Here is a 60,326-nt window from a genome sequence, read left to right as displayed (position 1 = left end):
TTCCCAAGTTTTGTCCTGTGTTCATGAATGAGTCTAATTCTTAATTATTCTTGATTAAATCAGATGTATTTATCCAAATTCTATTTTACAAAGTCACTCAAGTCACTAAGAATAATTATTATTATTATTATTTTCATCAAATATGTGCCGAGCGACATAGAAAACTTTATCTCATTCATGCAACCCAGACATCTAAGCACTTGTAAAATAATTGTCACTGTAAAGAGAGGGGGTCATAAACAAATACATGAAAGTAGCTTATGTCATTCAAACTGATTTATGTCAACAATATAGTGGTTATGAAAGACCCCGAACCAACAGATATAGAAAAGGAACTATACTTCCTCACAGAAAGAGCAAAAGATGCTGAATGTGTCATAAAACGGTCCAATTTCCCCAGATATATGTTTCTGATTCCTGCAGCCATAGATATTCGAAGGTTTTTTCCCCTAAACTGTGTATGATATAAATAAAAAACACTTACATCATATATCCCCACATGAAGCAAAATGTTTATGTTGCTTCTGGTAATTGGTGTTGTTTTATGCCTGCTGTATGTGGTCCAGGTCTCTCAAGCCCTCATTGATTTATGACTCAAAGGGAGGCTGCCTCGGCAAATGTAATCTACAGAGTGGCCCTGGGTCAGCCATTTACACTGGATAATAGTGTTTACTTAACAGTCATGACTGGCTGAGGAGCCTTTTTAGGAGGACAGTCATTTTTCAAAACACCATAATCACAAGAAGAATATTGCCTATATTTTCGGATACGAACACACTGCTCTGTAGGCTTTATTCTTCCCCTCTACCAATTTCAAAAGGGACATCCAGTGCATTTTTATTTTATTGAAATCTACTTGCAGTGGGTATAATTCGTATAATTCATCTGGCTCTTTTTTGAGGAGGCAGGCTTAGGGTGTCATTGAGATCGTTTCCATTCACTGAAGTGAATTATGAGGATATGGCATCAAATTCTCTTGTGTTTTTCCCAGACAAGATTAAAGTGAACCAATAAAACAAGTGTTTTAAGTTCCTGTCTAGCCATATTGGTCACAGCATTGCGTTTTAGAGATTATGCTAGACCCTGTAGATATTGCTGATGTAATATCTTCAATATGTTGTTCAAAAGAAAAAATGACGGTTACTTCAGAAAGCCCAAATGCACATATTGGATCTTCTTTTTGTGTGCTAGTTTCGATGAGAGCCCTTTTGTCACCTTGTCCATGGATCCAGATACTTGAGATGTAATTATGATACTCCCTGCAATTGCCTTCAAGGATCATGCCGGTGGGTAGGCTGAATTGAGATGGGCTGTATTTACTCTGACAATACACTTGTCTAGGAGTCTAGCCGTGAGCCTCCATCAGATGAGGCCAATTCTGCTGCTGAGTTCTCATGTAAAGAGCTGACATCCTCAGGCCTAGCTCGTCAATGTGCGATTGATAACTGCAAAATGCTGCCAAGACCACTCATGCTGCCAAGACCATATTTTGATTTTGATATGGTTTTAATCTCACAGTACATACAAGATATTTTATATAATTAGGGTGATCATGTGTCCTCTTTTTCCCCATGTCCTGGCTGATATTTCTTATTTGCCTAAAATCTCAAGGTTTTGGCTTTGTTTTCCTATTGACGTGCTCGCTACAGTCCTCATACATTATGTTTATGCATATTTGTATTGCTTTGAGCATTCTCTGTAAATCCAACCTTCTTGAATGCCACTATTTGTCGATCATGTACACTGTAAAGAATTGCCAGGAATTTACAGAATTAAAGAGTATTATTTTACGATATATTATGGTAGTCAGAAATTTGCTGTGAAATCAATGCATCCTGGATCATTTTCTTACAAATGACTGTGAATGAATAGCAGAATGATGCTAACATCACAGGAATGTGACCTAGAAGTTGGAATTTAGAAATCCCAGCCAGGACAAGTCCATGAATGAGAGGACATATTGTCACCCTAATTAATATAAATATGTCTCCATCCTTATATAGAAGGGAGTTTCATAAGCAATTTGCCTAAACTGATTTACTGTATTTTAAAGTCCATAAAATAAAAACATGTAGACTAAGTGTTATTTGTCATTATGTTCTTTTTTTTTTTAAGAATCAGAAAGAGCTTTATCAACAGGTATTTTTACACATACAAGGAATTTGTTTTTGGAGACAGAAACTTCTACAGCACAAAAAGATTAAAGTGGCAAGAAATAGATAACAAAATAGAATAAGCAAGGAAATAGAGGAATAGGAAATAATAATATACAACAACTATTTAAAAAAAAATACACAATATACAAATAGACAAACGGCATTTGTGTGTAGAGGTATAATATACAAATGAAGTATGGAGTTTTAAATAAATAAATGTATAAACTGTGTTGCACATTACATTTAATGCCAAGTTAACTGTTCATAAGGTGGACTGCCTGAGGTAAGAAACTGTTCTTGTGCCTGTCTGTTCTGGTGCTCAGTGCTCTGTAGTGCAGACCAGATGGCAATAGTTCAAAGAGGAAGTGGCCTGGGTGTGAAGGACCCAGAATGATTTTGCCAACCCTTTTACACACTCTCCAGGGTTTCCCACACATTGATTTATTTGTGGCGGGCCGCCACAATATCAAAACTGACTGCCACAAATAGATTTTCCAAAAGGCTTTGACTTCAATGAATAAACATAAGCACTGCACATTTCAAAATCAAAAACCAGTGTGGGTGTTTTGATAATACTTCAGAAGGAAACCGACTGTATTTAGAATTTTCAATTTATCTTGCATGAAATGCTTGATAAAGCAGCATTTGTGAACATGTTCAGCACCAGGTTGTTATAACTGCACCAGACAGTCAGCTCTTTAACCTCCTGTCTGTAAGCAGACTCGTCACCATCCTGGATGAGGCCAATAAATGTGTTGTTGTCTGCAAAGTTCAGGAGCTTGACAGAGGGATCCTTTGCTGTACAGTCGTCAGGAAGCTGGTAATCAGGTGGAGGTGGGCACAGAGAACTGGGTTAATTTGGATAGGAGGAGGTTTGGGATGATCGTGTTGAAGGCCAAGCTGAAGTCCACAAATAGTATCCTCACAAGAGTCCCTGGTCTGTCCAGATGTTGCAGGATGTAGTACAGTCCCATGTTGATCCACAGATCTGTTTACTCGGTATGCAAACTGCAAGGGGTCCAGCAAGGGTCCAGTGATGTTCCTCAGATGGTCCAGCACTATTCTTTCAAATGACTTCATGACCACAGATGTTAGGGTTTTTTATACCTGCAATAGAACTCATACAAACCGTCGGCCAGCTGTTGATTCAACACAGTGCTGGGGGATGGGGTCCTGTAAATGGTGATGTCTTTCAGTCCTTTCCACACTGAGGCAGAATCATTGGCTGAAAACTGATTTCTCAACTTTTCGGAGTAGTTTCTGTCTGATCTCCTTTGTCAATGTGACTTTGGCCTGTTTTTACAAGACTCTGTCCCTATTCCTGCAAGCATCTTCTTTAGTTCTTTTGGGTGTCTTGAGTTTTGCAGTGACCCATGGTTTGTCATTGTTATAAATTAAATGAGTTCTGGCAGGAATGCACAAATCCTCACAGAAACTAATGTCTGTTATTACAGTCTCTGTGAATTCATCCAGATCGGTGGCTACAACTTAAAAAAAAATCAAATTTGTGCAGTCGAACAAGCTTGTAAATTCTGCTATGCTTCACTGGTCCATCTTTTTACAGTCCTTGTTAAAGGTTTAGCTGACTTCAGTTTCTGTTTGCAGGTGCTATAACAGTGATCAGAGAGCCTCAAAGCTGCTTGTTGGACAAAGTGATTGTAACAATTCACATTTACGCCGGGGAGTACCCACGAGACTTCCGCTCTACTTCCCCTCCAGGGGATGCCTTCAAGGATGGCAGCAGGCTCCGGCTCCCTGGTTAACGGCCCGACTCCTCCGATTCCCTCATGGATGGCAGCTGCCCCTCCACACCACGGGCGGCCGGCAGCACGTTCATCTGTCCCCGGCAACTCACTCTAGCCCACCACCTCGAGTGTCCATGGCGGCACACTCCCTCGCCCTGCTCGATGGCACCGCGGGTTCAGCACAGTGGCGAGGGATCTTCGGCAGCGCGTCCCTCCTTATACAAATAAAAACACACCCAAAATAAACCCAGGGCAGGTCCTCTCTCGTCCTTCACTGTTGTCGCTCCTCTTTTGTATTCTTCCAATCTCCACCGTGGGACGCGAGACCGGCGAGTGGAGCAGGTGTCGCTCATTTCCCAATGAACTGATTTATAGTGTCTCATGGCCAAGAAAGTTGTCTCTGAATCCCTTGTCTGCCCTGTCATGGTCAAGAAGGCAGTATCTGAGCTCTTCACCTGCCATTTCATGGCCAAAGATACTGTTTCTGAACTGTCTGACTGTCCTATTATGGCCTCAGAAGCCATTGTTATGCCCTTTGTGCTCTCTTTTGCTTTCCTGCCTGATCCGCCTTGGTGGTCTCCTGCTTCAACTGTTCCACTTTGGTGGACATTTGCTGAGCCTGAGCAATTTTGGTAAACCATCAGCTCAGTTGAAATGGTCCTCAGCTCCATCAGCCCAACCCCAGTGGTCTTTTCCACCATTGTGGAGATCACTTTCATCCAGTCTGTTCCACCCTGGTGGTCTTCTGGTCTGGCTGCTCAATCCTGATAGTCTTTTGCTCTGCCTTTGTGGTGTTCCTGCTCCGCCGGCCCTGCCTTGGTCACCTGCTCCTTCAGCCCCACTCATGCTCCCTAATTCGCCTAATAGCTCTACTTCCTGTCCATGGGCCTGGCTCTCCATCCCTCCCCCTGTTCTGCTCACTCCACCCACTTTCTGGAAGCTGCTCCTTAAGGGGAGGCTTTGTCACAATCGCCATCTGGAGTGCCCTTGATAACCACCGGAGGGCACTCCATCCCATATCTCTGTCACGCTTAAAAAAAAAGAAAACTTGAAAATACTTACATTTTTTATTTAATAAATAAATTTACATTTACATCTTTGCTTGTGTGTAATGTTACATCAGAGTCCCTTTAAGAATATTCTAAAGTCTTTGGTTATATCTGCCTGCCAGCCATTTTTTTTTTAAATAATCGACCGTTGTTGTTACCGATGCAAAGAATTGTGGGTTATCTGTAGTAGCGAAGGATATGCCTCATGCATCCTCAGAATTTCTGTGAAAGAAGGTCAAATTTCAAGGTCGCATTCGGGGTGTACTACTTTGAGACAGCCTTGATGACATATGTGTCACGGAGTAGCCATTTAGCCTCCTTGCTAGTGCGTCCGCCTCCCATGCCGGAAGACCCGGGTTCGAGCCCCGCTCAGTGCGAGGAGCGTCAGAGAGGACCCGGGTGAGAGGGGTTACATTGGTGCTGTGACCCGGATGGGAGTGAGGTTTAGGGGGGTGAGTGTCACGGAGGCCAGCGAGTAGTGCTGTGCAGGTAAACCTCAAGAGACGCACTAGCGACAGACATTAGTGGCTGTAGCCATTTAGCCTCCTTGTTAGTGCGTCCGCCTCCCATGCCGAAAGACCCTGGTTCGAGCCCCGTTCGTTGCGAGTGAGAGGAGTGTCAGAGAGGACCCGGGTGAGAGGGGTTACATATGCAGCCTTCAAAATGAAACACAGCTAGTGATTGTGAAGTCCTGTATGTGTTTAGTACTGCAGTTCTGAGCTGTTATTTCCTGTTTTCCTCTGTCTTGGTTGTTTCTGCCCCTTGTTCTGGATTACTCTTCGTCTGTGTTTCTTGTTATTGTTTGGATCACGACTGTGGTTTATCCTCTGAATAATCACCGCATTTGGATCCTCAGCCTTCGTGTCTTAGAGCTATTTGTGACACTATGCAACTCTAATTTAATGAACCCTTGACTTCAATTTTGAGGTATTTAGTTTAACTGAATTTGAGAGACACTTACTGCTTCTTTAAAAGTGCTGCTTTGCCATGTAAATGGATGACAATCAGTTTACTTCCAAAGAACACTTTTGCTTGACATTTTTTATACATTAAACCATTGTGGAAAAGATCACAAGTATTATGTTAATTCCACATACCAGTAGTGGTGTAGCTCAAGCAGGAATCCAAGCTAGTGGTTTCTGGATTTGGAAAACACATTAAACAACTTTAAAATCCATCAAAACTTTTAATTAATGGCACTAAAACTGGCATATGGAGAAAAACACGCAGCCTTCTTGAATACATTTTATTTCCCTTTCAGTCACATGCAAGTGCTTAATCTTTAGCTTTGCTTTTGCCATGAAAGGTGATTAACTGAGTGAAAATGTGTTTAATGAAGATAGATATTTGTATATACTGAATATTGGTCAAGAAGAGATTTAAGAACCTTTTTAAATACCTAATATTTATTTTACAATTGGACAGATAAGATTGAAAGAGAAGGTTTTTTTTTTCTTCAAATAACTGTCATGTAAGAAATTTTTGCACACGATTTGCATACATGTGAGATGCATTAGGACATTTTCAAAAACATAAAAAAAACTTTCTAATGGTAGTGTACATGAAAGTTCATTTATAATTAATAATATTTTAATTTTGAGTGCAATACATTCTTTTTTTAACTAGCTGTTCAAGCTATGTGAGATAGATTATGGTAAATAAAAGTAAAGCAGGGCACATTAGTCAAATTCAACACAGCAAACGTATCTACAAAAAATTGATTGTGATTGTAATTTTATTGACCATTCCAACAAAACAAATGTCATACAGTTCATGCCTACCTTATGTTTTTTCTTGAATTTCCTCTGAAAGATCAATTTCCTGTTGTCAGTAGATGAAGGGATATCTATTATATTGTCCAAATAGACAGCATGAGAGCATGTAAACCCCTCCTACTTTCTACTGTAAACAAATACTCTCCATGTCCTTCATTGTTCTGCACTCACATAGAAGATCATGTCAAAATAACTTTAGATATAAAACACAACCAATCTTCATTTTTGGCTTTTTACGATTTGGTCTACTGCACTCTTTTTCATGGATCTACATTGGGGAAGGTACTAACTTTATTGTTTCTACTGATGCGTCTCTCGGGCCGAACTTTGGGCTGCTTGGTCTGGATCAGCTCCTCTGGTGTGTTACCCAGGGGAGGAAGGAGTCTTTTCTTACTGTTCCTGGTTTCAGGCAGCCACTGTGGAGGCAACTCAAATGGCCCAAAACCAAACTGTGTTGTATCCTCGGGGTCTGTGGGAGTCACCGGGGCGACCTGTGAAGAGGAATAGGCACATGACTGAATAGGAGAATGCTTTGGTAACTCTAAGCCCTCTTCTTTTTTCACGTCCCCTGACTGCGGCTGACGCAGCTCTCTTGCCACCCCTCCATTTCCACCCTGTCCTTCATCTTTGGGTTGAATGTTGGCAGAGGCCACAGAGGAAATGTCATTCTCATCTTCTTCGTCCTCGTTTGGTCTGAAGATCTGTTGTTGGCCGATATTGAACATCTCCAGGAGTTGACTACCAGAGCGAACCCCAGTATCGCCCTCTAGTGGCCCTCCTTCAGCCAGACCCCCAATGCTGACCATGTTTCTTCGGCTATAGCGTCGATGCAAGCGTACTAGCATATCAAGAAGGCAACGCCGCACAGATCCGTTTACTGTGAGAAGAAACAGTGGGTTGGTGAGAAGAGAGACCTTTGGCAGCCACACGGCGGTCAGTTGTAACCAAGACGAGGCTTTAGCAGCTCCAAGCACTGAACGGTATATGACCAGAGCAGCATAGGGAATGCTGCACAGTGCAAAGACTAGAACAATGGATAACAGAGTGGCATGAAGTTCAGCCTCGCGCTGAGACACATACGGGATGGAAATGCCGTTCTGTGGGGTGCGCAGTGCTGCAATGATCACTTTCTTCTTCTGGCTGGTGCTTAGTGCGCGGCGGATTAGTGCCATGGCTAGAAACACCACTGCTAGTGGCAAAATGAGTGTGGTGATACTGTATGTGATCATGTAAACCAGATGTCCAAGTGATTGGCCATCAGAACAGGAAGAGGTGGCGTAGACATCCGTCACATTGCTTATGGCAAAAACAGGGGCGCTGGCCACCACCGCATGTACCCAGATGTAGATAACCAGGTCTCTGGATTTGGCATCTGATATCTTTCTCTCCAGAGGATACAACACAGAGTAGTACCTGGAAGTGAAACAGGGAACGCACCACTGTTAAGGTGCAGTCACATAAGCAAAATTTTTATGAAATTTCAAAGGCAAAAAAGGTCCATTAACTATTGTTAAAATAGACAAACAACGCACAGCTCACACTGAAGTAATTTGCAAACCAAGCAGCTTTCTTTTAGCTGATGTTCAGGGACTGGACTGTACTAGTTGAGCTTAATGGCTTTGATTCACTAAAAAGAGTCATTTATTTGGGAATCAGCTGGAATACACTGGTCATGCTAATAAGTCTGATTCATTTAAAAGAACTAGTTCATAAGTCATTTATAGATCAGACTATACAAGTTGCACTGAATGATACTGACTAAAAGGAAGCGACTCATAAAAGTAATTTGTTTGTGAATCAGTTAGACTACACTGTTTTGCTTAGAGATCAGACTTATACTAGTTGAATGGTTTAGATTCACAAAAATCTATCTAAACAAATTGTGCTAAATGTTTTTTGTTTAAACATTTGCCAGCCCTATTTAAATCAGTTACATAACAATTACACTTTTTAGTGGACTAACTTGTTTATAGCACAATTAAACGCAAAAGAAATGTTGTCAAATAAGAAAATCAGTACGTTTTATTATGTGCTTTGTGCCTGAAAGGTGCATTTTTTTCTGAAGTGAAACAAACGTCTCAAGAAAGGCTTCTGTGTTAAGCAAAATAAATTATTCAATGAACTGATAAAGGTTCTGGCAGAGTAGGCTGCTATGGAAGCACTAGTCTGTGAAACAGCTGGTGCCCATGTGTTGACTACAACTGTAAGAGTTTTCAGATTTTCTAAAGAGATCATTCGCCATATTATTATCTTACCAATTGTTTTAATTAATGTTTGGCTGAGACCCTTAGTGACCTCAAATCTGAAACAATTACACTTTCATTGTTAGCAAAAGATGGGTGAATTAGCATGCATAGCCTCTCACCTATCCAGGGCGATGACAGCAAAGCTGAGCACAGTGGCAGAACAGAAAAGCCTGTGTAGGAACTTGATGGCTTTGCACAGCAGGAGTGTATGGACCCATAGGCAGCATAGGGGACTGGCGCTCAAGGCTATGTCAAAGGGCACACACACCAACCCAGCACAAATCCCAGAACATGCCAGGTTCTTGATGAAGAGATTTGTGACAGATTTGAAGACATTGGTGTAACAAGTACACCACAGCACTGCAGCATTGCCTGGGGACGAAGAGATGGAAAGGAGAAAAGGTTGAGGAGTGTTACAAGCCTATGTCAGTGTTTAAGGAGACAACTGAATGTGAGTGGGACATGAGCAGCCCTCATCTTATTGTCTACAGCAGTTCCCATGGCAATGAGGTACCTGAAGATTGCACACTAATTTGAAGGGGGAAACAAACATTTTTCCCTTTGTGGTTCCTGTAAGCAAGAGTATGGCATTCTTATGCTGCTGTTGAGGACAAATGAGGCTCACAGCACAGGGTATAAGATTTGAGAAGGAACCAAAGGCTTAGCATGCACAGACACATAGAAACCAAGCGCTTCTACTACTGAGATGTTCACATGAGGGGTAACACTTTTGGGGTAATTCTTTGTTTTTTTTTAAGGAATATTCTGGGTTCAGTACAAGCTCAATTGAGAACAACTGTAGCATAATGTTGATTACCACAAAATTCAGTTTCCTCTTTTCTAAAAAACAAAAACAAAAAAAAATCACAAAAAGAGGGTTATTGTAAAGCACTTACAATTAAAGTATCACTGTTTTTTATTTTTAACCAAATACAATTTATCATCTGAAACCCTAAAATTCCTATAAAAATTATGATTTACCTTTACAGGTCTAATAACTCTTAACAGGAAAGTGTTCTAATATAGTCATGAACATACATTTCTGCTTTTATATACTCCAAACCTGGTCCTATTTACTTCCACAGTCCATGAGGGACAATTTGAAAGTCAAAAGCTGTCCATTGACCTTAACTTATACCAGGGATCCTCAAATCTGGCCCACGAGATCCACTTTCCTACAGAGTTTAGCTCTAACCATAATCACAGCCCAATGTCTTAAGCATCATTAGAAAGTCACAAGTAGGTGAGTTTGATTAGGGTTGGACCTAAACTCTGCAACACATTGGCCCTCCAGGGCAAGATTTTAGGAACCCTGAATTATACTTAACCAAGAATATTCTTTAATATGACATGACAACACAGCTGTAACTGATAAGCATTTCCATAGTTTGCTTCATTTCTTCACACCATAGTTCATCGTTTAAATAAGAGAAAGCATGTAGAAAAGTATTAGTAAACGGAAATGCAGCATGTCACTTTAAGTGGAAATCTATGCCAGGTTCATTTACTTTGCAGAAATTATGCATGGGCATGATGGAATTCACATGGCTTGAATTGAAATGGAGCCTGAGGTGTATCTTTCCTTGGATGTTGATGTGAGCGGAGCACTTAGGTGACAGGTGCTCTCTACCCAGACCCATTATTACGCTTGACACACTTTTGGAAGGTGCATCTTTTCCACAATGACTGTGACTTTCATCTTTTCCCATTACCATGCAGGTGTAACGGGCAAAGCACAGTGGAATCTATCTGCAGCTGCCTCTGTGTTATTACTCTGGTGACATTTTGAGTGCACACTGACAGTGCTGGACAATTGTCAATTTGTTCCTAGAATTCTCCAGTATGCCCATGGCTAATAGTGTTATTTCACTCAGGCTGAAACCTGAGTGAAATAATGATTAACCCATTGCCACAATGACTTCCGTCACTAGTAATCACAATGAATGTCTGAAACACAAAATTCCCAACTTTTCTGAAATTTGAGCCCTAATCCAGTGCAGAAACAGATAATCAGATTACGGTCAAACTAAGCGTCTGTATGCTAATTAGTCATGTGATGGCTCGTTTGTTTGAGTCTTGACAAAACTGCCACCCTTTGACGTAGTTCAGAAAAAAAGAAAAAGAAAGAACAAAAGGACATTATACTATAAACAATGCTAAAATCTTATTTATTGTGAGGAGGCTCTGCATACCTCTCTTTCTCTAAATATTGTATAATTTCTATAAGATTATCAGTCATGTTCTACAGCATATATATGTAATCGGTGTAAACAAAATTCTGTCTTTTTTGTCGCAGGTATTATTGTCAGAGTAAGCAGTTGTCGTGAAAAAGCCTTCTTAGAAACATGGCATGTGACTGACTGGGGAAACATTTCATTTCTCTGTTTGTATCAGTTGAAGCATGAATGAACCAAGTTAAAACAACATCTCAACCCTTTTTTTTGTTTCTGATTTGTGGCATGATCACTGGCTTCTAGATGTGATAGTTATTTTGCTGCAATGTGTAAGAATTCACACAATCATCTTAACAAATTTTCTTGGAAATATCTCTGGCATGGCAAATAATTAAAATAGCACTGCTCTCTAATATAGTGTCTGTTTTGATTTTAGAAAAAAAAAACAAGCTGTTTGTACAAAGTGTCAACGACAAGTTGTGATGTACTGTAAAAATCTAAAGTATGGACAGGGGTCCGCTAACTCTAAACATATAGTTGCAAGCAACTTGTGATTAAAATGCTGTTTCTACTAATTTAGAAAGATATCATCATATAGAAAGGAAATGAACACTAAGTTAAGGTCAATACTTAAATAAACATTTACAAAAGAAGTGAACATAAAGCTGCACTTATGCTCCCTAGAGAAAACTAATAACACAAAACAGCTATTCAACATCACTTCCTCCCATAAGTTTCCATACTTTGACCAAGCGTACATTTTTTATACTAAGACCTACAGTATGTATACAAATCTTCTTTTTTGGATTTTAAGTAAAACAGATTTAAGTGTGAACTTGGCACATAATATTTAAATATAATAACTTTTTTGTTTGTTAATTGCTTGCATTGTACAGATTGGGAAACCAAAATATTTGCTGTAGAATGTCCAGTTACAACACCTTTGCGTCATTATTGTGTGAATGCTCAATAACTCTGTTTACAATTTCTCATCCCTCTATTGGTATGAACATACTACATTGTAACATCTGCTAAAAAATGTGATTCATAACGGAAAATATGTAGCTTGTGATCATGATTGTACAATTTTCACATTCCAAATAAAATTTGTGCCCCAACTATAACCTTTAGAGTGGTTATCCATTCACAAGCACATTGCGATTCTCCATTAATTCATAATAGGATCAAAATGTAAGCCGTTTATCGCATCAATTAACCAGTTATATGTGATTGATCGTTTAATTAAAATAGATTTAGAGATGAAGCCCGTACACATTTGATGGTGAATAGCCAAACATTTAGAATCCTCTTTTTTGTCTACTTACTCAAAAGGGAGCCGATGAGGATGAAAACTTGAATGGTGGTAGTGAAATCTTTGTAGGCTCTTTCCTGCGCGTGCAGGATCTCCTCCAGTTGTGTCACCTCTTTATCCTGAGCATCACCCCACAGACCCACCGGAGACGACGCGTTTAGGAACCCCAGGTTAGATGCGTTTAAACTTGTGCTTCCGTTTTCTGACAGAGGAAACCAGCTCTCCGCGTTATCCGCCTCCATCATCATTCATATCTGAGGCGCCACGCGAATCCTTCGGCTCTGGTCTCGCCGCGCGCACGTTATTGGTGAACAATGCTCGAGCGTTATGATGTTGTGTCCAACATGATTAACTCGCGAGTTTTCTCCAGTCCCTCAAAATGATCGAAAACGCAAAACATATTTTAAAAAACGCTGGACGGAGATCGTTCGCAATAATAAAATACCCCATGCAGGACTGCACATGGCAGATTTGGCATAATTTCGATTACACCGTACAGATCTCATATACGGTGTCATTGATGGAGCGATACGACAGTGACGGCGACGCATCTCGCGTCTCACAACTCAACTTCATTTCACTAGCCGTTGTGAACAGACGAACATAAAATAATACGGGTTTTATACAATATTTCGCGAGCGTTGGGTTATAAAATATGCAACTGAATTCTAATAATAATGTCTAAACAGTGTAGCTACGATAAGCCGTAGAGAGAGAAATTACCAACATACCCGTATGAGATCGTTATGAATGATCATAGCCATATGCAAGAGTCAAAAACGATTTTTGGTAAACGCAAATCACGCTAAATATCGAGTCAGTGTGCGATCTGACAACTGGGCTTCAGCACGAGTGACAATAGCGCTTTATTTCTTCAAATGAACAGTGGGCGCTTACAATAAAACGTCACCGTGTCCGTCCGTCACGGCGTCTTCGAGATGCGCGTGAGATTTTGAAGCAGAGGTTTGGATTGAGTGTATTCAGACACGCACTGCAACGAATCCACGGCAGGAAAAAAACGTTGTTTGAGCACTTTTCATTATTGTGAAGTAAACAATTCATCCAGTGAGCAAAACGCCAGCATGTAGGCCTATATCACGTTAAACTAGTTCCTTGCAGTACGCTATATCTACTGAATGTGCAAACATAGCACTGTATTTGTCTACGTGTTGCATTTGTTTTCTTGTTCTGTAATAGTAAAGCTAGTGGTCATTGGTCAGAGGAGATTTTAGACAACACATGAGGAATCTCTAATGCCTGCATGAAATGAGACTGGGGCAAGTTGTCACACAAGGACACAGTACCTAACTAGAAGGTATTGAGTCAAAAGTCCAGTTAAAAAAGTGTGTGTTGTTTTCTAGGGCCGTTTTGGTTTCACCTAATTCTAAACTATACCCGCCTAAATAATCACAGCACAGACCACAATTGAGATTTAAATTATTCTGTGATTCCCCACTCAAGAACACAATCATCAGTTCATGGAAATGTCATGCACTGCAGATTATAGTAACAGCTCTTCTGCAAATATAAAAATAATCTTTTCCACTGAATCCACATGCAAGAACTCTTAAGAGCTTCGTCTTAAGTAGTCCGGGTTAAACAGCACAGACCGCTGGAGGGTGTCCTTATCACAGTGCTCTCTAAAAGGTTAGCAATAAGTACCACTGGAGGTTTGCAAAGAGAAGATCTCAATGTTTAAACACACACACACACACACACACACACTGATGCATCAGAAAGAAAACAATCATCAGCACTCATCCAGTAAGATTCACTTTCATGTACTGGTTCATGTGAATTAATGGCAGCTATATACTGCAACGAACTTAAAGGGACAGTTCACTCAACAACAAAAAAATGTATTCTATGTATTCTGTCATACTCTCCTTCATGATATTCCAAACCCATTCAACTATTTAATTTTTGGAATACAAAAACAGATATTTTGTAAAACCTTTTGACTCTCATTGTATGGACAGTTGAAAAATGGTGAAACTTTTTTATTTATTTATTTATGGGTCAACTAAACCTTAAATCATATAATATTGTTAAACACAATGGTAATGTTTAGTGTTGTTGTGGCACAGAAAGATTTATTTGGATTACTGTCTTCCTAATGTCTGGTATTCCACTGACACATCTACTAACAATTAAACATACAATTAAACATACAAAACCATAATCTCAAGATATCAGTCATTGTATTGGAAGCTCCAGGTAATACATAAAAGTGTATGCTGCATACAGTATAACCAATCCCCATAGATGCATATCTCAATCACAAGTCTGTTTATCAAGTCAGTTTTTTATCTAGACATAAACATTCTTCAGGAAAGAAAAGATTGAGGAAAACAAACCGGTATTTGCCCACCTCTAAGGCTGAAGATGTCATCAAGGCTTCTTTAAAATAAAGGCACCTGGGGCTGTACAAAATAAATTAATAAAAACAAACCTAATGTAGAGATACAGACAGAGAGAATGCTACAGAAATCCAGATAAGTATTATCACCAATATAAGAATTTCAATCCACTTGATTTGATTTGACTTAAATTGAGTTTTAATGCAAAAATGCACGGCAATGTGTGATTAAGAAACACACAAATATGAGTTTGATTTTCAAACAATTATTTCACACTCTGCATGAATTCTATGATTTTTAAGCAAATAATACATGTGCTTCATTCAGTTTGATCTTTTTTTTTTACATTCTTGATTACTTAAAGGCACAATATTTAAGATTTTTTATTAAAATCACTAGAACAGTGTAATATACATAACATATTTTTCTGACTTGTGTACTTACATTACCCCAAATGTTTTGGATAATTTTTTTAATCCAGAGAAATAAGCAATTTGTTATGCATTTCATTAGACAGGTGACGAATGCAGAGAATAGCATTATAACAGAACTTTCAAATGTATCTAGTATAAAACAGTGCAGTTTACATGACCGGAAGAAGTGGAAGAGGTCGACAGTGCCATAATAAAAGCTCTTCTATCGAGCCGTGTATCGTGCTCGTCCTTCATTAGCAATCACTCCAGTGGCCTTGTTTCACTTCCACGGCTTTTAGCCCCACCTTGCTTCATACTACATTGACCTTAATAAGTCTTTAATACATTAGCTCATAAGTGTACATGATTTCTGCCCGAGTCCCATCAGACTGTGGGGATGAAGACGACAACTCCCATGATTCCACACACAATCAACGACATCATCAAACTATGCCTTTGTTTCTTGTTTGTTTTGAATATGCGCCCTCTAGCTGCGAAAACGTACATACTGTGCCTATAACTAAATTAGAAATTAAAGTAATTCAAGTCAACACTAGTTGGATATTATGACTATGATATTGACTTAATTTTTCCCTTTTTCCTTATAGTTTAGATATGCTGCTCTCATCATCAGAAGCTAAGTGTTTTTTGAAAAAATTCACGATCCTCTTCCATGCATCCAGCTGAGCCTCTGAATGGGCCTTAGGTTCGCCGCCAAAGTAAACCACTTGGTTAGCGGCAGCATGAAAATTGGCAAGACAAAACGGCATATAGGGCACCTCGATAAAGTGACCTGCTTTTTCATACCTCACCAGCTCGTAGTTATCCTTCCCATGTGCTTTAAGTCTTTCGCATGCAAGTTTTGCGTAATAGGCAGTTTGCCAATTCCTGTCAGCTTCTGACATTATAAACATGAAGTTACCTGAGGCACGTTCAATGGGAATGACGCTAGGGAGGCCTTCTTCTGACATTGGGTCATTCATAACATCCCCAATATCCAAAAAGCCTGATGGTGTCATTTTTCCTCTCTTAACATCAAACAAGAGGGGTGGAACACAAATGTCTTTGTAGTAGATGGGAACCAAAGTATTGGCATTGCATCCATTGATCCACACAGTAGCCGATATACCAGGAAGAAATGTTGCCATCGACAAAGCGAGATCTCCACTCTTTGATATGGACACTAGGCCAATTTTTTTATCTTTGACCTTTGAAAGAAAATAAATAATAATAATAATAATATAACTATATATATATTTATATGTGATGATTTTGGATCACAATTAACAAAAACCCACCAATTCACTATCTCAACAAATTAGAATACTTCATAAGACTAATTAAAAAAAAAAAACATTTTCAGTGAATAGTTGGCCTTCTGGAAAGTAATAAATATTCATTTATTGTACATGTACTCAATACTTGGCAGGAGCTCCTTTTGCTTTAATTACTGCCTCAATTCGGCGTGGCATGGAGGTGATCAGTTTTTAACACTGCTGAGGTGGTACTGTATAAAAGCCCAGGTTTCTTTGACAGTGGCCTTCAGCTCATCTGCATTTTCTGGTCTCTTGTTTCTGATTTTCCTCTTGACAATACCCCATAGATTCTCTAGTTCTTCTTCTCCTTAGCCCAAATAAGACGCATCTGATGTTGTCTGTGGTTCAGCAGATTCCTTGACACATCTGTGTGTGGTGGCTCTTGATGCCTTGACCCCAGCTTCAGTTCATTCCTTGTGAAGTTCACTCAAATTGTTGAATAGATTTTGCTTGACAATCCACATAAGGTGTTTTGAGTTGATTAGCTGATCGACATGTCACCATATTCTACTTTGTTGAGATAGTGAATTGGTGGGTTTTTTGTTAAATGTGAGCCAAAACTATCACAATTAAAAGAACCAAAGTCTTAAACTACTTAATTCTGTGTGCACTGAACTGATTTAATACACGAGTTTCACAATTTGAGTTGAATTACTTAAATTAACTTTTCCACAACATTATAATATATATATATATATATATATATATATATATATATATATATATATATATATATATATATATATATATATATATATACACATATGAATGGGTGTACATACTAACCTCTGGTTGTTGCCGTAGAAAATCTATACCTTCTTCAAAGTACTCAAGGTGAAATCTGTCAGCTTTTTTGGGTAAATCTTGGTAACCCTGGAAAGCCAAGGCAAAAACAGCAAATCCTCTCTTTGCCAACAGAGCTGCCCTCAACTCAAAAGGACCTCCTCTAAATACATATGTATCCAAAATCCCAGGAAATGGTCCTTTACCTGAAAAATCATAATAGTACATCATTAACTTAGTAGAAAAATAGTAGAAATACACATAAGTGTATAGAGTACCTGAAAACCACTAAAAGTAAAGATACCTTAGAGTGAAAATAACTCCATTACAAGTTACCCTAAACCCCCCCCCCCAAAAAAAAACAAACACCAAAAACACAAATAATCTATGAGGAATAAACCTTTAAAACACATTCTCAAGTATGTAAACTTGCAACAGATTAAAAAAAAAAAAAAAATATATATATATATATATATATATATATATATATATATATATATATATATTATATATAATTTTTTTTTTTAATTGGATTATAATTATTACCAGTATTTGTTTACAGTTCTGCAACTGTTACTTGGATGGGATGAGTTTTTTTTTATTTTTAATTTGCTTAAATTAGGATTACATTATTATGTAATTATTTTGCCGATTTTTTTTAACTCTAAATAGCTTACCATTTTTTTTAAACATTTTCATTTACTTTTTATTTCATTTAGATATTAAGCAGACATTTTCATCCAAAGCGACTTACAAATGAGGACAATGGAAGTGATCAAAAATCAACAAAAGAGCAATGATCTGCAAGTGCTATAACATGTCTCAGTTACCTTAACACAGTAAATGTAGCAAGGTTTTTTTTATTGTCTAATAAAAAAAAAGAAAATAGAATAGATAAAGAATAGAACAAGCTAGTGTTAGAGGCATGTTTTGCTTTTGTTAATTGCATAATAAATAAAAAGAAAACAAATAGACAGATACAAAAAGATTAGTATTCTGAAAGTTAGTGTTAGTTTTTTTTAAAGAAAACAAACAATATGTGAATATGCAAAATTAATAGAGTGCAAGTCTAAAAGTGACAAGTTTTTTTTTAAAGAATAGAATTAGAATAGAGAATGCTAGAGTTAGAAAGAGGTAGTTAAAGAGTAGAGATGTAGTTTTAGCCAATTTTTGAAGATGGCTAAGGACTTTGAGTTGGGCAGGTCATTCCACCAGGAGGGAACAGTTACCTTACAAGTCTGTGAAATTTTTAAAATGTTAAATTATATGTGACATATATGATTATTTATCATGAATATATTTATGATTAATTATTATATTATATTAACAAATAGGGTCTAACATTAATTATGATCTATTAATTCATCTAATAATGGAATGATTATATTAACAGACTATCCAAATTTTAATAACACAATAATAGTTCTTATGAGAACAGCATTGACAGCAGCAATGGTTGTCCCCTCCACCATGTTTAAAGTTTATGAGCCGCCCACCTCCGCAGCAATATGGCTGCTTACTGCTCCGGGTGTGTGTTCACGACTGTGTGTGTGTGCACTCGGATGGGTTATGCAGAGCACAAATTCTGAGTACGTGTCAGAATACTTAGATACACGTCACTTCACTTTTACTTTGAGAAATGTAAAAGGGCTCCCTATAGTTTAGAGCAGAATTTGAGACAGATTTTTATCCCTAAGAAAATTCATTATAATTGGATTTATTTCAAAGAGAAATTTGTTCAGTAAAACACTGTTAATTAATAATAATAAAAAGTTTATTTTATGTTTAAGTTATTTTTATGTTTGATTTTGAAATGTACAGAGCTCATGTTTATTCAACGAAGGCAAGATTTATTGCAAAATGTATTTTGTGGCGGTCAGTGTTGATATTGTGGCGGGCTGCCATAAATAAACCAATGTTAGGAAACAGCGCCAATATTACCTCCTAAGTGAGAAATGTCAGCCTTTAACGTGCTAAAATATTTGAATGGAGACATGTTTCTGTGTGCATGAATGTTTACGTGGGAAGAGAATGTGTGGATTCCCTTCATAATAAAACACAGTTTTGACATTTTAATCTTATCGTTTAATATATTTATTTGCTTGGTCATTGTGGGTTTTGGTTATTTTCCATTTGGACAGGGAACTTTTGAAATATTGTTATACTTGACTTAAATATGTGACCTTGAAAGAATCCAAAAGTATTCAGATTACATTCCTGTAATATTGTTGTGGTGCTTGAATTTCGTTACTGAATTATTTTTTCGTTAAATAATTTGTAACTGTAGCGGAATACATTTTTAAAGTAGCCCTCCAAGCCTGTTTACACAATGGAGCATGAATTTATAGTTGACAACAGAAGACCTTTTCAGTTGTGTCAAGCAGTAGCGTTAGACTATTTTCTACCACGAGGAGGCGCTACTACTACAGAATATTGATAACACATTTGGTATCTATTATCGAAGTTCATTTAATAGGTTTTATTAAAAAGCGACCCTGTAAATTGTCATTTTACATTTCAGACTTTATAAGAGTAGCATAACCTGCTGAATTGTAAAGACGGATTTAATTGCCTGTATTTACTGCTAATACATGGAAGGCTTCAATATAGCTTCATAACTGACCAGGTGGCATGAAAAGAGTTCCTCTGATCCGGCCCTCGGTTACAGGAATCCTCCGGACACCATCGGTCAAGCAATGTCTTTCGTTTGTCACTTTGGCGATGACTCTATTGTCACTGACAACCTCAATGTCGACGAGAGCAGGGCGAGTCACGTCTGTTAGAGCAAACTTGCAACTTACGACCTCTGCTTTCAGAGCCCAGAATAAGCCCATTGGTTCAACTCCCGTAAAGGTGCCACCAAGAGAAGGGTCGCGGTTGAGGTCGATCTGACCGTTATTGTCTGCTTGGTAAGTGGCCCGAGCCTGGAAAACACGTCCGTTATCATCGGTGATTTTAGAGCGCAGATCCACGCGTTGTTGATGATTTAAGCCACTCACGGTCACGTGTACTGGGTCTTCAAAAGAGCACTTATAACTGGGCAAAAGCCTGATACTGACTCCTGAAGAGTAGTGCATTTTGGCAAGAGTGTTTCTTGCTAAAGGGGTAAACACGCATTTCAGTAATGAAGACATGTCGTCTGTGTGACTTCTGCTGCAAAGTACATTGGTACTGCCTTCTAGTGTTCGGAGTACTACAGTCTAAAATCCGGAGGAGATTTTCATAAAAATAAATGTCATGAATGTGCCTTTTTGTTGTTGTTTATATCGCGTTTAATCCTCCTTTCCCTCTTATGTTTTTAGTTTAATTTGTTTCGTTGTTCTTTGTTACAATCTGTATATAGTCTTAAGCATAAATAATAATTTCCCAATGTAGATTTTTTTTTTTTTTTTCCAGGGACGATTTTATTTTTTTTTGTCATGAAGACTGGAAGACTCTATATAATTATTCTTATTACATTTTCTTATTATATTTATTAAATGTATGTCTCTGTATATTTATTTATTTATTTATTTATAAACAAAATTGCTATATAATTTTTTTGAAATGAATGTTTTGAAACGAATGAATTGTGAAATGTTTCCTCTTATAATGAATATAGCCACTGCTGCTGACATGGCGTTAAATCATAAATAAATCCCACTGCGAAAACAACTAGAAATGATAATAGAAAAGACCATCCAGGGTAGTTAAAGACACAAAAAGGCAAATAAGGTACTTAAATTCAAAATAATATTTTGCAACCTTCACAAAAAAGACTTATTTAACGTCTAATGGTCTCCAAAACTATCTGTACTTTTTTTATACTTTTTTTTAATAAAAAGTAAATATTTTATAAAGCAGAATTTATAATTCAGAAGAGATCAGATGTATCCGTGTAAATGACACAATTATTAAGTAACAACAAAATATTTTATATTGCAGTATGCTGTTATAAACAAGAATCTGTGTTGGCTCGCGTGATCCTCTCCCAAGTAACAGCTGATTTCTCACGAACCAGCAGACCTCGGAAGCCCCGCCCCTCTCGCGTACAGTTCTCCGTGGTCATGGAGACGGTATGAGAGCGAGGCCACTGGTGGAGCTCGAAGCTCTTTCCTACAGTAGGGAGGTACTCCGATCTGTTCTCAACCTTCGCCGTAGACGGATGAGCAGATCGAAAAGGGCCGTCAGAATCTCCGAATACACTCGATAACAACATAAACCGCGTATACAGTAACCCTAGGATTTCCATCCATTCGACACAGCTCCATGGTGACCCGATACTGATTTTTAAAGAGGAGGGCATTCACTGGTAAGATCTCTATTCTTGCGCTGTGAAGGTTAGCTGAGCTAACACTGTTAGCCGAGCGCAGTCTTCAGGATCTGAATCACCGGTTAGCGCAAAAGCTAACAAATATTGATTGCCAAATGATTCAAATGAGTACTTAAAAACATAATTAGTAGATCGGTGAGTTACTGATTGTTAAAGGACTTTCATATTCACAGTATTCCAGCTATAAAGCTCGCTAGCTAATCCAATCAAAACAACTATTAATTCCACTCATAGCGAAAGGTCTTTTAATCAGTGACGATGGCGGTTATTTGTTGTACATGTTGATCAAATCATCCTTACATTATTACCCATAGAGTTTCTTGTGGAAATGTGATTGTTTATTAGCATGTCATAACGCGATTACAAAAGTCCGGCGATGCGGAATTAACTACTCCACTGGTAAATATACATTGTATGTGTATTATTTAACGAATGCTTTTGTTGTAGATGTACTGATGGGTATAAATGTTGTCAGAGTGTTACAGTATTATTTCAGTCAGCAGCGGACCTCAAATATCGTTGTAATTAGTATTTTGTACTTGCCTCAACCGGTTTCTTAAAAGAGTACATTCCCAGGGAGTTTAAGTCAATGCATACGTCTAATATACATCCAGTTTTATTTATACCCGTTGCAAAACGACATGTTGAAACATTGGACTTCTGCAAGCAGCACAAAACGCTGTGCTGTAAACGCTTTTACGTAGCAAGGGGACTTTAAAATACTTGTGACCAGAAAGTTAGAAACAGCCTCAAAGTTGATCATTTTAGGAAACTTAACCGCTATAATTACTGATGCATCTTTCTTTTTGATTGTTTTCATAGGTTAATATTGTTCCGTTCGCAGTAGTTTGAGAGCAGGACACACTCTGTTCTCTTGTTGTACTCTCGTAACAGTTGCACGTGTCAGCGCGTGTGACTTTAAATCCAGACATACTTGGGTTTATTTCTGATTAACGAAGAATAACTATATTATCATGTCCCTCAGCTCACCCCACTTCCAAATACCTAGCCTCTCCTCTCTGTCTCTCTGTCTCTCTGTCTGTCTCTCTCTCTCTCTCTCTCTCTCTCTCTCTCTCTCTCTCTCTCTCTTTTAATAAATAAAAATGTGCTGCTCGTTTTTGCAGTGAGGCGATATAATTTCTTGTCTGAAAACAAGATTAGTGTCAACTGTCACCAGTGTCTCCAGTAATTGCTTATATCTCTAAATTGGAACCAGCATTCACTGCTTGTTGCCTTGTTTTTGTACTACTTGTAACCCAACACCCCATATTCACTATTTTTTCCCAATAGCATATCTTTACAGGAGTTTGCTTGACTTAAATGCGAAGCTTCATGTTGAAACTTGATCAGGAAATTGTTTCAACATAATATCAGCTTCCCTTCACAAACATTTGTTGGTTCCTTATAGACGGCCACTTCTTTCTCATTACCTTCTGTGTTCAAAGGTGCATAAAGGAGCTGTGTGAGCCACAATATGCTTAACACAAGGCTCTTTCTTTACTGTCATGCAAAGACATGTATTTCTGTCTATTTAGTTTTTTTCTCTTTCATCTCTTACTAAACTCCCAACAGCTGAAAGGGCTTTGGATTTGCATATTTCTCACTCAACCTCTTTTACATTTGAACCTGAAGGCAGATCTGGTATGAAAAGTGGAGGAACCACAATGCTACGTCTCTTTTGGCATCTGGCCTGTTTTGTCATTTTACGTCAAAGTAATGTGACTAGTGTGATAAGATTATGGTTTTCTAATATTTGGGGTGCCGGTGCTGTCACTCCACTGAAAGTCCATTCCACCGAAACTTTGATGTTTCAGAAAGTTCAGAAATAGATTGTAAAACAAATTCAAATGAATCAAGATGTTTAATCCAAGTTTAATCCAAATCCAACGTAAAATATAAATTTGGATTAAACTGCTTGATTCATAGGGATTTATTTATAATCTCTTTTTGAAGTGGCATAGTTGTGTATAATGGACTTTCAGAAATCCTGTAGCTTTTATTAAAATATCAAAAGTGTTTTGAATATTAACTAAAGTCTTATTGTTTTTGGAACAACTTAAGGGTGAGTAAATGGTGTCAAATTAAATTTTTGGATAAACTAGATCTTTACATTCACATTGGAGTTGTTTAGTGCACTTTATAAAGGCTATTTTCTAGCAAGTGTTGTTGAATATTTGTGCGAGGTGTCAGTCAGATGCGTTTACTCGGGACGCCATCTTTACAACACCTTAGTCACTTACAACGAATCCAGGCTGAATTGCAGTTTTCCCTTTCTGGGATCATATTGGCACTGAGCAGTTTATTGCAGAATGTTCTTCTGTGCCAGTCTGTTTGGTACATGAGGCAGCAAGCGATCTCTTCTCTGCCAGTGGGATGTGCGTCACACTTCTTGTGCTCCTTGGTCACCCCAGTGCTGGTCCCGTGTGAGGAGGGGAAAGGTGTGGCGGCAGTAGCAGATTGGCCTCATGTGGGAGCGGTAGTCGCACCCTCAGCATCCTGTTTGTTTCTGAGACTCGTGCACCCCGTGTTCTTTAGTTTAATCTTCCTTCAGCACACACATACCTATCTTGTTTTGGAGGAATCTTGACAAATGGACTTGTGCTTACTTAGCAGCACCATTGCACCTGCTCTCATTTGTGTAATGGTAACTAATAACTTGTTTTTTCCCTGAGTACAAAGTAATGTGATTCTAACTCATTCTCCATCGTCCTATTGCTAATAGACTTTGTATGTAATGTAAACACCACCATACGGCACATGGATACCCTGCAGCAGCTGTTCTGTGTTTTGGTGATCATCATTATAAAGATAGGATGTATTGTGATATGAGCAATTTAGTTCCTCAAGGTTTCTCAGTTCTCTCGTCATTCATGAGTTCGTTTCGAGAAGAATGATGTTTTGAAACTTACTATTTGTTCCATTTGTCTTGAATTGAAAACACTGCTTATTAATCTGCTATATTCTCTGTTTTTTCACACATTGAAAACTATTGACTGGATAAAATCGTGGAACATTGTGAAATTCGTTTAAATATTAAAAAAATGTAAAAGGAACTGAGACTCAAGACTCTCATAGAAATTCCCAGAAGTGCTCATCTTGTCAGAATCCTCTGTGCGTTAAAAATATTTTGCTGGATTATAATCCTTCTACTGTTTTTGAGAAATGGTCTTTTTTTTTACCAAGTAAATCCATATTTAGTCTTAGGGTTTTTAGAAAAAAATTATTTATTTTTATTTTTGAATAACTAAACCTGGCTCTCGCCTTGAACATAGCCACAGAAACTGGCATGACTTTAACAGGGAACTGAGAGTCCTACACTTTAAGAAGCTAAAAACATTACAAAATTAGCCAAATGTGAGTTAAACTGCCTTTAGCCATAATGACTGGTAACTGGAAACTCATCATTACCTGGACTAAATCATGTTTTAAGAATGATGATCTGATATTTGATAATGTGAGCTATGTGAAAGTCACTTTTGTAGAGTGGCTTGGAAAAAATGCAAGGAATAAATAAATAAAGGCTAAAGGACTGAATCTCATTTTAATTGGGTTTTAAAGTGTATATACTGTGGTGTATATACATTAAATATTCAACCATGTATTTTATTAAAATATGCTAAATGCTTTTTTTTATTTTTTTAGGGTAAAGAATATTTATGGTCATAATATAGCCTGCTTTTGCCGTGTGAGACTATTGATTATTAGAAATCAGAGATTGTGTTATAAGAAATCTGTTTGATTTTCAGTTCAATTCTATGAGCACAAATTCCATGTGAGTAAAACACTCATAAACAATGTTGTAGCTACCACTTAAGTTTTGTTTTAATATACTAGCTACTGAGCTGCTTGTAATTATAAGCGTGCATTTCTGTCGCTAGGTTCAGCCGGAGAGGACTCTTGCTGCAAAAGCAGGGCTGAAAGATGTGCAATGGAATGGTAGCGTGTGAGACAAGAGCCTCGCTCGCTCACAGTGTGGCCACCACATCCCTGCTGCTCCTCCTCCTCGGCATACTCCCCACAGGCCAAGCTTCAGGTGAGATTATTCACAAAAACCATCTTCATATTCCTCCTACACCTAAATCTTCCAATGCCATCCACTCTGACACTCTTCGAGCATTGATATTTAAGATGCAGACAACTGCCTTGTTGATTTAGCAGGAAGTAAAATCTCCTTAGATTAGGAAATATGTAAAGTAAGTTGCAGGAATGGAGGTGTCAGGCATTATTATTTAATTTATCGTTCATTGTATTGAAATGAAATCGGTTTCTGCATAATTCTGAGTCACAGATGGTTTATATTGGGATGGTTTTTTGTCTGTTGGCATGTATGGTTCTTGACGTCGAAGACAATGGTGTTTGTTCTTTTGTTTGTGTCGCTCTCAGTGCTGTGATGACAGACATAACCGCTGGACTTAAGATACTGGATGGAATGAAATGAGCATCATTTCTTTGTTTTCAGTCGAGCATCTGGGAGGTGTTGATGGGGGATGGGCTTTCTCTTGTACGCCTGTTGCCCCTTTCTGTACGAGTCTCATCCAGTGTCTCCATCGCTAACATAGCTCCATTTCTTGCTCTACATGACAAACTTAGCCTGAAAACAAAGACAGATGTCCATATTGACAGGCAGTTGAAGTGTTGTTTCAAATACCGAGGAGTGTGTATGTGTGACCTCAGTCACTTGGGTGTTGTGTGTTTGTTTTTATAATGCTCAAGTAATTCTTTATCCCTATTCAGATGGGGCTAGTTGTTTATATATATATCTGAGGGAGGTCAGGTGAATGTGTGGGTCAGCATTTTGTGTTTGTAGGTTTTGTCTCTTTGTCATATTTCTGGGTAAAATAACAGTTGGTGCTTGAAGTACGTTTGCTACATAAATAACAAATGAAGTCAAATAGGAGAGTCAGATCACAGATGGTTCCGAATGGCCACTGCTGACTTATTTATATACATAATGTTATACATATAACACATATGTAAGTAGTGTTCTCACAATACTGGAATTTCTAACTTTGATAAAATGTCTTCAAAGATACAGATTTTCCACGTGGAAAAGTTGTGCATAAAACACAGTATCCAAATAAAGAAAATCCTTTGACTATGGTCAGATAGCCAAAAATAAATTATGAAATGAAATTGAAAAGATGCAATGTACAAATCCACTGTAAGAAAAAAAACCTTCACTTGCAAGCATTTGGCACTATTTCCCCGTAACAACACATGAACAGGCAAATGAGTGCTTCTAGCCTTATGTAATAAGTGAGTCATTGAGAACATTGCGCTTGGAAAATAAATGATAAAGATTGAGGGATGGTGGGATTGGGCTGGACCACTGGTTCCAAGCAGCCACATTCTCATTGATTCAGCACCACAAAGTCAAGCCAGGGACATAAGTGTCCCAAGTGATCCCAAGTAATGTGTGTGTGTGTGTGCGTGGATGTAAAGCTGCTCACATGTGTTTGGCATGGATCTAGTACATCGGCTGAATGCTACATATTCAGTCCTCCCACAGACTGAGCAGTGGACAGAAGGGATGATTTTTCAAGGTCATCTGATGAAAGTCTGTCAGTGATATTGCGCCTTATTTTGGCATTTTTGTCCTGTGCATCCACCCAAGCATAATTTTTTTTTCTTTCTGTCCATCCCCTCAGCATGCCTAAATGTAAAGTTTGCAATTTTTGTGCCACTAACAGCTTCAAAAATAATCAAAATGAACAGGATTAAAAAGAAACAGTCCCTTTTTTTGGACAAACTAGAGGTTTGCCACAATTTTATACCATACGTTGGAACAGGTGTTGCTTTAACATATTTAAAATTGAATGCAGTTTGCATTTTATGCCAGCCGTAAAGCATAGACTGCGCATTCAATACTTAATTTAAGTTTATGCATTATCCAGGGTATATTTTGATGAATAGTTTGCTTTATTTGAGAGTTTTAAGATGTAAAAATTACATTAGCTGGCCTCGAGACTTAAGGCCAAAGTATTCTTTGATTTTTGCACATACAAAAGTTCTGATATAATAATAACCTAATCTGAAGCAAAAACAGAATGTTCTGACTAGCTTTGTGAAATTATACTACATGCCTGAATGAAACAAGCAACATAGATTGACAGAATGATACACAGATTAGCTCTCTGACAGAAGGAGGCGCTCATGGAACAGCAGAACAGCACTTAAATTAAAATTAAATTTAATTACATTTAAATGTATGCATTTAGCAGACGCTTTTATCCAAAGCGACTTACAGTGCATTCAGGCTATACATTTTTACCTATCATGTGTTCCCGGGTAATCGAACCCCAAATAATGCTCTACCAATTTGAGCTACAGGAACACATTTCCTTGGTTACCTCTGTAAACAAATCAGTGCTTTGCTGAAACATTGCTTTAATGTTAATTATACAGAGACGAGATTAAAATAAAATACCATCAAAACTCTTTTGATGGCGGTCAGTTCCCCTCAAAAACACGTTCATAAAACCACCAAATCAATATTTATGCTTTTCTTCCAATAGCTTGTGCATCATGAATAGTGAGTGAACTGCCTGCTACAGTATTTTTCTCTGTGCATACATCTTCAGCGTCTCTGGCCTCTGTTAATGGGCGTTTACAGACTTCATATTTTCACATAAATTACATTTTGGATAATAATTGCGTTTCAACGCAGTTTGTGCAAGTCCAGAACAGAGACATGCTGCAATAAAACAATAAACGGAGAACATGTTATTAAATTAGGATTTTTTAAACACAATGATAAAAGTACTGGTATCTTTAATATTAAAAGTTAAGTATTTTAATATATTGCAAACTCACAAAAAAAATCTTGTTGTTTTGGATAAGTACAAAACTTTAGGTCATATTTAAATCTAGATTTATTTGCATTGGCCCATGGAAACCTGTGAACACACTTAACTTAAAAGGCTACATGTTCGAGCGTACGCATACAAAAACAAACTATACTTTGAGCTTTGAGCTTTTTTTTTTTTTTTTTTTTTTTTTTTTTTTTTTTGGTTGGGAAGTCGTGGCCTAATGGTTAGAGGGTTGGACTCCCAATCGAAGGGTTGTGGGTTCTAGTCTCGGGCCGGACGGAATTGTGGGTGGGGGTAGTGCATGTACAGTTCTCTCTCCACCTTCAATACCACGACTTAGGTGCCCTTGAGCAAGGCATCGAACCCCCAACTGCTCCCCGGGCGCCGCAGCATAAATGGCTGCCCACTGCTCCGGGTGTGTGCTCACAGTGTGTGTGTGTGTTCACTGCTCTGTGTGTGTGCATTTCGGATGGGTTAAATGCAGAGCACAAATTCTGAGTATGGGTCACCATACTTGGCTGAATGTCACTTCACTCACTTTAGTGGGCATAAATGCATGAAATCGACACCTCAGTGGAAATCTAAGACCTGTGATCTGTATTGGTCTGGACTGTTGTAGAACTTATTGAAGGAATCATATGAGGCTTCTGAATGTTGAACTTGAATCAGATGCATGGACAGTGACAATGATAACATGGATCTATTGATAAATTTGTTGGCGCTTTACATAAGCTAATGACACAAAACAAAGAATCATGACAATGTATTCACCCATCTTCAATACTGGGTTTTGCTATTCCAGTGAAGATCATTGCCAAACATCAATGCATCTGAACAGGAGCGCATCCCTACAGAAATGTTCCATCAACAAGCAGAAGCTGTTATTAGTGGACTGCTGCATATAATTTGTGGTGTTTGGGTCTTTACATGCTACAGGACCTGCAATTTGTGGCTTGCAACTTTATCAAGAACAGCATGAAACATTCACTGTTCTCAACAATGTCATTACAAGGCACCTAGATTGTGTCACATTAAATAATCCACAAAGCTTGGAGGTACAAGGAGGGACCAGATCTTATCTTTATGAAATTATGTTATTTGGAACAATTCTTTTTATCAAGCTTCGCTATTGCATTGCTTCACATGTGTAGTTCGTAAAAACAAATAAGAGGAAGTAGCACAGGAAGGCAACACAAAAAAAAAAAGAAAAAAAAAAAAAGAAAGAAAGCCTTGCTGTGCTCAGAGGCTGATCTTAGGGTTTCTGGAGCTTGTGAGAATGAAAAGCAGCTCCTTGAAGGCACACAGCTGAAGTCGCTATGTTTTTTTTAGCACTATAGAGGAGTTTCCTATGTTACTCACTTCTTACTCTGATTTATCACTATACCACTTCTATATGTTATCTAGTGTTAATTCTTACCTCAGCAAAGAGTGGTTTCAGACCATTATGACATTGGATGAGGTGCTTGCATAGTGAGCTAATGACAAATAGGCATTGTGAATAACCAAAAAGGAGAAATACATGGAATTTTCCAACACAAATTGTTTAATGGTGATTCTTTTCAGGTACTTTCATGTGCATGCTAAAACCATTAAAAGTATCACCTGACATAATGTTCATAGGTTTGGGGTCAGTAAGATGTAACCAAGGTCACCAAGGCTGCATTTATTTCATCCAAAATAAAGTAAAAACAGTAATATTGTGCAATTTAAAATAGCTGTTTTCTATTTTGATGTATATTAAAATTTAATGTATTCCTGGGATTACAAAGCTGAATTTTGAGCCTCTGACATTCCAGTCCTTCAATAATCTAACAAGCTGATTTGTTGCTCGTGACACATTTCTTATTTTCATCAATGCTGAAAACAGTTGTGTTACTTAATATTTTGGTGGAAATGATTTTTTCAAGGATTTGTTGATGAATAGAATCGAACTTTCAAAAGAACAGTATTTATTTCAAATATAAATCCTTTGTAACAAATGCCTTGATGTGTCTTTTGATCTACTTAATGCATCCTTGTTGTATAAAAATATTAATTCCCTTCAAAAGAAGAAAAATAAATCTTGCTGACCTCAAACGTTTTGAACTGTAGTGACGACAGAAGAATGTCGAATGCTTCAGGAAGTGGTTTGTGTGGGTTTGAGAGATGTTTGCAAATCAGCCCTTGAAATCATTATTACCTTATGGTAAATTTCCCAGTAAAAGCAATGTTTGTTTGAGGCGCATAATATGACTAAAATGAGAACTGTGATTATAAACTTTACATTCCCCAAGTTTTGGTTCAGTTATGTTGTAATGCAGCTTTAAAGTTAATTTGCTGACCTGATTCTACTTCTTTGGAAAATCCATGTGAAACAGATGTGTAAATGTCTGCTCCCCTTCTTCAGCTAAGACTGAGTGTTTTGTTTTTCCCCTCAGGGTTTCATATGGTAGTCCTTCAGGCTCTCCTCAGTTTTCTCTCTTGTCGTATGTCCTATGCCGCGTTTCCACCGAAATTACCCGGAACATTTTTACCAGGAACTTTTTTCCCCCCAGACCTGTTGCTTTCTGCGTTTCCACCGCGGTGTAAAGTACAGGGAAGATTAGGCAAATGACTGGTGACGTAGGTCCGAGCGCGTTTCTCAATACAAAGTACCGCTGATTAAAAAAAAAAAAAAAAAAAAAGTACGCTGATTTTGGACGTGCATCATCGGTAGTTAGTTCAGACTTTGTGCATTCGACTGGTGAGTGTGATGTCTGCGACGACACAAGTCCGGTAAATCTATAAACAGCAGTGTACTTGATAACTTCAGTCAGCTCGTCTTGTCTACTGCAATTTTCCTTACTGTATATTTACAATAAAACGAAATAGGATATCAAATACCACTGCCTCCTTTGGTATTCATTTAAGCATGATAACAGCTGCAGAAATGTACTTAGTTCAGGGATATGTGTATATGCAGCCATTACAATGAAAAGAAATATTATATAAATTTGCCTTTTTTATTTTCATTTTAACTTATAGATACATTGAATACAGACCAAAGAAAACCTGTTAGATTTACCCCGCAGCTGAATTATACTTTATGTTTAACCACTAAAGAGACATCAGAGCCAGCGGCACATATCAGAAGGTCTATCCGAGATGAGGCTGCTTCTCGGCGGATAGATGATCACTGAGCTCCCGCTGATTGCGTGGAGCTCACCGTCTCAGAGATCGGCGAAACACATTTTTAAATAGGCACTGTCTTTATAAATAAACAACAGATTTGAGTTTTAAACAACTACATTCTCGCCTGAAATAGTTTTAAAATTACATTTCATGACACAATAACAGTAATATTTTGAAAATGTTGATCCGAATAAATGGTGGTTGAACTCAACCAATGCTGCGTGGACTCAACCAATCAGAATGTTTAGCGCCAAAGTCCCGGCCCCGAAAGTTCCGGAACTTTGAAAAAGTACCACCTCGCCAGCAGAGACGTTCTGAGGGGCATTTTTTTACCCGGAACTTTATTTAGTTCCTGGTTCCTGCGGTGGAAACACACCAAGTACCAGGCCAAAGTCCCTAGTTCCTGGGTAAAGTTCCTGCGGTGGAAACGCGGCTTAAGTGGTTAAACCCAAAGTTTGAAATGGCTTCTTGAGACATCTATACATTCTATCAAACGGCTGCAACCACTTTTGATAAACTTTGCCATTTCTAATCTTGTAACAAAATAGCATAATTGCTAATATGCCTTCTAGCCGGACTTGCTAATGCTAAAAGCGCTAGTATAGCAGATGTTGTGCTGTCTCCAAATTTTATATCACATGTTTAAGAGTAGCGAATGTTGGTGTGGGTGTCAAATCATTTGGGTTGCTAAGTGTTTGTGAAAACAGCTAGGAATTATATGAATCTCAGGGCTTATGTTATTTGTTTTCTCTGTGGAAAATTACATGGGACAGTAGGGTGTTCCAAAAGCGGTTTGTAAATGCCATTCTTCTGTCCGAAATGTAGTCTGACTGTACAGTAGTGTGGGCTAGTTAAGTCTATTTGCGTCACTCTGAAAACTGCTAAGAGCTGATGGTGCCATTTGTGACATGTTCGAACACAACTAACTTAGCTGGAAGTTTAAGCTATGCATGTTTTCAAAATGGAAAGATTCTATTCCACTTCATGAAAGGAGTGATTTGTTTCGTATTTACCCTACGCGTCCATCCACGCCCTTGTCAAACATGATGGCACGAATAAGTTTAAAGATTAATGTCTGGTTTATCACGAGTAGAAAGGGACTACATTATGAAACTGTGAATCTAAAAATAACCTTTTCTCCCTGTTTTTTTTTTTATTTGATCTATACTTACGTTCACTTGTTTATAGCTCAGTAACTACCAGTCAATATTTTAGATTTCCATTACACATTAGGGAAATCACGGCTTTTAAATATACATTTTCAACTTGTCGTCTTTAATGAGAAAACTCTTGCGTCCCAGGCACTAATGGTGATTCAGTTGTTAGAGAACCCACATCTTGCTTTTTATATAACTAGTTACTGATTTACATCAAATCATTATGAGGAAGTATGAAGAAACAGACAGACTGTTCCTCAAATGCGGAGTAGCCTAGATTCTTTCTCAGTACACATTTAAATCAAGTTGCATAAATGCGGAGAATACACTTTGTTGCTTAATTTGCTTCATTTCAAACCTGTATGTCTATTACTGTGGGAAAAAGTTCTGAAGATTTTACTAGGGCTTTTTCCCATGTAATTGCAATGAACAAAAGCTTCAAAAAGGTTACAAAAGCAGCATAGAAATGTTATATCATCCACCTTATCATCAGTGCTGCAAGCTGTTTTCTGTGAATGTGTGAAACTTTCAATTCTTTAACCGCTATAGTTACATAACTAGAAAAATAACAAAGTGTTAGTACACAGTAAAGCCATTTTAGCCACAAACCCTTGTTTATAATTACAAAAATTTATATACGATAACAAATACCATTTTGCAATATCAAGCAGACGCCTATAGAGTTCTGTTTTTATACATTAATACTAATATAACTGGAAGCAACTGATGCTGGAAACTGATGACCACACCTGTTCTTACGTTAAAAATAAGGTGAATATCTGCTAAAAGTCTGGTAACTGGTAGAAATAGACCCAAATGAAGTTGTTTTTCACTGAAAATCTGGTCATCTGGTGTCTGAATGAGCAAATCATTCTCTTTAGTAAATTGTGTTGATCTGGTTCAAAGGACTAGTCTGCATGATTCGTTTGTGAATCAGACATTGCAACATCAACTGAATTTTTTGAGAGAATGTTTGATTTCATTTGGCCCAGTGTAAATCGTTTTAAGGAAGTTTATGCGAGATTGCAGTGACTAGTATTTTGCATGTTGAAGAACCGATCCCTTTGTGGTTTGGCTCGTGATGTGACTGTATTCCGCCACTGGCGTGAGATGTAAAAATGAAACTATTTACATAGATCCATCTGAGAAAACAATACACCACCCTCATTACCCCCCTTTTGTCTTGCTTCAAAACTACAACTCACTGGACCATCTGTCTGTGTGGACCCTGTGACCCTGATGACCCGAAGCCGTCTAGTCACGTTTAAACAGATGCTTTTTCGCACTCGTGTTCCTAGAAGCCATTACCCAGCACAATGGACGTCAGCACCTCTGAGTACAGCTGCTGGCCAAGGATCCAAGCGGCTGACTGGCAGCAGCTTTTGCTCCGACTGCTTGTGTGCTCCACAGAGGCTCCAGTCTGTCATTAGCTGTGGGCCGAGTGCATTCCTGGAGTGGGAGAGCCAAGACACAGCAGATCCCCAACACAAGAGCACTGTGTCTAGAGCCATCCGCTGATAGCAGACACAGTTGCTCTCTATCGCTTCCTTGTTTCCCTCTTAGTACACAGAAGAGGAGTTACTTGTGCCTCACAACTGTCCGAAAAGAATGAGAAGGGTGCAAAACACCCATCTGCCACTTTTCACTGTGAGAAAGGCGAGAGGAACAATAGAGTCTTCCTCTGTGTCTTCTGTCAGATTGTGTCTCTCGGTTTTCCCTCCCAGTCGATTTGGTTCAGGACGACAGGCTGCTTAAATTAGTCATCTGCCGATCTCGGGCTGTAAAAGGGCGTAATAAAGAACATGTGGAGCTTCGGTTAATGGTTTAGTTTTGTCTTGCAGAAGACAGGCCTCATTTAAAGCCCCACTGCTGTCCATTTGTGACGGCTCTCAGGGTATGATAGGTATACATGTATATATTTGGGATGAATTGATTTAGACGTTATGGCTGATATTGACGGCTGCTGTTTAATTACTTCATTATAACAATAATTTATTTACTTATGGCCAGTGATCAATATTATCGATTATTTTAGCTAGATATATCAGTACTGTATTGGTTATGGGTTGATGTTAGACATTTTAAATGTATTTGTAATTTTTTTTTTTTTTTTTTTTTTTGTGGATATTGAATTGTTCATGTTAATTTCCTTTTTTTTACATTTAGATTTATTTTGCTGTTTTTTAATGCTTTCTGAAGTTAATCTTTAAAAATATTAGTTTAATAACACCGTTTCAATGTTATCTTTAGTACACTGTGATGCCTAAATTCACTTTGTATGGTTGTTTGTTGAATTTATTTAGAAACAACAATACCACATATTAATATCAGCCATTTATTGCGTCACATTAAAATGATAGACTTTTAAAAAATATTTACTATAATTCACTGGATCTCTAATTATAAATTGTCATTATTGTTATAAATTTGTACTGATTTGCTGGCTGCTTTCTTCTCATGATTTCCAGTCTATGCTACTGTGTCTCTGTGATTTAAAAAAAATGCAAAAAGGAAGTGTTTAACAGTTTTGAAAGGGTGGTCCTGAGAAATGATGTTTGTGTATTAAATCAATCAACGAGTCCGTAATGGTTTCGTTTCTGATGGATCAGTCTTTTATCCAGGGAGAGTCTCCTGGGTGTCTTGTCAGGGCTCGTTTTGCTCTAGCAGCCAAGTCTGTCTGCTTCTGCTGTGTTTTTTGGATTTTGTGTTATGAGCCATATGCATGTGAAAACTCATTCCTCTCCTCCATCCCTGAAGGAATGACACCCCTTTCGCTGGAACTCACTTTCCTAACACCTCTTCCCGCTCGGCCGTGAGAGGCTGTGGGTGTGCTTTATCTCTAGCAGTCAGCTTTTCCCATCGCAGATATGCGACACCCCTGCTGTGTTTCCCTTTAACCCATTGAGTCCACTTCAGAATATATGCGGACCCAGTAAATGCTCATTCATACACTCATACTCACATTTCGACTCAACCCTTCCTCCCGCCAGAAGCAGGACTTATGTTATCCAAATCATGTTTTGTACACAGAAACATGAGACACTGGTATCTCACGGTCTTCTGTCTCTCGTGTAGGGTTTTTTTACAAGAAGGAAACCATATATTGTTATTAGCCCTTTGAGAGCCATTCAAGATATGTTATGTCACGAGTGGGTCTGATATCTCAGCAGCTGTGGTGTGCTTGTTTCGTCAACAACATCAATTAAAAAAATTAACATTTCTGAACTAAATGTAGGCAAGGTTGTAAATTTTAGTTTTAGTTTGGTATCAAGGAATTGTTTTTTAGCTTCGTTTAAGTTTTTCACGGTGATGGTTTTTGTTCTTATTTCACGTAACGTAAGAACTGAAAAAGCATTTCATGAATTGAAATGATGTACTGACGCCAGACTTATTTTAAGTCACTTGAGGATCAGAAATAGGCATTTCCACATGGTTATGTAATCGTGAAATATTTTGGTGTTTCCAGTAAAAAGAAGTCATGATATACGGTTATTGTTATTTATAAAATTCATCATCTTGTAAGGTTTTGGTCATTCTGCCCGTTCCTAATTTAGATTCACATCCACGAGAGATGTGCTTACATGTACCCTCCTCCATTTCTACAAATTCCATAAATGGGAGAGAGGAACAAATCCACCCTCCTGCCGTTTTCTGACAGCTTGCTTACGATCTCAGGGATTTGAATTAGGAGAGATAAGGAAAAGACAATAGAGATGGAAAAAAGCTTCACCCCATGTATTAAGGAGACCTCAAACAAAAACATATTTACAAAGAATGATTTTTTGAGACAGCAATGTCCAATCCACGGCTGGGCCGCTGGCATTTTGTCTCACTGAGCTGCTGCACACTTCAGTGGTCAGTAATGTGATCCGCTTTAGACCACAGCCATTTATAATGAAGGATAATTAGAACTTCATTCTGCTGAAAATCCCCTTTTTTGGGGTGCTGCATTGTGGATAATTGGAGGGCAAAGGCTGTTCAGGACCATGTGTTTGACATTGTTTCATTGTTGCGATCTCTTTCCAAATGTTGGTCAAGGTCAAGGAACCAGTTTAGGGCGCATTAGGTAATTGTTTGTGGTAAATTTAATCTGCTGTTTGAGGTTGACAAAATTAACCTAGTTTCTAATGAAACCTCTGCCAGCCTAACAGGTTAATTGGAATTTCAGTCTAAACATATTCTTGGACGTTATGTTTTCTGACACATAACCCATCCCATGTGGTACTCCTAATATAGGTATCTATTGTCAAGTGTGCAATCAGTTTTAGATTATGTGAAAGCCCAGTCTAACTTGTCATAGCAGGTCTAGGCAGCTGTTATTCCCAAATGTTCTTCCGCAAGTCTGCGATTCTTTCATTTTTCTAATGGATCCTACCTTTTAGTGACGCACGAGCTAACCTTAAAATGACAAGGAAGAAAAACATGCTCCAGTTTCATTTAGACCTAAGGCAAAACAATGTCAATGAGTCATCTTTATTGTTGTCACCTCATGACTTCATGAGAATCAGAACATTCCATTTTAAAAAGTGCATTGAAATACCAATCATAGACTCCAACCAAATATATCAGCTGCTCAGATGTTGCACGTTTGATATAATGGATTGTGAAGCTCTGCATCTGTGGTTCATATCCTGACTGTTTGTCTGGTGTCAAAACAGAAGTCCATAATCTGCTGATGGCAGTTTAAGAGCATATTAGAAACTCAGATTAGAGAACCCAGTGATCGAGGGGGTCGTTTTTCTTTCTGCTGGATAATTGTAATGAGGTGATAGACATGTTTATGTGTTTCAAGTGACGTGTTGTGTGAATGAAACTCAGGAAAGGGTTTTCTTTTGCTCCCCCACATGAGAAAAAAGAAGAATCTGAGAGGGGAAAGAGACACCACTGGCTTTATGCCATAAAACCCCAGGGACAGAAATGTAGTATTCTGTTATCCATCTCAAGGCTGGACATTATGTGTGTGATCCGCGTGACGTTTTTGTTAAATTGAGGAGGAATTTAATACCAGACAGCAATATGAGAATAAGATCTGCTTGTGTCCCCTTTTTCTCTTTGACACACAATGAATTTTAGAGTTAGGGCACTTTCACACTGAAACTATTGTTTGAGTTTATCTAATGGTAGTTCCCAAGTAATCAAAGGTGAGAGATATGATCAACCAGGAAAGTACAGGGTAGTTTTTATTTTTTACTTCCAAACATTTTGAACCAGCCTCAATGTGCGATGTCACAATTACTGTTGCTCGTTGAAAGTTCAAAGGGCATGTGATCAGGAGTTTTGTGTGAGGGCGAAAAAGTTCCCCATGCTGATTTCGCTCATGTTCAGTACGCCCACGTCCAGAACTCTCTTTGTTTGTACGTGTCAGTGTTTATGAATATGTTAAATGAAATGGGACAAAATTAATCTTGAAAAACTATATATCATTATAAAGATCTAAGCTTCGAGCATCGACAACGGATCGCTGTTTTTCAATGGAAAGCTTATAAAGACTGTATTTGCTAAATTTGTGTAAGCAGTACACATCAAAACATCAAGAATCAAAACGCAGTACATACCAGATTCGTCGTAATAGCGAGTCATAAACACATTTTTCATGATACCTTCTTTAGATTTGAAATAGAAACTCGTGAGACATGTCACTTTCAAACCATTACTTTTCTAGATTGCTCCAGGACTGGTTTCATGTATTTTTATATCAAATGAAAAAAAATCAGTGTGGTACAATTTTTTTCAAGGCACTTCAATGCCTTTAGCTTTTAATATTTTTGAGCATTATCAACTCTGGTTGATAAAAAGTAAAGCCCAAAGGGTCTTCTTTCCAAAGACACCAAAATTATGTGACTAAAACACTGAAGTAATGTTGCAACTGTTGCAATTTTATGTTGGGTAGGGCACTTTCAGCTGTGAGTCCCATAATGGGGGGTCTGGTTAACAGGTTAAATTGGACGCACAAATTTGCTGTGATGACTAACAGAGAGCTGATTGGTTTAAAAATGACTTCTGTATGAAGTGCTTTATACATTTCTATGTCAGTTATTATTAACGATAGGCAATTCACTTTTTTTCCTGACATTTAGCTAATCTGACCACACTTGTCATCCATGTACATTTCGATTGAAATCCAAGATTTACATTAAATAACTTTGATTATGTTTCAGTACGCTGCTTTCATCATCATTAAATAACTAGTTTTCAGAGTTGTTTTTAAGGACACTATAACAGTAACAGGAAATTTAAACTAATTAACTTGTTTTTATGCTAACATCTACTCTTTCTGCACCTGTAGGTTGTCCCAGACCCTCAGTTGTGCCTCATGGCCGTGGGAACCTGACGGAAACAAACCGCGGCTCCTTCCCCGTCAGCACGCAGCTACAGTACAGCTGTGATCCAGGATACATGCTGGATGGCGACAACATCATAACATGTACCGTCTCAGGACACTGGTCCTCTGACCCACCTCGCTGCATCAAAAATGATGGTACGCTCAAATTAACCCTCTCATCGTCCACACTTCCTGTTTTCTCATGAGTTGTATTTGGTTCTAAGAAGGTTGGATGTCATGCTACATCATGAGACTGACTTTTAACTTTTTCCCCAACAGTTTGTCAACCACCGAGTGAGCCCGAGAACGGAGGATATAACTGCCACCCCCCACCGTGCCACAGACTGACCCAGGGTACTGTGATTGAGTACTTCTGTGATGAGGGTTACATTCTGAAAGGAGGGTACCAGTTCCGAACCTGTGACAACGGAGAGTGGAAGTCGCCCATGCAGATCAGTTGTCACCCTGTGCAAGGTACTTCTTGATCCACAAGCTCGGGTCATTTGGATATTCTGCCGTCTTGTCACATATGGACAGTTTTCCTTCTTCTTGACAAACATCAGAAGTTTCCCAGAAAGCAGCTGTTAGACAATCATATTTCAGTGTTTTGGATACCCAGTGGATGCGAGTTAAAAGTTTAGGGAGATTTGAAAATTGATGGTGATTTGTGTAGCTTTTCTTCACAAAACATGAGTACTCTTTATCATTTAAATCTGATTGTTGGGTTTCATCTGAAGTTATTTCTCTTCCAGGGGAGGAGCAGCAATCCCAGCTGCCCATGCCAGCTCTGCCTATCGTGGCCTCCACTGCCAGCTCTGTGGCCTTCATCCTGCTGTTGGTGGTGCTGTTTGTTTTGCTTCAGCCCAAACTCAAGTCCTTCCACCACAGCCGGTGAGGCTCTGTCTCATTCTCACTAAGCATAGCTTCTTCACAGACGCTTGTTTTATTCTCATAAAGTGGGAGTTTACATAGCTCTTAAAGGAACAGCAGCAATTTATTTGTTTTTGAAAGTAATTCTTTAGTCTATGTAAAGTTTTGTGATTTGCTGCTCACGAAACATTTCTTGTTGGTTGAGGTAGTTAATATTTTTTTTGGGAAACCATGAAACCTTTTTCCAATAATTTGCTGTTGCATAATCAGCTCACTGTGATGTAAGCCGCAGATCAGGCCGGTCAGGATTTGATACCGTTTAAGCCTTATTTTTGATTTCCATATCTCTCCTTCTCTCTTTCAAAGCAGCCGGGAGCAGGTTGTGTCAGAACAGCCTACCTTCATTATTGATGGCGTTCAGGTGTCACTGCCCTCCTACGAAGAGGCAGTGTATGGCGCAGGCGGCAGTTCTGTGCCCCCTCCTGAGTCCCGGGTTCAGATCGTGCTGTCGGAGGGCCCTCAGGCTGAACCTCTGGAACAGGCTCATGCGAGTTACAGTTTTCCCTCCACCTCGACTGCTGTGTCTTCGTGTCACGCAGAGACTGTATTGGTCCACCAGGTGCCCTCTGCCTCCTCTCCGTCCTCCTCATCCTCTCCCTCCTGGGCTGCTGAGCAGCCTGGTGCCGCTGCACCTCTCCACCACAGGCAGAGCAGCGAGAGCAGCGATCAGCACAGCTTGCTTTCAGTCACCTCTGCCGAAGATTATGGTGATGGTGAGTCACTTGCAAATCTGGAAGTGATGTGTGGTTTAATGACATGTAACATTAAGTGTCTATGATAAATAAAGTCATTTTCAAACTTGTGGCAAATGCATATTATAATTTATTAAAATATATATATATTCATAGCATAATACTTTCTTCATCTCTTTTGTCCAGATATTCCATTGCTAAAGGAGGCCTGAGTTTGTCTGCATTCACCCCTCTCTCTGTCATCGCTGGCCAAGACTGTAACCCCTAAAGATTCTCCCCGAACGCTTACCCAAGCCACCCGACAGAACGCAGCAGTAAAAAAGTCTTTCAGCTGTCCCTCTGCCAACAAATCACCCACTCCTGGGGTCTACAAGCTGCAAGGCCCCCTAGGAGTCCAGCAGCTCACATCACAGGAAGAACCTTTGACTGAATGTCCCCTTAAAGGGATGTGCAAATGATCGAGTTTAACACGTCGCACCTTTTGTTGCAGGTGCGTTAATAATCAGATGCATTAACTGGCTTACCTCGACAGGGCAAGGATTCACTATTTACAAAGGAATACATTCAGATCACGTTGTGGACCTCTGCTCCGTCTATGACTGTGACCTCTTGTGAAGGGGAGAGTTCAGCAAGGATTTGCTAAGCCAGGCCCTTTTCCCTTTGATGCTGCATGTTCTGTGTAATTTCTTTTTTCGGTTTCGTTCTATGCGCATACACACAGGAGCGCGGCACAGTCAAAGCATGACGCATAACACCATCTCCACACTCGTCAGGGTTGAACCAATTTACATTGTACTGAATTCAAATACATGCTTGCCTTTTTATTTTTCAAGAAGTACCTGTGCTGTGCAGTGCTCTGCGTGTGTGTGTGTGTGTGGGTGTGTGATGCCTGTGTGACATGTGGCTGATTCAAAGAGGGCTGAGGTATCATCTAGGCTTCTTTTCCCCAAAATAGAGAACATTTTCAATACCTCCATTTTCTAACTGAGATGTTATTTAAGTAGAATGGATGTTCCTTGTCTACATGTCTGTTTGTCCAAAGTGAGGGAGATATACTTTGTGTTAGCATCTGTGAGATTACTGTTCTCATTCAGAGAAATGATTCCACTTTATTTCTTCCTTTAAATGCGAGTGTATCTCTCTCATGTTTGTGTTACACGCACAAGTAAACAAGTTTTCTCACCTGTATGTACTTTTTCCAAAAGGACTTTTTTTTTTGAGTGTGGACTAATTTCATTACTGGGCTATCTATACCTTATCAACTTTGACTCTGACTACCGGTAATAATATTTGGAGTTGAGCAAGTTTAATTCACTTTTAGTTAATGAAACTCAACAGCATAAATTGCATTTGAATGTTTTGCAAAGGCATGGCTAACATTTTGAAGATGACTATCGATGATAGGAGATCCTTTTATTTTGTTTTTCTTAATAAATCATTTCAGCCATGTGCCATTAAAATGGTATTTGTAAGGAGAATGAATCAAATAACCTGTAAGATCTCAACTAGGTTGTGCGTTGTATTAATGCACTGTATAATAGCTCTAGAAAATGGCCTTGCTCTACACTCATCATGTTCTTTTGGCAAATGGGCATTTAAGAAACCAATGAATCTTTTGTTTGAGTTTGCATTTCACATCCTTGCCCATTGCCACCTTGTGTATATCCAACGTGGTTGACTCTTAATTCTGTTAGTCAACATGCATCAAATAGGCCTATGTATATTTTTGCGTCTGATTTTGGAAAGAGAGGTCAGCACATCCTCAGTTTTGTGTTCCTGACTTTTTTATTTCTTCATGCAAACTGAAGGCGAAATATTACTGCTGCCTTAATTTGTACATTTCATACATTTCTCACTTTGTAATCATGTGTTTCTTCCATCTCACTGGCTTTGTCTTCAGTTTCCTTATGGCCTTACTTTTTCTTTTCAATGCATTGTCTTGTAGATTTTCAGACATTGGGTTTTACTCTGGAGGATGTGACATAAGATTATACATCCGTACGTCCTCAGAAGTGTTTTTTTTTCTTTCAGTGAACATGAAACATGAACTTTTGAGAATGTTTTTGTTTGTTTAATTCAAAAGATGTTTTAAAGTTTAAAAAAGAAAGGACGCAAATACAAAAAGGATATCTAGGATGTGTGTGAAACACTGTTGTACGGTGTTTTTCTGCAAGTGTAATTTAAGTTGATTCATCCATCCAGCTCCCATTACACTTCTTTTGGTTTTCCTCTGTACATTGATGTGGGTATGAAGATAGTATTTTAATATTTGTATAAAGTTTAATTTAATTCTACAGTGTGTATATAACTATTTCTAATTAAAGCTTTCATTTGAAGTGCTCAAGTGGTGTGTTTACTTTAATGTGTTTGATGCTTGTCATGTTGTGGTTCACTGTAATTTATTTTATAGTTATATAATAGCCATAATGTCATATGATATGATGGATTCCATTGTAATAAGGGTAAAGTGCAGATAACATTAGTTAGTAATTAATGTTGTGCGTTAACGCCATCTAGTGTTCGAGCCCTGTACTTCTAGGGGACAGTAGTAAAGGAAGTCCGGCTCATTTCCGCGTTTCGGTTCTTTTGAACAGTTCTTTCAAAGAACCGATTTTAAAGAACGATGCAGCTATTTACCTCATTACATGATTACTGTATATTGCAGCCGTAATGCATCTTATTTAAAAGATAAATAGCAGTAAACTATCATGAACAGTCCAGTACTGTTTTTCGGTGAGTCGGACCAAAAAAGACGGTCTCTGAGAGATTCTAGTTCAGACTCAATTTGTGAACCGGTTCAATTGATTCAGGACAATTCGGTGCAGAAACATTACATACGCGCCGTTTTATCCAAACAAAGTATTTTATGGTCGGAATAAATGTGGAAAATCTGATTTAAGTTACCACATACACTACAAATTGTGTCTTTTCCACCATTTTCTTAATATGTAGATAGCTAAAATGGTTCAAATTATTGAGTAATCGATGTAGCATTCATATCTTATCTGCGAGTAGCGCAGCGATTGTGGTGTCCTGAACTGATCTCAGATCAGCGCTGACGTCGAGCCTCGCTGCTCTGACTCCATTTTGTGTGAGGGGACTGTTTCAACGGGCACGACACATCCAAAGGAAAAACACCAGGTTGAGGTTCGTACATAAGACAGTATGTACTTAAGACATCTTCATAACTGCCTGACTTCATCTTATAATGGATGTGTCGTTTAAACGATTGTATTTTGTGGAGCGATGCAGCACTTAATGATTTCACTCTGGATGTGGGTCGTGGCCTCGAGCCATTGTTGCAGAGATTTGTATGTGTTTGACAATTGCAGAAAGACAGTATAATCATATGATGGTTGTTTTAACATGTTTGCTCATGTTTTGAAGAGAATGAGCGGTTGTCGTATTTTCATCGGTCGATTAAACCCCTCTGCTCGGGAGAAGGACGTCGAGCGGTTCTTCAAGGGTTACGGAAGAATCAGGGACATCGACCTGAAAAGAGGCTTCGGATTTGTAGTACGTTTTGCCTTTTTACAGTTGAACAGTATTGTAAAAACATGTTATATGCATGTTCAATTGACTATTAATAAAACAAGGGCTGCGTTTCAAAGCCCAGTGAGCTAACGTTACCAAATTAGTGTTATTTGACAGTATTCACCTATGGTGATAGACGGCTCTCATTTATATATTTCTATAAAGTGTGTTGTGTACACACACACACACACACAATTCAATTATATATTATTACTATATATTTTTTAATAAACCACCGTTTGGAGGAAGTCTCTTAGAATAACTAGAAGGTTGCCTTTTTTGCACACAGTTAAAAAACGTAATATGATATTTTTACTATTTTAACTTTCTGTTTTCATATGCTTCAAACTAATTTCAGCAGCCATCATTACCCCAGTGTTCAGTGTCACGTGATTCTTCAGAATTCATTATAATGTAAAGATTTGGGGCTTAAAGGGATATTTCACCCCCCAAAAAATGTCATTAATTACTCACCCTCATGTCGTCCAAATGCCTTCGCTTAAAGACTTTCGTTAATCTTCGGGACACCAATTAAGATATTTTGGATGAAATCCGAGAGCTTTCTGACCCTGCATAGGCAGCAGTGCAACTGAAACGCTCCCAGGCCCAGAAAGGTAATAAGGACATTGTTAAAATATTTTGTGACATCAGTGGTTCAACTGTAACATTGAGAAGCTACCATTTTTTTTGTGCACAAAACTACTTTATTCAAAAAATTCTCTTCCAGATGAGTCTCCGCCGCCATTCACAAGGGCGTTTTTCTTTACGCTCAAAAACTATTCTCGTAGCTTCTCAATGTTATGGTTGAACCTGTGATGTCACAGAATATTTTAACTATGTCCTTATTACCTTTCTGGGCCTGGGAGCGTTTCAGTTGCATTGCTGTCTATGCAGGGTCAGAAAGCTCTCCATTTTAATCAAAAATATCTTAATTAGTGTTCCGAAGATGAACGACGGTCTTAAGGAGTTGGAACGACATGAGAATGAGTAATAAATGACAGTATTTTCACTTTTGGGCGAACAATCGCTTTAAGAAACATTTCTGACTTATCCATTTTTGTAGAAACCGTGATTCTTTTGTTGTTGTTTTTTTCAGGATTTATTGATGAATAGAAAGTTTAAAAGTTAAAAAGAACCATTTTACTGACCCCAAACTTTGGAACCGTAGTGTATATAATAATATTATAAAATTGCAAACTTGTAAATATATATATTAAATAAGTAATATTAATTGAAAAATAAATTAGGGATTACCTCTGCAGTATATAATATTCAGATGTAAATCTCGAGGTTCTTTCTTTACAGGAATTTGATGATCCGAGAGATGCAGAAGATGCTGTTTATGAGCTTGATGGTAAAGAGCTCTGCAATGAGAGGTATGAATAGTGATTTTTTTTCTATCTTACTTTCCTCAGTATATATTGTTTCAAAACAGCCTTCATTTCCTCAGTGAGCAGGCTAAAAGCAACAGGGATAAGGAAAGTCTGTCTAAGAATGATTAGAGAGAGGAAAAGGAAGATTGAGACTTGTGTCTAAGGGATGTTTTGATTTTAGGGTGACCATTGAACATGCCCGTGTCCGTCTGCGTGGAGGCCGAGGCCGTGGTGGTGCTGGTGGTGGAGGTGGAGGTGGAGGTCGTTTTCCTGGTCGGTATAGTCGTGGCTCCCAGGATAGCCGGAGGTAGGGGTCAATTCTGGTTGAATTTTCAAGTTGTGGTTCAGAAATATTTTTTATTTTTGTGAGAAATTACGTTTTGTTCAGCAAGAATGCATTCAATTGATCAAAATTGCCAGTAAGGACTTTTACATTCTTACCAAAGAAATCGTAAAATTTCAAATAAATGCTGTTGTTTTGAAGTGTCTTTTCCTCACTGAAGTAATGGCTGAAAATTTTGCTTTGCCATAACAGGAATAAATTGTTTAAAAATATATTCAAATTGAATTTAATAATATTACACAATATTACTGGTTTTACTGTATTTTTAATAATATAAATCCAGTCTTAGTAAGAAACTTTTTAAAATCTTTAAAAAAAAAATCTCGTTGACCCCAAAACTATTAAACAACAGTGTATATAAATCCAAAAGGTGTGGCATGTTTACCCAGATAGGGTTGTTCAGTTTAGTCTTATTTCTACATTAGAAATCAAGCCAATAACTTGTGTTTCATCTGTCAGGAATCCTCCACCAATGCGCACAGAGAATCGCCTCATTGTGGAGAATCTGTCATCGAGAGTCAGCTGGCAGGTGAGTCTTCAACAATTTCTTCAACTTTCTCAAGTTTTGGTGAGGCAGTTATATTCCCAGTCATTGCAACTGACAAAAAAATAAGGGTTTCCTTCATAAATGAATAGAATATGAGAGTTATGATGAGTTATGTAGATAGTTATGTTGATTTAGTAGTTTTTAATTACCCAATTAAATGTAAATCAGTGACAAAAAGTGTCATTCTGAGATTAATTTCAAATTGAAGGTCATATGATAAATACTTCTTTAGTGCTAGAGAAGAGGAAATGGTAAGGTTAAGTCACTTTGCCTCTGTTTTAACCAATTGTTCACCCCTCTATTTGCCAGCCTGACTGTTGTGTCGTATGGAAGAGCTCGCTAATGGTGGAGTTAACCCCTACAGGGCCCCTCTCTCTGCTTAAGCCACTCCCATTGTGTCCCACGCCTAGTTGACCTCCGTCGATCGCATGAGAGCTGTCTGTGAGTGATGCCTTCTCGCTCTAGACGCAGCGGCCGCCGCTACAAAGCACAGTTTGTGACGGTGCCGAGCTGAAAGAGAGAGACAGAGAGTGAGAGAGAGGGGCAGAAAGAGAGCGAGAGAAACAGAGAAACAGAGCCAATCTCTGGTATACACAGTCAATCGAGGGGTTCGGTAATTTGAGAGGCTTCGATCGGTATACTCACCCACCCTGGTCCCAGGTATTAGTCTATAATCTCTTCCTCGCTGTTTACGCTCAAGGGGATGGCACAAGTAGGGTACGATCGATGGAGTAAAGCCATGTGCTCTACCACACTCTATACACTTTTGTTTTGGTAAGAATGCATCTGCAATGTAAATGTTTTTGACATTTTATCAAATGTGGGGCCCTTTTTTAACGAGCTGCTCCAGATATTTCCTCTGCTAGTCTTGTATTTCGGGGGTCTGGGAATGTTACAGCATTGCAAGCCAAAATACCCTTGATTATACGCCACTCTTCTTTTGTTTCAGTGCTTGTTAATTTGGTCTGACAAGACAGAAGTCTTTGTGTTTAGACCGTGTTTAGAAGCCAGGGATGGCCTCACAAAGCTTTGAATAGAGATTTCTAAGACCATGAAATGGGGCTGATTCACTCCTCCACAACACACGTTGTGATTTCAAAGGTGTCAGGTGCTTTTTGCAGTTCTTTTCTGTCTGATTACTAATTCAAAATGTTACCCTACACAGACCCTGTACCTTTTGTTGGTATCCGTGCGCTGAAATGTTCTTCAGCCTAATTTGATCGTTTGTATTGAAGCATATTGAACATGGTCCAGGCTTGAGCATGAGCTGAGAGATTCTCGGACCCCAACTGTGATAGTTCAGTTACTGTGATACTGCATGAAACGTATACTTAGCTAACTCTAAATGCTGGTGTACTGTGTGTAGGATTTGAAGGATTTCATGAGACAGGCTGGAGAGGTTACTTTTGCAGATGCCCATCGGCCAAAGCTTAATGAGGGGTGAGCTGGCTCTTTTCTTTCCCGTCACTCTCCCTGCAGAATTATTTTAGCTTGAATCTCAGTTGATACTGTACTGCTGTTTTGTGTAATGCTTTTATCTTTCTACAGTGTGGTTGAGTTTGCTTCTCATAGTGATCTAAAAAATGCCCTTGAGAAGTTGTCTGGGAAGGAGATCAATGGAAGGAAAATCAAGCTTGTTGAGGCAACCAGGAAAAAGTGAGTTATTCTTGGTTTTGGCTGTCTGTTAAGGTTTAAAGTTTTTAATTTGATTATGTGTTGTTAATGACAAATGTGAAATATACAGTAGGGTTGTGCCGATAGTATAGTGTATCGATGATAGTCCGAGATATCGAGGATAGCAGATTTCTCTGTCGCTAGTCAAGACGATATTAGGCTCATTCTCCTATTAATGTATTAAATTATAATAATAACTATTATTTTTATTAGGGCAGCCTATTAGAATTTGGCTATCAAACTGCCCAGCTATTTCACTTCAGCACCGCATTTCACACACACACACACACATGTGCGCACGTAAAAGAGTATTAGAGCCTGTAGTCAGTGAAGAAGTTGTAACGATTTGACTGATCACTTGTTAAATCCATGAAATGAAAGAGATTGAAAATGAGGAGTTGGTGTCCCACACATTTAATGGCTGGTACACGACAACATGCTCTTCTCATACACGAGAGATTAACTCTTTTCTTGGCATTACAAATAAAGACAGAATAAAATCAAGGCGGCAGAGTTAATTTCTCATCCATAGTGCCTCTCACGTAGTCCTTCTCTTAAAGGCTGATCATTTAACTTATAACACACACTATGTGGTGATGATATCACACGAACTGTAGGCTAAGTGCAATATCAAACGAGTGCAAGTATGATTCTCATCTTATACAACAGGTCATGAAGAAGTTAATATGGTTATATTTTAGACACAGTGTTGTCTGTTTTGCTCAATTTTGCCCACCAGAAGATAAAGACAAAGCAGAACTGCCATTTAATTTTTTTAATCCACATTTTGAATGAATTTGGTGAATCATTTGGCTTTTGAACCATTGGCCATAGTCGTGTTGACTTTGACGTGGCGCTGCACAGACCGTTTGGCATCAAAGTAACGCGAGAGCGATTCAAAAGCACAAGGAGTCGTCTGCTCTCTAAGCTCTTGCGGTACGTTGATGTCACACACCGATGGGTCTGATGGTGATGAACAACATGAAGTTGAACAAGCCTAGTAATTTAATGAACTATTCATAATGAACCATTTACTGCACTCCTGAATGAATCAGCCATTTGACCGAATCAAACGAATGAATAAATGACTCGATGACTTAATCATTAAGACATTTACCACCACCTACTGGCAGTTTTAGTTTATTTTTTAGAGTATAATTTCATTAACAAAATAATTTAATATTTTCCTGGTAATAATAATAAAATTTAAGAAAATAAGTTAAGTTATAGTTCACCCAAACAAAAATGACAATTCTGTCATCATTTACTCACATGATCTAAAAGAGTAGGCTATATTTAACTTGATCAAACAAAACTATTTCTCGATGAACCTACTTTTTTGTAATCTGTTTGATGCTTTACACAAAAATGACTTATTACTATTTATTACTAATACTAATTTGATGAGCGATTTAATATGATTAATTAATCATCACATCATGTAATTAATTAGATTAAAAATCTCTTACCAGCCCTAATAAATATATATATATATATATATATATATACTTTTTTTTTTTTTTTTTTTCATCTTTATAAGTCACAGTTAAAACATAGAAATTCTACATATAAATAATTTTCTTATGGACTTTCTAATCACCAAAAAAACCTGGAAAAAAAGTTAATAAGAAATTTAAAGATAATAATAAGAAATGCTTCTTGGGCAACAAATTGGCATATTTGAATGATATCTGAAGGATCATGTGACTCTGAAGACCATCACATATTAAATCTTAAAATAGAAATATTGTAATTGTTTAATAGTTTAAATTGTGATGACTATTTCATAATATTACAGTTTTACTATATTTTTTGAGCATAAAAAACTACTTTCAACCCTTAAGTTTTGATTGTTAATATTAACAGACAGATGATTGATTTGATTGATTTATTGATTGATTTTTCTCTTGTCCTGTAGATCCAGAACTCGGTCTCGTTCAAATAGCTCATCCCGTTCTCGTTCCAGAGGGCGCTCCACATCACGTTCTCGTAGCCGTAGCCGTTCCCGTTCCCGTTCTCGTTCCCGTTCCCGTTCCCACAGCCCCAAATCACATAACCGCTCCAGAAGTCGGTCCCGTTCGACCAGTGCTTCTCCTGTGAAGCCCAAAGAAGCACCTCGTGCTGAATCAGCGTCACCACCGGCTCCAGCGCAGCGCCCCCCACCGTCCCGTTCCCCGTCTGCTGACAGTCGTCATTAGCCGACGATGCTCTGTTTGCTGAGGGATGCGTCTGTAGTCAAGCACTGCAAGAGGCTGAAGTTAGCAATATTGTCCCATCTTTGACCAGTTTCGGTTCCGAAAGTGGAGGAACAGCCTCTCTCCATGCCATGAGTTTCACAGCACAGCCTCTCTGTTGCTAGTTTGAAGGTATTTGACAGGAGAGTGATCTAAATCAGGAATATACTACTATTTTGGGTGTTTTGTTGAAGTTCATATCTCAAATGGGTATTTTGTGGTTATTTTTATCAACACGTAAAGAGTGAAGTTTGATGTTGAGGCAGTCTTTAATTGTTTAAATATATTCATGGACAAGCCAGTAAATGTGATTTGTTTTCAGAAAGTTTGACTCTTTGTTTTGTGTTAAAAAGATTTTACTAGGGCTTATTGAATAATACATAGAATGAATAATGGCAGACAACAAATGAGTGTTTATTGCTTCATGAAAGGCTGATGATAACATGAATTTCAAATGCAAGAACTGCCACAAATGTGCACAAACAAAGTGAGGCCAGAACAGCCATTTCATATCCAACAAATAAAGTAAAATTAAGTTTCTAATACTTTGTAGTCATTTTACAAAACATTTTTTTTTTTTTGTTACTTCATGAATGTATGTGTGAATTGTTTGTAATGTGGATGCTTGAATTATAATCCAATAAATATCAGAGTTCCCTCCACACTGCATGAAAACAAATTAGATCTTTGTCACATTTGTGAACCCTACATAATATACAAACCTATTCATATGTATGCGTTTAATTTCTCGTTCTGGAGACATGTTTCAATGTTGCATTTGTATGAGTAAACTATGCTTTTTTTTTGCAATGGATATTTTCTTTTATTTAACAAAAACAGGATAAGATTTTAATATTGCGCATTTCTGATCATCCTTTTTAGTATTCCGGTATTTTGAGTATGTAAAAATCAGACATGTCAGGTTTTGACTGGATACGTTTTGATGCAAATGCTACCTTTCTGTACCATTACACTGTTAAAAATGAATAAATAAATGAACAGCTGTTAGAAATGAGGTCGGCCATTTTCCAAAATAAAAATCGTATAATCTGAAACCGTAATGACAATATTGCAAAACTAGCCTAAAACAAAAATGCATTACAATGCATTACTCAGTGTTCAAATAAGACCGTAATGGTTTCTTTATGCAGTGTCTAATTGTATGTGGTTGCACAACAGCATAAAAGTGACTGCCTTTTCAGTAGCCTTAAAACTGGAGTCGGTTGCATAAAGTTAAAATAGCCACTAATGTTATGACTGTGTCTCTTAAAGGAATAGTTCACGCAAACATTAAAATTCTGTCATCATTCACTCACTCTCATGTTGTTCCAAACCTGTATGAGTTGCTTTCTTATGTTGAACATAAAAGAAGATATTTTGAAGATTGCTGGAAATCAAACAGTTGGTGGTTCCTATTGACTTTTTTTTTCTACTATGGAAATTATTATATTTTATTTTTCTTATTTAAACTGGGCCGATCTACCTTTTTGTAAATTACTTTAAAAAGTCATGACCAGTGTTATCAGATTACTAACTTTTTAAGATCAGTCTTTTATGCAACCAACCCCAGGTGCCATATTTTTTAATCTAATTTTCTTGATTATATAAAACTAATCAATGTGTTTCTAAGCCATAAAAAAAACTTATTTAACAGAATACATTTTAAAAAATGTAAAAAAAAAAAAAACTAAGTTAATTCCTTTATTCAAACAATACATTTGTACAGTACAGTTAAAGGTTTTTATACTCTGTACTGACTATTCAGCATTATGCATATGTTATTTTTTGTCAAGGAGGAACAACAAAATATATAGTTGTTCCTGTGTTATTAATCATTCCCTATGGTCACAGGATCCATGGTACTTTGGTCCCATACTCCTTGAGTCCATTTTGAGCTTTCTAAGCACTATGGGGTCCTCAGATATCACTGTTAGAGGGACCATTAGTTTCTTCAGCTGCTCTTTCCACTGCTCTGTACTCTTTAATTTCTATGTAAATTGAGAAAAAAAATTATATATATATATATATATACATATATGAATCGCTTAAAAATATAAATACTTATTTAGGTTTTTAGGTAGAATTTTACAAAATGGAAATTTGCTGAAATTGATTAATTATTAGGCCTCTCAAGAACAAATTTGGAAAAATTTTGCATTCCATTGCTTGTTCACCGTCAGAATGGGAGTTTAAACAGCTGATAAAAAAACATCGCAATAATCCATCACTCGGCTATCAATTAACATCTTATGGAGTAAAAAAGTGTGTTTGTAATAAACAAATTAAATTTAAATTCAAATTGTCGCTTCCAATAAAAGTTCTATATCTATATTCCTTTCTCCAAAAACATATGTACAGATCTACCATCACTTACAAGTGAAAGCAGCCCAAAAGAGTTCTAAAAAAATACATATTTGAGGCATTAATCGATGGATGTGGATTACTTGTGGAATATTTGTGAATGTTTTTATTGGCTGTTTGAACTCTCATTCGGACAGCAACTCATTCACTGCAGAGGAGGTGAGCACATTATGTACTGCCAAATTTCTCCAAATTTGTTTTGATAAAGATAGTAAAACTCTACATCTTGGATGGCTTGAGTGCAAGTCCATTTTTAGCATTTCATAACAGTTTATAGAGTTCATGTACCTTGTTGGGATGGTCTCAGTCTCTTATAGCATCTGAACAGGACTATGAAGATAAGGGCCTCGACTATCTGGAACACAATGTAGATGACCGGGAAGAAATACAGCTGACCAATGAGATCAGCAGAAAAGGCCACCTTTAGGATTGTGGTACACAGCTGGATGTTCTGGCAACCCACCTCCATAGAAACAGTCCGTCTGCAACTGAGGACCAAAGGACACAAGTGAACATGATAACCAAAACTGCACAGTGACTGAACAAGAAATCAATTTGGTTGATTATCTTCTGAATGGATTTGCATCTCAGACAGATACACTACACTACAGCGGACATACATACGGTGCATTCATCCTGAACAGAGTGGACAGGATATATCCACATATGAATCCAGTCAATGGCATCAATGCGGCTGTGGCTATAAGTTGAGGAGACAGCACTGTGAAAATCTTTCCTCCATCAGACAAACCAGCAAGAACCCCAATGACAACACATGAGACCAGCAGGAGCGATAACCCAACCTACAAAACAGCGGAAAAATAAATGCAGAACATGCTTACAATTGTTGGCATGTAGCCAGAGCATTTATACTTTACATTAAACAGTTTGCTTTGCGTGGCTGAGCAGCTTTCCAGAGTGTTGATATAATATTAGATTCACAACATGGCAGAATTAACAGATTAATTTTTTACTCAAGACATTCACACTTACAGTCGTTCTGTACTTTACACTGCTTACATTGTCTATAACTGAATGATTTACTCAAGTGATTTTTCAAAGACACTGATTCATTCAAAAACTAAACACCACTATGCTGGAGAGCATTTCCTAAAAGCAACTATTATTGCAATCTGTCATTACCAATGTTTTTGGGAAGCGCACCCCTGGTCTGAGTCATGGTTTTGTTTTGGCTTTGCTTAGAAAATTGAATCAAACAGAACCTGAAATTATGTCTATTTACATCTAAGTCAGAGGTCACGTTTACCACTGTTCAGCAGATTTCACAACAGGTTCGATTTGGTCACGCAGATTTGCTCTGTTAACTAACAGAAAGCTGCTTGTTAGTGACTTCTGTGTAAGCTGTGATTCATACATCGCTACACTATGATTGGGTACATGGTCAAGTCTGAACAAGTTTTCACAGGCAAAATATTGCGGGTTTATTGTCCATGGAGTTTCGGTGTATGCCGCACAACGAGAGCACACAACTCACACAAAACTCATTTGTGTCAAACCAAGCAGCTTACTGTTAACTAGAACAAGAGTGGAATTTGCACGGGGAACTTGTTTGCCCTCACACAAAATCATCACATAGAAATGACTTTGCAGAGTAATCGTAAATGTGTCGTCGCCTTTACTCTGCTAAAGTCATTATTGAACTGTTGAATAAAAGCAGTAACATATATTCCATGCATGAATTTACACACACCTTGGTGATGATCTTAGAATACTGGGGCACTCGGTAGTTGATCAAGATCCCAATACCGCAGGGCACCAGGATCATAATCAGGGAAAAAATGATGTAAGTGAAAGGAACAAACTGTGCCAGGTTTGAGAAACCCTGGCTGTAGAGGAAGAGCAGGAGTGGCATCATACACAATCCCAGTGCCGTGGAACAAGCAGTCATCACAATACTAAGGGGAAAAAATAGATAAAAATAATTAGATATTTTCATTAGTGCCCTGTGTTAGAGAAATGCAGATAAAGCACTAGACAAACTTGAATATATATTTAACTCATGTATCACATCAGGTGGGTCTTGGTCTAAACATTGTGCATTAAAATGTAAAGCTAGCCATGAATCATCCCACTTTACCCATAAATATGTATAGGTAGATGCCTCATTCAACAGCTCCAGGCACATAGACATGTCCACCATCTTGCAACGGTCATATTGATGTCATTCACCATAATAAACAATACATTTTCGAAGATGCCACAATCTTGTACAACCGATAGATGTAAAAACCACCAGGATTTAAATTCCCGAAGAAACGGGATAAGATTTTACAGGAGAAAATGCAAGAGTGGGGTGGAACCATACATGTAAGGATTGTGGCATCTTTGAATATTCATTGATAATTATGGTGAATGATGTCAAGTTGACCCTTCCAATATGGAGGACACCTTGCGTATAGCGGCCCATGGAAACAGTTGCTTATGAGGAATCTACGTATACATATCAATGCTTATACCATGGTCATTTGCCACTCTTGACCAGTTAAAGTTGTTAATGACTGACGAACGTTCTGAGGTGTGCAATTATTTTCTGGGAAACGCATGACGAACGTAGTTCAAGACAGCTCTCCTGACTGCATTACAGTTTCATACCTCTTCGCACAGTAAAGTTGTAAGAACGTTCACGCATTTTGCACAAAAGGTGTTGTTGTCAGTGCTGCCCTGACGATTTTATCAGTTAGCCTATATAGTGTATCAACTTAAAGGCCACACATGACATTTCTCACTAGCTGTTTAGAGATACAAAGAGGTAAGTTAGCCTAATTCACACAAGCTTACTCTCTCTTTGTGTGTCTCTCTCGCTCTCTTTCTAATAACTTCATTAATAACTGCATTAGAATGCTATCAACGGCTCAAGCCTCCGTTACCAGCTTTAAAATTATGTTTTGGAACTAACAAAAAAAGGCATTGGATGAGATGCGGAAGAAATAATCCTACTCACAATAGCGATTTAAGTACAAAAAACAGACGAATCTCTTTAAATATATCTTCTGATCTATGTCTTGAGGACTGGGCTGAAACTGTAGTATAAGCGGAATAATTTACTCTGTGCCGTTGAATATTAGAAAAATAACACACACTCGAGGTGGTGATGTGGCCACAATGTAAAGTGGAGTCAATTATTACTTCATAATGCACACAAGTACTCAAATTACTGAATTGATTCATTGTTCACGGTTGAACAAAGATATTCTGCCATAACCGATCTAGGATTAACTTTAATTTAATAATTTAAGATTTTTTCTTATTAAAGTTACCATTATTACCATATCACATCATTACATATATTACTCATAGATTATGCATATAGCATAGATTGAGGGCTATTGTTCAAATTTTTTCTCAAAAAGCAATTTAATACGTTTTAACTAGAGGAAATAATGAGATCAACTGCAATTATTTAGTTTTTCGAGTTTTCCACAAAAAAAAAAATATACTGTTGACTATAGTTTTAACAAATCAAACTCAACTTTGCTGATCTTTAGTGATTTGTAATGGACCTTTTTCACATTTCAGGGTTCTCAGCAGCAGAAGCCCTCATAGTAGGGGAAACTTCTATAGCAGTGCTTGGGAGACAACCACTAATATATACATTTTTTTATATTCTCATTTGCTCAAAAAAAACAACAACAACTCCATGATAGTGTTTTCATGACTTTCAAAAATAGAGAAAAGAGAGAGAGACTGATTACAGCAGTCAGTAGAGAGAACAATGTCAAATTTATAGTCAGTCCCATAGATGCTGTATTAGAAATACCCTTGCATCAGTGTTAACTTAATTTGATGCAGAGGTAATATAATACAAAGTAGGCTTATAGTGTAATAAATTTACTTTTCTTTATGAACATACAAAATCCTTTGGAGGATTTGCAATGCTGATGACGCTGAAATGCGTCATCACAGTATTGTGAAAAGGGTCCATTTCCCCGGCTATTAAAAAGGAAATCCATAGATCGTGAAATGTTCTTGCATTGTTCTTTATTAGTCTACTATTGGTCAGTATTAACTGGCTAAAGAATTACCTGAGGTTTATGTCTCCCTGGAGAGCCAGAGCAAAGATGTTGGAGAGGCTTCCACCCGGACAGCACCCACAAATTAACACTGATATGCTCTCCATAGGACCCAACTGAAACAGCTTTGCAAAGCAGAAGGCTGTGAGGGGCATTATACCATATTGAGCCCCAACTGCAATTGCCACCCCTTTGGGTTTGATGAGATAACTTTTGATTTTTGAGATTTCCATTGTGCATCCAAGAGACACCATGGTGATAAAAAGAATAACAATTAACACAAAGCGGATAACCAGGTCCGCATTGACACTGAATGCAGAGTCATTTGAGGTGGTGTTGTTTATATTCCTTTCAAAGCTTGAAAAATTGGATTCGATGGTTGAATTTGCAGTGACCACCATTTTCGATTTCGAAATGTTTTCAGAAACTGTGAGATAAAAGAGAGTGTCAGAAACGTTCATGTAATCCAATAAATAACATCAAATGCTTAAGTTGTTTTAAGTATATTTGTTTTTGTAGAAAAATCAATCTCAAGCCTACCTTTGCTTCATGCAGTGTTTCGGTGACTGTGTGGAATGTTTTCAGAAAGCCAGTGAACAAGTCAGAGAAAAATAGAGGTTTCCTATCGGTCCTCTAATCTGGCACAGGTTTTGTGTCTGTGTATGTGTGTGTGTGTGTGTGTTTCAGATGGTTGGTTCCTTAACCCTTTAAGGGGCTAAGTATAACTTCTACATGTTTTAAACACATTTACATTTAATATCACAGTGTAGTCATTTCTGAATACAGACAGTTGTACACACCTCAAAACAATGTAGGAACATAACAGCATAACAACAGAATTCTATTTCTTCACACAGTTGTTTACAAACAAAACCGAAGATAATTGAACATTTTCTAATTTCTAACACAAATATGCTTTTTTGTCATTTTTCGGACATGTCGCCTTTCATATGTTTTTCCTACGCTAAGAAATTAATCATAACAATTTAATTCATTAATACTAATTTGAATATTTCCATATGTATCACAACCATTGGAAGAATTTCAGCACATGTAATGCAAATTGATAATTTCCTTTATAAGTTACTAAATAGAAATGTACGAAGGTTATAGGTTTCATTGCCATGTTTCAGAGCTGAAATTTGTGCAAGCTGTGATTCTCATGTTCTTTGCAACACACTTCAGTTAACCACATCCTACCCAACACAACACTCACGAAATGCCAATGGAAGAATCATGTTTTCAGATTTACAATAACATGTCTTGACATTTCCAATAATCATCCAGTTAGTCAACATCTAACAACTAAACAACACAAGTTTTTACGTAAGTTTATTTTTTCTAGACAAAAGGCAAGGCTATCTCAGCATGATATCAGTGTTTCTACTCTAAAAAACACTGAGTTCAAAACAACCCAATTTAATGTGGTTTAAGGTACAAAAAGGCAATTAAAATAGAGAAAGTCTGTAAATGCTTTAAAATTTTTATATAAATCTGTATTAGTATAAATCCACTCTATATGTATGTTTATTATATACAGGTAACATTTTCTTGCTACTAATAATAAAAAAAGAAAAGTGAGGTGTATGCTGATTGGCTAGCTATCCAGTGCATTGTGATTGGCCAAATACATCAAGAGTGTGACGGAAATGTTACGCCCCTCAACATACTGTGATGCAGTGTCCCAGCGCCATGAGTCAAAACCAATAAAACTCATTACAAACGAGGCATTGTTGCATCCAGTGGGGACATAATTACTGATTATAATGACTTATACTGTCTTTTTACACACTGTGTTGCATATCGCGACACATAAACTTAAAACCATGTCTGCATTTGTGATCAAAGAAATGACAAACAACAAGTGCTGCTCTAAACTGCTCAAAACTGGCGTTTGAATCATCGGTTGGCAAGTCTTTTACATATGAAAATGTACTTAGAGACTATGTGTCAGAAGTGCCAGACTGTCCTTGCAAAGTTGGAACTGCCCCACTTTATAGAAACAGCCTTCCCAGGTTCAGGAAACAGTCCTCCATAAAATACTCTGCACACATCTGAATATTTGTGTTGACCTGTTCTGGAACAGTGTTGTAAATAGAATTTATTCACTGATTTCTAGTTTTGTCCTCTTTTGGAAGGCCAAACAAAGTATTTTTGCTTTCACAACGATACAGCATTTCCACAACATGGCACCGGTGCAACACCTTCTTTCTTTGCATGTTCTCTGGACAACATTATGCAAATCTTCCCACATCGTGACGTAGATGTGGGGACGTGTTTAAATGAGGTGTTTTAGTGGGGTGTGGACGAGTCTTAACTTTTATAAAGAAGATCTCTTTGGGTTTGACACTTTATTCTTTGCAATTTTATGGATCTTATCTATGCACAAACAGCTTGTTACACTCCAAAAAGAAAAGAAAACTTGAAATTGCAACATATGTCCCCTTTAACACGTAGGCCATACATATTACCTATATTTAAACTTAATTTAAACTTTAACAAACATAAGATATAAACATTAAACATTTAGAAGTTATTCATTACACAGTACTAGTAATGAAGCAAAGTCAGATATTTTCTTTAAAATAGGTTATTATCAACAGTACTACTAATGACTCAAGATCAGTTAGACATTTTAATGCATTACTACACTATATTATTTTGAATAACACTACAAACTAATTTTGATTAGTCAACTGTTTTTTAAACAATTGAACATAATCTTAATCTGATAAGATTGCTCTCATAAAGAATAAGTATATTGCCATCTAGTGTTGACTATTAAATATTATAAACATTATGTGTCTGAAACAGAAAAGTATCTGAAAATTGCAGCTATCTTTAATACTCCGACAAAATTGAATGAGTAACATCATCCATGTTATGAACTGTCTGAGCTTTTATCTAACATAATAGTATTTACTACATTATGCACTGTTATGAGAGTACACATATTTTTATGCTTGACTGATATAAGGTGTGCATGTGGTATTGCACTTATCAGAAATGGAACAGGAAGGGAGATTTAATCCTGCAGTGAAGCAGAGCCCCCCTGAGGAGTTTGGGGGAAGGGTGCTGGACTGATGGGTAACGCAGATTGTCTGAGCTCATAGTTGCAAACAAATGCTTTACAACATTGCGTTTTGGCTGGTCACTCTTCAACCCAGCATCAGTTTCCTGTAGTCTGTTTCCTTCTCCACAGCCAGTACTAGAAAACAGACATTTGGGAGTGCAAAAAATATTATTTTTTTGTTCTATTTCTATTTATGTATTTCTATCTCATTTAAAGGGTCTTTTTTGTTCTGGTATAAAGTGTGTCAGAGTAAAGACTTGAGTGAAGTAAAGGGTGAGTATTTTTGTGTTTGCACGAGTCCTCAGATTTGGTCTCTGACATTATGGGGAAGTGAACACTACTATGTGTTTGTTTTCACCCTTTTACTGATCCAGCAGCTCATTTAATCCACCGTTTAAGCTCCTTATCTGTAGCACTATTTTGAGGAGAGAGGGGAAAAATACACTTGGAAGTTT

General features: G+C 37.8%; 5 protein-coding genes across 7 annotated transcripts; 2 read left to right on the top strand and 3 right to left on the bottom strand.

Moving 5' to 3' along the window:
• Nucleotides 1-6,593: 6,593 nt before the first annotated feature.
• LOC113063079 (G-protein coupled receptor 176-like) lies at nt 6,594-14,037 on the bottom strand. The gene is made up of 3 exons (XM_026233249.1): nt 12,471-14,037; nt 9,091-9,343; nt 6,594-8,138 (listed from the first exon to the last, which is right to left on the bottom strand). Exons 1-3 carry the CDS (start codon nt 12,703-12,705, stop codon nt 6,986-6,988), a joined length of 1,641 nt encoding a protein of 546 aa, XP_026089034.1. The 5' UTR covers nt 12,706-14,037; the 3' UTR covers nt 6,594-6,985.
• Nucleotides 14,038-14,641: 604 nt separating this feature from the next.
• Nucleotides 14,642-20,480, bottom strand: LOC113063080 (acyl-coenzyme A thioesterase 5-like). The gene is made up of 3 exons (XM_026233250.1): nt 19,953-20,480; nt 17,333-17,535; nt 14,642-16,438 (listed from the first exon to the last, which is right to left on the bottom strand). The coding sequence occupies exons 1-3, from the start codon at nt 20,461-20,463 to the stop codon at nt 15,833-15,835; spliced, it is 1,320 nt and encodes a 439-aa protein (XP_026089035.1). The 5' UTR covers nt 20,464-20,480; the 3' UTR covers nt 14,642-15,832.
• Nucleotides 20,481-21,383: 903 nt separating this feature from the next.
• Nucleotides 21,384-43,045, top strand: LOC113063078 (sushi domain-containing protein 6-like). Of its 2 annotated transcripts, none has more exons than XM_026233248.1 (7): nt 21,384-21,620; nt 25,520-25,674; nt 39,044-39,235; nt 39,359-39,553; nt 39,832-39,970; nt 40,319-40,722; nt 40,888-43,045. In XM_026233248.1, exons 2-7 carry the CDS (start codon nt 25,563-25,565, stop codon nt 40,911-40,913), a joined length of 1,068 nt encoding a protein of 355 aa, XP_026089033.1. In that variant the 5' UTR covers nt 21,384-21,620; nt 25,520-25,562; the 3' UTR covers nt 40,914-43,045. The 2 variants fall into 2 exon arrangements, with proteins under 2 accessions (XP_026089033.1, XP_026089031.1); XM_026233246.1 differs by having other exon boundaries at nt 40,316-40,722.
• Nucleotides 43,046-43,687: 642 nt separating this feature from the next.
• LOC113063077 (serine/arginine-rich splicing factor 5-like) lies at nt 43,688-51,085 on the top strand. Of its 2 annotated transcripts, none has more exons than XM_026233245.1 (8): nt 43,688-43,848; nt 44,089-44,217; nt 45,541-45,611; nt 45,790-45,915; nt 46,411-46,480; nt 47,865-47,938; nt 48,047-48,154; nt 50,091-51,085. In XM_026233245.1, exons 2-8 carry the CDS (start codon nt 44,092-44,094, stop codon nt 50,368-50,370), a joined length of 855 nt encoding a protein of 284 aa, XP_026089030.1. In that variant the 5' UTR covers nt 43,688-43,848; nt 44,089-44,091; the 3' UTR covers nt 50,371-51,085. The 2 variants fall into 2 exon arrangements, with proteins under 2 accessions (XP_026089030.1, XP_026089029.1); XM_026233244.1 differs by lacking the exon at nt 43,688-43,848 and adding an exon at nt 43,877-44,012.
• A 489-nt stretch (nt 51,086-51,574) lies between these two features.
• LOC113063075 (sodium/bile acid cotransporter) lies at nt 51,575-57,459 on the bottom strand. The gene is made up of 6 exons (XM_026233243.1): nt 57,339-57,459; nt 56,811-57,225; nt 54,479-54,683; nt 53,392-53,570; nt 53,056-53,255; nt 51,575-52,394 (listed from the first exon to the last, which is right to left on the bottom strand). Exons 2-6 carry the CDS (start codon nt 57,197-57,199, stop codon nt 52,324-52,326), a joined length of 1,044 nt encoding a protein of 347 aa, XP_026089028.1. The 5' UTR covers nt 57,200-57,225; nt 57,339-57,459; the 3' UTR covers nt 51,575-52,323.
• Between the last annotated feature and the right edge of the window lie 2,867 nt (nt 57,460-60,326).

Source organism: Carassius auratus, chromosome 45, assembly GCF_003368295.1.
Source record: "Carassius auratus strain Wakin chromosome 45, ASM336829v1, whole genome shotgun sequence".
NCBI classification, from domain to species: Eukaryota; Metazoa; Chordata; class Actinopteri; order Cypriniformes; family Cyprinidae; genus Carassius; species Carassius auratus.
This window is presented reverse-complemented; position numbering and strand designations above follow the sequence as displayed.

What these genes read in the sequence shown, in the direction of transcription:
- LOC113063077 (XM_026233244.1), top strand. Translation starts at nt 43,914, where the DNA reads ATGTGTCGTTTAAACGATTGTATTTTGTGGAGCGATGCAGCACTTAAT. An exon ending in AGCCATTGTTGCAGAGATTT is followed by an intron (nt 44,013 to 44,088) that starts GTATGTGTTTGA and finishes CATGTTTTGAAG; the next exon opens with AGAATGAGCGGTTGTCGTAT. An exon ending in GGCTCCCAGGATAGCCGGAG is followed by an intron (nt 45,916 to 46,410) that starts GTAGGGGTCAAT and finishes TTCATCTGTCAG; the next exon opens with GAATCCTCCACCAATGCGCA.
- LOC113063075 (XM_026233243.1), bottom strand. Translation starts at nt 57,199, where the DNA reads ATGGTGGTCACTGCAAATTCAACCATCGAATCCAATTTTTCAAGCTTT. An exon ending in CAGGGAGACATAAACCTCAG is followed by an intron (nt 54,684 to 56,810) that starts GTAATTCTTTAG and finishes TTTTCCCCTTAG; the next exon opens with TATTGTGATGACTGCTTGTT. An exon ending in ATTCTAAGATCATCACCAAG is followed by an intron (nt 53,571 to 54,478) that starts GTGTGTGTAAAT and finishes GCTGTTTTGTAG; the next exon opens with GTTGGGTTATCGCTCCTGCT.
- LOC113063080 (XM_026233250.1), bottom strand. Translation starts at nt 20,463, where the DNA reads ATGTCTTCATTACTGAAATGCGTGTTTACCCCTTTAGCAAGAAACACT. An exon ending in AACTCTTTTCATGCCACCTG is followed by an intron (nt 17,536 to 19,952) that starts GTCAGTTATGAA and finishes ATGATTTTTCAG; the next exon opens with GTAAAGGACCATTTCCTGGG. An exon ending in TTCTACGGCAACAACCAGAG is followed by an intron (nt 16,439 to 17,332) that starts GTTAGTATGTAC and finishes TTTCTTTCAAAG; the next exon opens with GTCAAAGATAAAAAAATTGG.
- LOC113063079 (XM_026233249.1), bottom strand. Translation starts at nt 12,705, where the DNA reads ATGATGATGGAGGCGGATAACGCGGAGAGCTGGTTTCCTCTGTCAGAA. An exon ending in CCTCATCGGCTCCCTTTTGA is followed by an intron (nt 9,344 to 12,470) that starts GTAAGTAGACAA and finishes CTTCGTCCCCAG; the next exon opens with GCAATGCTGCAGTGCTGTGG. An exon ending in GCTGTCATCGCCCTGGATAG is followed by an intron (nt 8,139 to 9,090) that starts GTGAGAGGCTAT and finishes TTTCACTTCCAG; the next exon opens with GTACTACTCTGTGTTGTATC.
- LOC113063078 (XM_026233246.1), top strand. Translation starts at nt 25,563, where the DNA reads ATGTGCAATGGAATGGTAGCGTGTGAGACAAGAGCCTCGCTCGCTCAC. An exon ending in AAGTCCTTCCACCACAGCCG is followed by an intron (nt 39,971 to 40,315) that starts GTGAGGCTCTGT and finishes TCTCTTTCAAAG; the next exon opens with CAGCCGGGAGCAGGTTGTGT. An exon ending in TGCCGAAGATTATGGTGATG is followed by an intron (nt 40,723 to 40,887) that starts GTGAGTCACTTG and finishes TCTTTTGTCCAG; the next exon opens with ATATTCCATTGCTAAAGGAG.